Genomic DNA, 71,358 nt, shown 5'->3' with positions numbered 1-71,358 from the left:
GAAAGGAAAATATGGTGCAAAGGAAGATTTGGGAGATAAATCTGGAGGCCTTAGAGATGGAACAGATTCAGATGGGAAAGAAAAAAAAAATGACTCAAAGATAATTCCCAGCTTGGAGGGGCCCTTGGGGTTGTGATAGCCACAATTGAGAGAATTTAGGGGAAGAGGCAAGTTTAGAGGAGTCATTTCAATTGGACCAGTTGAATCCTGACCTGGTCAGAGCCTAAATCCTGCTTCCAGGAAAATCCTCATTGTTCAAGCCACATCCTTACCCTACAGGCAGGCACTTACTGTCAGATTTTTGTTCATATGCTAATGAGCTGTTTCTTAAAGACTAGAATGTAAACTTTTGGGAAATAGCTTTCTATTTCTTGTAACTTCTCTGGTGTCTCTTCCTGGTCACCTGGCAAGCTCCCAGCCTTGCTCAGAAAGGTATTCCGTAAGCTTTTGACTTTCGTGGCACTTATGTGGTGTGAATCATATCACTAGAAAAAGACGCAGGAACAGGAAAACCTACTCTGCTCAGATTAAAGGAGAAAAAATTTTTTTTACCTCCAATTTATTGATTAGTAACTCTATTCTCATTCTGTTTCCATAGATTATTTCTAACTGCAAACCGCATGAAGATGGCTGTGGGAGGCCACTGCTGGAAGCCAGGAGGGCCCCGTTCTTACCTTACCCGATAATGGCAGCTTGGATGAGTCACCAACCTCTCTCTCCCTCAGTTTGCTTGGGCAAGTGGCGGAGAATTGTGCCCCTGTGAGGGGCATTGAAGAAGCGAGCTATTCAGAAACACGTTTGGAAAATGGCATGGGAATATGGGGTCATCTAGAATGAAATAGAAAAACTGAAATCAAAGAAGTGACCTGTACTTCCAGTAATCTGTCTGTATTTGAAAGTATCAGGGTAATTGAAATATGTGCACGCTGCTGTCATTTAAGCTCCGGAAGGTACGAATATGTGCAACTGTGATGTAAGGATGTGATTGTCACACAGCTTTAGAATGAAACTTGTAACACTCATGGAGAGGGCTGTGCATTTTCACCAGTCATCTTGGCAAGCTACTGTTTTAAGTAGCACCCGTCAGACTCGCTCTTCCTCTGCCATCCAGGTGGGGTGGGGGCAGGGGACTCTTGAGTGGCCAATTCCACTTTCTCAGGTTTTATGGGTGGCTCGAGGAAAAGCAAACAGTGCTCAGACAGGCGATAAGATAACTACTATCTGAAGTGTGAGCCTGGAGTTTCCAGTTGTTTTTGATTAGAAATATATCCAGTCTCATTTACATGTCAGGCCAAAATGAAGTATTCGAGCACATAGCTATAGACAATTCATGAATTGAATTGTATGTAATGTGAATTTCTACCTGCGATAATAGACTAGTTAATACATTAGATATTATGTTAAACCCTATGAAGTGCCGATGTTCAGCTGGTTTTGGACCCACAGAAACAGCAGCTCCATATACCAGAGATGTCCAATGTCATTCAGATTCTGTCACTGGGAAATTCAGGTGACCCACAGAAATCTTTGATAGAATTTAGTCACTCCTTATTTTCTGCATGCATGATAATCTGGTGTGTTTCTAATGATCTAAGGAGTATTAAATAACATTTACATTCATGTATGTGTTTTTACGGATAAAATGATGCCATTGCACCTTACTTTGTAGAAGATGGGTTAGTGGTAGAGAATTAAATGCAAAGATTGGAAGTCATCACTGTCAAGCCTGAAATCAACCAGAGTGGGAAACAGGTATTAGATCTGAACGATCAAGATTCTTCTTAAAGATGTATTGCGTGATATTTGTTTCTGTGGTAACATGACTTAACCATAAAAACATGTCTTTTCACTTTGGTTCACTTGGCCTTAATGTTCCCAAGCAGACATAATGGGAATACACACAGGACTTATATTTGGTTTTTCATAGAGCTATGGAAAATTATTTAAAAAGGCCTATCTCCAATTATGCCTGCTGACTTAAGACAGTTATTTCCATGCGGGACCTCAGACAGCTAATTTTTTTAGCTCCACAATGCAGGGCATCTGTCAATATATTGTTGTTGTTTTGTGTGTGTGTGTGTGTGTGTGTGTGTGTAATAAATGCAAACCTTACTACGACATTCTTTACCAGCATCTGAGATTTTTGTTTTAATGTTTGAGAATTCCAGCAACCAATGAAGATTGAATATTGTGAGGACTGAGTCGGGAGCCAATTTTGGACATTTTAATTTGAGTTGAACTTAAGTTCAGGTCCTGAGTTATCTCTTTGAAGTCCCTGCGGGCCTGTTGGATTTCAAATCTGCTCTAGAGTTGCATACGGACTGCCAGTCCCTGCCTCTCCTCTTCCCTCTCTGGCCTCTGTGTCTTGGCTCAAGCTGTTCCCTCTAAAGGAAGACCTTTCTTACCTTTCTTCCCCAGTTATTTCTACTTATTCTTCAAGTCTTGGTTTTAGACACTGCTCTAGGAAGCTTTCCCCAACCCCTGAAGCACCCAATTCTGTGTGTTCATGGCTTTCTATTTGTACCTCTGTTATCACCGACCTTTTTATGTTGAAATTGGCCTAGCACAGAGCCTGGCATTTGGTAGGGGATGGAAACTGGTTTTAGTTTTCAATACATCAAATGCCCTCCTCCCCTCCCCCTTGCACTGAAACTCCCCTCTACCTGCCCCCCCCCCCCCTTCCCTGCCCCCCTATACCTTAGTGTTCTGAGATGACTCCGGAGAAGCCAATTTCAGGCTTCTGGGATGAAACCAGTTTTTAGGGGTGACTGGGGAGTCTGAGGGAAGGAAGAGGCCCTGACCCGGTTTCTCTCCAGAACTTTGGGGGAACACTTGGTGGCTTCCTTTCAGGTACTGATTGTGTACTTTCCTAGAATGGACCTAGCTGGAACCTGAGCTGGCCTCGCTCGCCCTCTAGTGGTTGTAAATCGGAGTCAGAACTCAACAAGTCGGGTTTTCTTCTCCCAGGAGGAGAGGGAGAAGAAAAACATGATTGACTGCCTTCTCCTGCACATCCCCCAAACCCGGGCATGTGCCCTAACCCGGAACTGAGCCAGCAACCTCCTGGTGCACGGGACAACATCCAACCAACTGAGCCACTCGGGCCAGGGCTGAAGGTATATTTTTAAAGCACTAAAAAAAAAAAAAAAAAAAAAAAAAAAAAAAATCAAGTGAGTGTAGATACTTTGAAGAGCTAGAAGTGACAAAGAGAGAAGGCCCGAAGTGTATAGACAATAAAATTAGAATAATGGGTAAGAACAAGCATATAACGAAGGAGGTAAACATGAGACCAGGAGAAGAGAACTAACATGTTTTTTGTGTGTCTCCTTCAGATTTATGTTTATGTCACTGACTATGCAGAGCCAGATCTAGTTGAACAAGCAGCCTGTCTGAATAGAGTGTTGTAAACACACACACACTGAGAATCCCACAGGAACCCTGCAAATGTGAGCACGTCAGCAGGGAGACATCCAAGTTTTGGTAGGCTTAAGGGAGATATTACGCAGCTGTGTATGTGTTTTCAGCTCTTCTATCCCCAGACACTTCATTTTTGAGTGAGGGTGGCTGTGTTTGTAGTTAGAATGAGCAAACCCTTTCTAACTTTATTAGTTAGATTGTCAGCAAAAGAATGCTCAGCCCAAGAAAAAGTCTTTTTGAAAACACACACACACACACACACACACACACACACATATATATAAAATTTTTTTAAAGAGAGAGAGGAAGATTTGTTGTTCTACTTATTTTTGCATTCATTGGTTATTTCTTGTATGTGCCCTGAACAGGGATCAAACCCGAAACTTTGGTGTATTGGTACAGTGCTCGAACCAACTGAGCTTCCCTGCCAGGGCAAGAAAAAGTCTTAGAAGAGTTTATTTGAGCTAAAATGACAACAATTGCCAAGACACAAAATCTCAATGGGTTGAGAAAATGCTCTGGAGAATGGCAGTTTTGCAGCTTTTTAAAGGACGGTTATTCAAAATCCATTGGTGGTAGATGAAGGGGGCAGGAGAAAGCAAAGCAGGAAAAATCTCAGTTCAATAAAAAGTAAAAGGGGAAGCGGTGTGTACGGTGTAGTTAATAATTAACGTTTAGAGCACACGGAGGTGGTATGCTGGCCACAAGATAACTGTAAGGAGTTCTTTGGTCTCACGCTCTGTTGCAGTGGTTGTGCCCTGAGCACCTGGAAAAGAAGGTCATTTGACATTTCAAAGGCATGTTATCTTAGATCCTAAAAGACAGTAGGCAGACTCAGATAAGGTAAAGGTTCATCTTTGTCGAGGGAGCTATAGGCCTAGGATACCACTACCTATCATGGCCCACTTTCAGTTAGAAATTTTTCTGTCCAGACCATCCTATGTTATTTCTTTTGGCCTCTGAGTGTGTAGGGCCCACTAGGCAGGCCTCCCCTAAGCTTGTAAGGTTTAGGATGTGGCCCCTTTTTGGTCCACAATCCCTCCTTTTGGTCATACATTAATTGGAAGAATGCATTGATGGCCAACTGCTTGGGGGAATAATGTGGCCCCATGGTGCTAAGAAGGCTCATTCCTACCCTGTTTCCCCGAAAATAAGACAGTGTCTTATATTAATTTTTGCTCCCAAAGATGCACTAGGTCTTACTTTCAGGGGATGTCTTATTTTTCCATGAAGAAGAATACGGTACACATTTATTATTAAATGAAAATAAAGGAAATTTATTACCTGTATACGGTATGGTAGTATGGTAGTTGTCAACACAAACCAGACAAACTGTGAATCCTACAGTATCAAGAATTTACTCATTTATTCAATGACAATCATGTCGTCATCTTCTGGAACATCATCATAACAATCCAATTCCTGAATTTCTTGGTGAATTTCTTATGACTCCATTTCTTTCAGTGGACCAAATCTCTCATGTTTAGCCTAGGGGGGCCTTATTTTTGGGGGGATGCCTTATATTTCACTCAGAAGGAAACCTGTAAGTAGGTCTTATTTTTGGGGAAACACATTAGGATGTCTTAGTATCAGTGTTGGTCTTGTGAAATGTTGGACTATTAGAGATGCAGTAAGACTCCAACTTTGGAGGCAAGTCAAGGCCACATTTTTTTTTCTCATAAAGGAAAGGCAGATAAATGGGAGGCAGTCAGGTCTTATGGGCCTTCATTAAGAAATAAAAAATCTGTCCAAAACCGGTTTGGCTCAGTGGATAGAGCGTCGGCCTCTGGACTGAAGGGTCCCGGGTTCAAGGGCATGTACCTTAGTTGCGAGCACATCCCCCGTGGGGGGTATGCAGGAGGCAGCTGATCGATGATTCTCTCTCATTGATGTTTCTAACTCTCTATCCCTCTCTCTTCCTCTCTGTAAAAAAAAAAAAAAAAAAAAAAAAAATCAATAAAATATATATTAAAAATAAATAAATAAATAAGTTATATTTTTTTAAAAAGAAATAAAAAATCTGGATCATTGCTAACTTGCAAGCTATCATGATCCAAATTTTTCTATCTGCTCACTTTTCTGTGTTTTGAATCTAGAACAGGTGGCAGGAACAGCACCAGGTGTTTGACTGGTAGGGTCAGACCGGACCTGTGTTCAGCAACCTCAGTACAGTACTTGAGTTGTGGCTAAGAAACAATTCAAAGCCAAGACTCAAACTGTAAGCATTCTATATAATAAAGAGCTAGTATGCTAATTAGACCAGATGGGCGGTGGAATAACCTTCCCATAACTACTAGCGGGGACTGCCAGTCCCTTGCACAAATTTCATGCCTCAGGCCTCTAGTTGGGAGTGCACTGTTAGTGAGGAAGCTAATGGCAAAGTGCCTGGGGGATGGGAAAGGCACTGCTGTGCTCCTGGGAGGGAGAACACTCTGGGTCCTCACTAGGGTTTTAAGGGTAGAGATTTTAGGGGAGGTCCCAAGAGAACTTCTTAATAGAATATTCAGGGTTATGGTCTACACTGATTGATTGGCTGATGCCAGGGCAGGGGAGTCATTATTCAATGCAGTTAGTCCTGCGGGCAGCCTAGGTGTCACTTGTCTGGTTCTGTTGCTTTTCTGGGCCTGGAGCTAAAATACAACTGAGTTCTAAATGTTATCTCTAGAAGGAAAGGTCAGGGGTCCAAACCACTGGACCAGTAATATGCTAGGGAATGAAAGGTCACTCTGGGGGCAAGGTCCCACCCTACAATTGTCCTTTGGTAGGCACCCTGGGGGAGCTTTCCACCCTGCTGGCCTTCTACACCTGACCCATCGTCCTTGCTCTGCTCTGCTCTTGTCTGTCTACCACAGTATAACGTATTTTCTGGTGTATAAGACTACCCCCTCATTTTACAGTTAAAACATAGGTTTAGGCTTATATTCGCTGTATAAGACTACCCCCCACTTCCGAGGCAACACCAGTTCTTTTTTTAATTAAATTTTTAATGAATGACATTTTTCGAACATACTGTAATATACCGTACATTGATATGGTACATCGTTTCAAAAGTCATCTTATATGCCGGAAAATAAGGTACTTACAGTTTGTGGGCACCCCATATACTTCTTCAGTTTTCACAATGCAACCATCTGATGGGTTTGCATTTACTGGTGGTATTATTATCATCATCATCATCATTATCATCATCATTATTTAAACATGACTCATCTTGCCAAAACCGGTTTGGCTCAGTGGATAGAGCATCGGCCTGCGGACTCAAGGGTCCCAGGTTTGATTCTGGTCAAGAGCATGTACATTGGTTGCAGGAATATCCCCAGTAGGGGTTGTGCAAGAGGCAGCTAATCAATGTTTCTCTGTCATCGATGTTTCTAACTCTCTATTCCTCTCTCTCTGTAAAAAATCAATAAAATATATATATAAAAAATAAATATAACTCATCTACTTCACATTGGAAACACTCACGTACCATTCATTATTAATCTGATTCCTGCTAGTTGTGCAATTAGAATCTGTAACTTCAAGGTTTAATAGGGGCCAAGGCTGTAAGGATGGAATGGCACAAATTACAATTACCATCAAAAAATTTCTAGAGATCAGAGGACAGTAAGGATTTCATAAATAAATAGCCTGTGCATCAGCAGCAGTTATAGAGGCTGTTTTTTAAAAATAGCCTTTTCAGCCTCCATCTGAATGAGTATAGTTAGTTGTTGTTGGGTTAAGAGGTAAGCATGTTCCCATAATTGGGTTCTAGCACTTATATATAAAATTCCTTCCTCAAGATTCCTCTTTTACTCACCTTCTACCATGCCCCTGTCCTTCTTAGTTTGACTCTTTTTACTCATTCAGAAGTAACCAACTTATTAGGATAAACTACTTCTTTTTAACTTCTCTAAAAAACATATTCCTCTCTTCCCCTTCTTCTGTAATAATAGTCCTTCTAAATTTCAAGAGAAACCATAAAGAGTATTATTATTAATATAAAAGTCATCTTATATACCTTTAGCAATTATTAATAGTTGGGCTATATAAGAACAAGGTTTGAGAAAAGTCCAAAGAACAAGTATTATAATGACTAATGTTATTAGTAAATGGTAAAGACTATCAAACAACATTCAACATCAATTTTTGGTATACTGGCCTTCTTGAGGTCTTCCAGGAGCCTTTGATGTCTGCTATAGGCAGAGGTGAGTGTCAAAGACAGGGGCAGATGTCCATTTGCAGTGAGGCACTTAAACATATTTTTAAAATGAGAGACATAAATCCTTGAATTAACACCTTTAAGTTTAACTGCACATGGATTAGTTAGTAATATCCTATAAGGTCCCTTTCAACAAGGTTGGGGAGAGTCTTTATTTATTTATTTATTTATTTATTTATTTATTTATTTTTAATATTTTTATTGATTTTAGAGAGAGGGGAAAGGAGAGCGAGAGAGAGAGAGGGAGGGAGGGAGGGAGAGAGAGAGAGAGAGAGAGAGAGAGAGAGAGAGAGAGAGAGAGAGACACTGATGCAAGAAACATTGATTGGTTGCCTCTGGTATGTATTCCAACCAGGGATTGAACTTGCAACCTGGGTAAATTCCTTGACTGGGAGTTGAACCAGTGACCTTTCATAGCATAGGACAATGCTCAACCCATGGAGCCATACTAGCTAGGGCAGGAGAGATTCTTTAATTGATGTATTTTCCAATGGACAATATTTCCTGGTTGTAAGTCATGGTCTTTGAAGTCTTCATCTCCCAGGATACACTGTGAAATGAATCAGTTACTAGTTTATCATTTTCTTTAAGCTGGTTTATAAGTCATTGATAATAATGCAGGATGTCTCCTTTTAGTAAGGTTGGTTCATAAGCCCCTTTATCCAGATGCATAAGGTGACAAGTGACTACTTAACAAGGAGAAAGACTGTGTTTAAAAAGAGAAGTAGATTTCAGGTTGACAATCACTATAGGGAGGACTTTTGGCAAAGAAAGATGAAAAGCTTTTAAATTTTTACCTGGTTGAGTTTTAATTGTACCATTTGTACATTCCACTAATCTAGAAGACTGGGGTAATGAATCCAATAAAAATGCTGTAGCATAGGCCAAATGTTACAGATGGATTGCATTATTTGCCCAGTGAATGAATTCCTTGGTCACTATGTAACTCAGGGAAAACTCTGCAATTGGGAATTTCCCCCCCAATAAAAATTTACCTACCATTTAGGCTGTTGCTTTTCTGCAAGGTAATGCCTTAACCCAGTGAAAAAACATACAGATCATAACTAACAACTGTTTGTATTCTTGAGATGGTGACATTTGGATAAAATCCAATTACCATACTTCAGATTGATCTAAAGGAAATAGAAAATGCTCTTGGGACTCATGGAGTGATTTTCTAGGGTTATACTTGGGACACAGAACATCTACTATATAAGCTACCATAGGAGTTTCCAGTAATATAGGAGTGGGCAAAATTAAGTTTTCAGTTGGACAATAAACAGAGTTTATCTTGTATTATTATTTATTCGTTATTGTATTATTTCTCACCCTATATTGTTTACTCCATAAAATCATCTTCTAAGGGCCTCAATGTGTTAGCTCATGTACCTGTTGACATTTAGGTAATTGAGCCCCTGTAGGTAAGATTGGTTTCCCATTGGGTCCAAACCATATCTGCTTGTCTGAGCCAAAGTCCCCCCTTTTGTTGCCATATCCTCCTTTCTTCTTCTGTAGCTATCAGTTGGAACTGTAAAACACAATCTTTTATGGGTTTAGTAGGGAGCAAGGAGAATTCTCAGGTCTGGATAATTTGGCTGTTGAATGCTACCTGTCTAGCTGTAGCATCAGTTTAATGATTTCCTTTTGCTTCCATGATGGTAGCATTAGAATGTCCTGAAATGTTGGTAATTACCAACTGTCTCAGTTGCTGTTTGGGATCTAACAGTTTCGCAACCTGTTTTTCATTCTTTATGGGCTGCCCTGAGGATGTTAAGAAGCCTCACTGCTTCCATAACATTCCAAAGTTGTGAGTTACACCTAAGGCATAGGAAACCTGTAAGAGAACATTTACTTATAAAATCACAGAGGTAGAAGGAGTAATTAGCAGAATTAATAAGTAATTAGTAATAAGTAATAAGAACTCTTTCTTAGTCAGAATTCAAATTTAAATTCCAATTTTATTTTTTTTTTGATTTTACATAGAGAGGAATTGAGAGGGAGAGTTAGAAACGTTGATGAGAGAGAAACATCGACCAGCTGCCTCTTGCACACCCCCCACTGGGGATGTGCCCACAACCAAGGGACGTGAGCCTTGACCGGAATCGAACCTAGGACCTTTCAGTCCCCAGGTCTGAGCCAAACCAGTTTCGGCTAAATTCCAAATTTAACTATCAATGTAAATACTGGATTTTGTTCTTTGGCCAATTGACAAGTTCAAGTTACAGTTAGAGCAATTAATGTAGCCTGTTAGGCAGATCTTATTCAGGTAAAGAACAACCTTTAATTATGTCCATTGAAGAAGTTATTACATATCCAGCTGGGCAATGTTTCTGTTAATCTTTCAGATATGATCCATCTGTAAGCCAAATTAAGCAGCATTATCCTATATAATAAAAGCATAGTATGCAAATTGTTCCCTCAACCGAGAGTTCATTTGGGAGTTCAACCAGAGGGCGGGGCCAGCCGTGAATGAGAGATAGGCCCTGGCTAGTGGTGGCAGCAGTGGCTGTGCCAGATGACAGGGAAAGGGAGGGAGGTACCAGCCGACAGCCAGCAGCTGCTAGGAACCCTACCAGTGTATGAATTTCATGCACTGGGCCTCTAGTCAATAAGAGTTTCCTATAAATCATTCCTAGGAACAAGAAAGTGGTCAGTAAGCAAAACACACTGTTGGATATCTCCATCCTGCAAGGAAGGTAGCAAAGTTGCTGGGTTAATATTGTTATATCCTTCTCCTTAGAGAAAACACCAAAATGACATGATTACAGGAAGGCCTGTAGGCCCCAGGACCCTGGAATGAGATGCTACAGCGGCTTCCTTGGAGGGTTTGGCAGTGGCATCCAGGAAAAGGTTGTGGCCGGGTCAGGTAGGGCCAAGAATGTGGAGTTCACAGAGGTAAGGCCAAGGACAAGAAAGGTATTCCCATCACCAAGCTGGGCCATGTGGTCAAGGACATGAAGAGGTCTTAAAGATTATGTCTACACAAAATCAGACACGTCCTGGCCAGAGGACCTGGTTCAAGGCACTTATCATTGGAGACTACACCAGACATGTTGGTCTGGCTGTTAAGTGCTCTAAGGAGGTAGCCACTGCCATCTTGCAGGGTAGGGGGGAGGGGGTGTCATTATTTTGGCCCAGCTCTCTAATGTCCCTGTGTGGCAAGGCTACAGAAGAAACAAGATTAGCAAGCCCCACACAGTGCCTTGAGAGGTGACCAACCCCTAAGGCTCTGTGCTGGGGTGCCTCACCCCCGCCCTGATGATGCTGTTCTGCCACCTACAACACCACCTTGAGATTTAAAAAAAAAAAAAAAAAAAAAAAAAAAAAAATATATATATATATATATATATATATATATCTTTATTGATTTCAGAGAGGAAAGGAGAGGGAAAGAGAGATAGAAACTTCAATGATAAGAGAGAATCATTGATTGGCTGCCTCTTGCACATCCCCTAAGGGGGATCAAGCCCTCAACCCAGTCATGTGCCCTTGACCGGAATTGAACCTGGAACCCTTCAGTCCACAGACTGATGCTCTATCCACTGAGCCAAACCAGGGCAAGATTTTTATTTTTTTTTTTTTTATTTTTTTTTTTTTTAAAGAACAACTCAAATGTCAGAGCCTCTTACTTTAACACAGGGAGGCCCAGAATTCTAAGAAAAACTCACCCAAGTTTAGCCCATACAAAGTGGGAAGCTGGGCACAATGGCCCCTGCTGATACCTAACCCTGGGTCCAGGCCTGCAGGGCGGTCCTTGGTGGGCTTCTCTGGAACCTGTCCATGATGCCAAGTAAATGTCCATGAAAGAACATCCAGCCTCAGAAAAAGTAATTCAGAGTTTATGTGAGCCAAAATGACAACAATTGCCAGAAAGCAACATCTCAGTGGATTACAGTTTGATCCCTGTGTGGGATATCCAGGAGACAGCTGATAAATGATTTTCTTTTATCATCAATGTTTCTGTAGCTCTCTCACTCTATCTCTTCCTCTCTGAAACCAATAAAACTATTTTTTTAAAAGAAAAAAAAATCTCAATGGATTGAGAAAATGCTTGGGAGAATGGCAGTTTTGCAGTTTATTTTATGCATTAGAATCAAAGGAGGAGAAACCTAAGGAGAATCACAGGAAACTGTGGGGCAGGAACAAACTTTCCTCTAACTTCAAGCTTCCTCTGGCTGGTCCGATAATCAAATAGACACAAGACAGATTAGTAAGAGAACATAATCAAATTTAATACATATATATCTATGGGAACCCTGTATACATGAGAGTCAGAGACCCCACAGGAATGAAAGGTTCAGAGTTAGAATGGGGGCTCAGATATATAAGAAATTGTGAGTTAGGGATGAAGTAAGGTGCCTTAGAAGCTTCAAAGACTCATTGCGGGAGATTAAGGAATACAGGTAAATTTGCCCCACCCTATCAGAGGTAATCTCTGACAATCTCCCATTACTGGCAAGGCCCCTAATTCAAGTTCTTCCTGGTAGTCAAGAGAAGGGAAGAAGTTTCTCTTGATCTGGCTGACAGTTGCCTTTAGTGTAAAAGCAATCTGCCTACCACAGAGACATGTTAGGGTGACTCCTTCTGAACCGCAAAATAAATAAATAAATAAATAAATAAATAAATAAATAAATAAATAAATTGGTAGTAGATTAAAGGGGTGGGAGATAGCAAAGTGGGGAAATCTCTGAGATTGGACAAAAATGGAGAGACTTCTTTTATATTGGCGGGTACAGTTTATTTAAAAGTTAAAATTTACAGCACACAGAGACGGCTTTCAGGGAACAAGATAACCTGAGGGTTCTGGGCAGGTATGATCCGTAAGGTCTAGAAAAGCAGATCACTCTGATATCCCAGGGGCATGTTACCTTAGATGCAAAAATGTAACTGTTGACCTTTGTCAAGGAAGCTACAGGTCTAGAACATGTCTATCACTATTATCCGTTTTTAGTTAGGTATTTTTATGTTCAGACCATCCTCTGTGGTTATTTTGGTGTCTGAGTTTGTAAGACCCATCATACAGGCCTCCCTTCAGCTAGTCAAGTGTGTAGTATGTGGTTTTGGGAGGTTTGTTTGTTTGCTTTTGTTCCTAGAACAAAATATTTCACAGTCTCTCTTGCAACCAGATGCAGTGATGAAGAAAACTTCTGGACACTGGATGTAAGCAGAAATTGTGGATGCAACTACTAAGAAGCATCCAATAGGATCAAGCTTGGTTATATCTAACAGAAATATTCAAAATAAAAGGATTAAGCCCTGGCTGCTTTGGCTCAGTGGATAGAGTTTTGGCCTGGGGACTGAAGGGTCCTGGGATCAATTCCCGTCAGAGGCATGCCGAGGTTTTACGCTCAATCCCCAGTAGGAGGCATGCAAGAGGCAGACAAACAATGATTCTCTCTCATCATTGACCTCTTTCTCTCTCTCTCTCTGCTTTCCTCTCTAAAATCAATAAAAACATATTAAAAAAAAGAATTAACAAGATATAATTTTATTTATCCTTTATTTCAAGAAGACAATTGGTTATCAGGTTTGTTTGGGAGTTCATGGGTCAGGGACTTTCCATTTTATTACACCACTAGAGGCCTGGTATACAAAATTCGTGCACTGGAGGGGGGTCCCTCAGTCTGGCCTGTGCCCTTTCACAATCTGGGAGCCCTTGGGGGATGTTCTGGGGAAGTGGGTCTAAGCCATCAGTTGGACATCTTTAGTGCTGCCATGGAGACAGGAGAGGCTCCTGCTACTGCCTGCATTGAGCATATGCCCCCTGGTGGCCAGTGCACATCATAGCGACTGGTCATTCTGCTGCTCGGTCAATTTGCATGTTAGCCTTTTATTATATAGGATTGGGCACAGTTTTCTTTTTTGTTTGTTTGTTAATCCTCACCCAAGGATATTTTTCCATTGATTTTTAGAGAGATTAGAAGACAGGGAGAGAGAGAGAGAGAAAGAAAGAGAAAGAGAGAAACACTGTTGTGAGAGAAACACATTGATTGATTGCCTCCTGCACTCGCCCTGACCAAGGTCTGGAATCAAGCCTGCAAGCCAGGTATGTGCCCTTGACCAGAATCAAACCTGGAACCCTTCAGTCAGGGGGCTGAAGCTCTCTCCACTGAGCCAAACCAGCGAGGTCTACACAATTTTCTTTTTTAAAGGTTGCCTCATAGTATAAGATGGCTGCTGAAGATCCAGTCAGACATCTGCTTTCCATGCAGCAAAAAGACTGGTTGAGAAGGATGTGCCCTTTACTATTAAGGATGCTTCTTGGCAGTTGCACCTCAATTTCTGCTTACATCCCAATGTCCAGAAGTTTTCTTCTTCACTGAATCTAGTTGCAAGAGAGACTGTGAAATATTTTGTTCCAGGAACAAAAACAAACAAACAAACCTCCCAAAACCAGAAGCTCAATTACTAAGAAAGAAAGAAGAATGATTACTGGAGGATAATGTGCAATCTTTGTCACTGCAATTATAATATATTCATTCCCTAAAAGTGAGACCTGCCTCAATCTCTCCAGTGCAAGGTGAAGGTTGGGGATAGTGACCTAGCAAAGTATCTTCAGCACAAGGATCTAGCTTCCACCCCGCTTGGGTCTTCGGTGATCTGAAATCCATATGTGGATACAAATGTATACTTAAAAGTATAAATGAGGGGAAAATAACCTAGTATTATGAGTCACATATTAATTAAAGCTCTCGTGTTTTTATAGAATGTTTTTAATTACTCTCACATACAAAATCTCCAGATATGTCTGGTCGAGATTTGTAATGTTGAACTTAGATGTTTACTATAGACAGCTCTTTAAAAGTAACTAACTCCCATTGTATGAATTCAGAGATAGCTGAGGATTTGGGAGATAAAGATTCTTGGTTGTTTCTTCTCAGCATCGTTTCTGAGCACCAGAAAATGCTGGGGTTACTTAGATTCTGTTCTGGATTTTCTCCTCATTGTAATCCTTCCTTCCTGAGCTTTTCCAAATGTGTCATGTTTAAGAGTAGACTCTTCCTTTGCCTTCCCAAATTTGTGTTCCTTTTGTCCCCCAACTGAGTTCAAAGCACCAACTTGGGCCTAAACTACAGACCCCTCCTCACAGCTCACATTCAATCAAGAGGGCCATGCTTCCTTCTCTGTTTCATTTTCTCTCAACCCCCCTGCCATCAGCCCCAGGGCCAGGGAATCACCCTACTTTGCTGGATTGCAGTGGGAACCTCCATGCCTCCAGGCATCATCCATACTGCTCTTGCCTAAAATTCAACTCTGCCCCAGTCCTTCCCCTCCTTACATTAACTCTGGTAGTTTCAGAGAATTAAATCTAAACTCAACATGGCCTGAAAGGTTCCATGACCTGGCCTCTCTCTTGCCCCTCCTCATCTGGACCTTTACAAATTCCAAATTCCAGCCATTCCGCACGTCTTTTACTGCTGACCTACTGTTCTTTTCCTCCTTTAAGCCCATGCACATGAGATTCCTCCCCAACTAGGTTCCTATTCCTTTTGGGTTCACAGAGATGGCTCCTCCTCTCTGCCCCACAAGTTGGAGTTAGATTCCTCCTCTAACACTTGTTCACAGCACTATATTGCCACTTCATGTTTAACCGATGACTTGCTCAGCTAGTCTATAAACCCTGTGCAGGCAGGGCTGTATCGTTAGCACTTGACACGGGAGTCTTGGGCATCTTTGGCTCAGGAAGTATGTATTGTATTCCATTGGATTAAGATAAGCTCCTCCCCGCCCACACTGGAGATCCACATCCTGCAAAGTCTGGGGAGGTTCTTTGGCTTGTGATTCAAGACTTTGCCTGGTCTATCTTCTCTAGCCATCTTTTTCATAAGAGTCTCACAAAGAAATGAGTGTTGTTCCTTTGGACCCTCTCTCAATACACAGCAGTGACACTAAAACCCCGGTGGCTAGAGTATTCTAGCAAATTCCTTGAAGGTAAGACCATAGCCATTCTGCTTACTCCTATATCCCTAATGCCTCATCTAGAACCAGACACAAGGCAGATGCTCCATGAACATTTTTTGAAACCATGAAGCAATTCTCCAAAGCAGAGAAGAAATTTTGATTGGCACATGCCATAGTTTTGTGTGTGTGTGTTTTTTTAATTTAAATTCTTTATTGTTTAATGTATTATATAAGTCTCCTTTCCCCTCATTGACTTCTCCCCAGCCACCCTCAACCCCTAGCACATGCCCTCACTCCCCACACTCCCCCCCCACCACTCACTTTCTGTGTCCATTGATTATGCTCATAAGCATGCATACAAGTCCTTTGGTTGATCTCTTACCAACTCACCCCCTGCTTTCCCTCATAGGTTGGACAGTCTATTAGATGCTTCTATGACTCTGGTTCTGTTTTTGTTCATCAGTTTATGTTGTTCATTATATTCCACAAATGAGTGAGACTGTGTGATATTTATCTTCTTCTGACTGGCTTATTTCACCTAGCACAGTGCTCTCCAGTCCCTTTCATGCTGTTGAAAACTGTAAGAATTCCTTCTTTTTTACAGCAGGGTAGTATTCCGTTGTGTAGATGTACCACCTTTTTTTAATCCACTCATCTGCTATGGGCACTTAGGCTGTTTTCAAATCTTAGCTATTGTAAATTGTGCCGCTATGAATATAGGGGTGCATATATCCTTTCTGATTGGTGTTTTTGTTTTCTTGGGATATATTCCTAGAAATGGGATTTCTGGGTCAAATGAAAGTTCCATTTTTAATTTTTTGAGGACATGCCATATTTCCACAGTGGTTGCGCCAGTTTGCATTCCCACCAGTAGTGCAGGAGGGTTCCTTTTTCTCCCCACCCTCTCCAGCACTTGTCATTTGTTCATTTGTTCATGATAGCCATTCTGACAAGTGTGAGATGGTACCTCATTGTTGTTTTGATTTGCATCTCTTGGATTAGTGCATGTTTTCATATGTCTCTTGGCCTTCTATATATCCTTTTTCTAAAAGTTTCTATTTAGGTCCTTTGTCCATTTTTTTTATTGAATTGTTTGTCTTCCTTTTGTTAAATTGTAGGAGTTCCCTATAAATTTTGGAGATTAAACCCTTATCAGAGATAACATTGGCAAATATGTTTCCCCAAGCAATGGACTTTCTTGTTGTTTTGTTGATGGTTTTTTTTTTCTTTTTCTTTTTCTAAATATATTTTATTGATTTTTTACAGAGAGGAAGAGAGAGGGAGAGGGAGTTAGAAACATTGATGAGAGAGAATCATCGATCAGCTGCCTATTGCACACCCCCTACTGGGGATGTGCCTACAACCAAGGCACATGCCCTTGACCGGAATCGAACCCGGGACCTTTCAGTCCTCAGGCCGATGCTCTATCCACTGAGCCAAACCATTTTTGGCTGTTGATGGTTTCTTGTGCTGTGCAGAAGCTTTTTATTTTGAAGTAGTCCCTTTTATTTATTTTCTCCTTAGTCTCTATTGCTGTATGGATACTAGGAACTTTATCGGTAAAGATACTGTTACAACAAATGTCTGCTATTTTGCTGCCAATATCTTCTAAGATTTTTATGGGTTCTGGTCTTTCATTTACACCCTTTATCCATTTTGAGTTTATTTTTGTGTATGGTATAAGTTGGTAGTCTAGTTTCATTTTTTTTTTTGCATGCATCCATCCAGTTTTCCCAACACCATTTGTTGAAAAAACTGTCTTGACTTCATTGTATGCTCTTGCCTCCTTTGTCAAAGCTCCTGATTTTGTCTTCAATTTTGAATGATAACCTTGCTGAATAGAGTATTCTTGGATTCAGTCCCTTACTTTGCATCACTTTGTATACTTTCTTCCATTTCTTTCTGGCCTGGTGTGTTTCTGTTGAGAAATCACTTGATAATCTAATGGGAGATCCCGTGTAGGTAACTTTCTGTGTCTCTCTTGCAGCCTTTAAGATTCTCTCTTTGTTGTTAATGCTTGCCATTATAATTATAACATGTCTTGGTGGGGATCGTTTTTGGTTCATCTTTTTTGGGACTCTCTGTGCTTGTGTGACTTTTTCTTCCCCAAATCAGGGAAGTTTTCTCTCATTATTTCTTTGAATAGATTGTCTAGTCCTTGCTCTTCTTCTTGTCATTCTAGCACCCCTATTATATGTATGTTGCTTCATTTCATGTTGTCCTAAAGTTCCCTTAGGCTCTTTTTCTATCTTTTGATTTCCCCCCTCTAATTGCAGTTCATATTGGGTGTGTTTTGCTTCCCTATTTTCTTTTTCTTTTTTTTATTTTCATTTTATTTATTTTTTACAGAGAGGAAGAGAGAGGGATAGAGAGTTAGAAACATCGATGAGAGAGATTCATCCATCAGCTGCCTCTTGCACATCCCCTACTGGGGATGTGCCCGCAACCAAGGTACATGCCCTTGACTGGAATCGAACCTGGGACCTTTCAGTCCACAGGCCGACGCTCTATCCACTGAGCCAAAACGGTTTCAGCAAGTGGTAGGGATTTTTAAGGAGATAGCCAAGAGGGGTCATTTAAGGGGGTGTGGAGAGAGTGTTCCCCATGGTAAGGAGAATAAGTGTAACCAATGGGGGGAAGGGCAAGTGACAGACCACAACTGGCTGTTTAGGGCAGGCTCCCCACTGCTAAACAAATGAGCAGGAGAAACCAGGGGTAAACCTCCAGACCAGTGTCCCCAGTCCAGAAAGGCTGGAAGCCGAATGGCTAAGGAGTCTTCTGACCTTGCGTTAGGATTTTTGAGACAAGTGGACTTGCTTGAAGTCAGGAAGAGTAAGTGGGCAGAGGACTTGAGATATTGGATGGAGGGTCAGCAATGGAGAAGAAGAGGTCCTCCTTGGCTGGCTTGGAAGGGCCCATAAGGGAGAGAGGCCTAATTGAGGCAGGGGGTCATGTCACCTGAGTAAATTCAGAGGTAAGCCCATGATGAGCTGCCACTGCCTACTGCTCTCCAAGGAGCAAACTTGGGGGTGACTGAAGCCAGGGCGATGGCTCCTCTTCCCCATGGAACCCTCCTGGGTGTCAGCACCAAATGTTAGGGTCACAGAAGGAGGAATGCACGAGGCCAAAAGCAGTAAGGGATTATAAAGTTATTAGATCATCTGCAAATCAGATGGGCTGAGCCCCCAAATGGTGTCAAGGATGGGGAGTCAGTGATTTTAAAGAACTCTAGGAGGGCCTTCCTGGCTGAAAACTCTCTGGGTGGTCCAGATCCAGGGTAAGTCTGGAGGGGAAAGATAATGTTGTCTTAGCAAATGGAATGTGGTCTAAGGCAGCGGTCACCAACCTTTCGAACCTCATGGACCTCCGAACCTCATGGACCTCCGGCTGGTGACCACTGGTCTAAGGGAAAGGGACTGTGGGTTGAGAAGTGGGCCAAAGGTCAGTTCCAGGGGTGAAGGGATCGATTTGATCAGACCTAGCAGTTTGCTCTTCCTTTAAATTATTATATGTACAACCCAGAGGATTGTTTGGGGGATTAAATAAAATAATACACTGATTAAATAATATGGCTCATATTCAAACTTATGTACTATAATTAATGCAGTTGTGGAACCCAGGTTCCACTGGGGGAAGCTCCCCCCCCCCCCCCCCCCCAGAGCCCTGCTGTTCCTGTACTCCGGGCACTTCTAGTGGACAAGGCCTTTTCTTCAGTGAGGCTGACCGAAACAGAGCCAGCCCTCCTTCCCCTCCCCAGCCACAGCTGTGTCTTGGAAAGCTGGAGGCTGAGGCTCCTAATAGAGAGCAGACCTCCCAATCTCCTCATTTCCCCCCTCCCCTCACAGTGGTTTTCAAATTAAAAGTAACCAAGAGCTACAGAGAAGATGGGAGGAGAGATGCAAAGATGTTAAGGAAATGGGGCTCTCTCCCTAGGAAAAGGGTATCAAAGGGCTGGATTCAGACCCACATCTTTCCCACCCCTGAGCTGGGTGAGCCACAAACAGCGCTTGCAATCTCTGGTCCTCATTGCGGCCTCAGGCACCTGTGGTGGTAGGAACCCTAGGAGAGGGTTCAGCTGCTCACCTGACCCTCGAAAATGCTTTCTCCTTCCCCCTGGATATGAGAGAGAGACGGGGAGGGGAGGGGATGGGGGAGGGGGGAGGGGGGGAGGGGAGGAGAGGGGAGGGGAGGAGAGGAGAGGGGGGTGTGCGAGGAAGCCTGGAGAGAGAACTGTCACCTCAAGTTCCACAGGCCAGTGGGCACCTTTTGGGAGAACTAACTCTTCCTCCTCCTTTCCCAAGGCGTGGGCTTCTGTGAATTCCGAGTGTGTAAAGAGGCTTGGATGTTTGTTCCAAGCCTCAAGCCTCGCCTGGGTTCAGATCCGAGACAAGAGTTGGGTGCCCACAGGTCTGCCCGCGGGGACCCCACATCTGGGTGCCACATCCACTAGCCTCCTCGGTCTTTCCCACGAAGAATCCCTTCGTGGGACACGGGGGCGGGGGGGAGGGCAGCTCCCACTCAGGAATGGAAGGGGGTGGGTGGGAATGGGCAGTTGGCGCCATTTCCTTTGACAAATCACCAAAGGGCCCTTTATTTCCAAGCCGGGAAGCTAGACATGTGCCCCCACCCCACCAAAAAATAAATAAATAAATAAATAAAAATCACAAGTCTGTTTCCATGTGATTTTCACAACCACCGGCTTGGATAACTGCTACCATCCTAGCTCTTCTAAGGCAGGAGGACCTTCGGAATTCTACGAGGAAAGGGGAATGGGGTGGAGCTGACCGCGGGGGAGAAGAGGAGGAGAAATAAAAAGCCAGCGCAGCGGGGACGCCCACAGATGCCCCAGGTGGGACGCCCGGAGCCGCCGCCGCGGTTACCGCCGGGCGGGCGGGGGACACAGAGGGAGTCCGGGAGGCGGGCCGGGGAGGTTTGGTTTTTGTTTTCAGTGACCATTTTAATTTGGTTGTAAACATCTAGCGGGGGCTCCCTCTTTTAGATGGCTGGCTGCACCACATCTCTTTATACCCTCGCATCCAATGTCACGCCGCCTGCGGGCCTGGACGTGCGAGGCCGCGCCAGCACCGCCGCGCGCGCTCCCGGGACTCCACGGCCCGGCTCAGCCCCGGACCTGGGCCTCTTTCCCAGAAGGTCGCAGCAGCCCGGTTTGGGGAGGAAACCTTCCTCCTTAACCCCATGATGATTTCTCAAGGAAAAAAACAAACAAAACAAAAATAAAAACACAAGCATGCGGGCTAGGCCCTCCGAACAGCTGCGCGGGCCGGCAAAGGTCACCCCTCCAGGGCGCACGGGGCGGCCGGGTATCCAGCGGCGGCCCGGGCAGCGGCGGACGGAGAAGAGGACAGATCGCGCAGTCCGTGCTGGCCAGGCGCCACTGCTTGCCATCTCCTCCCCCCCTGCTTGGGCTCTGGGACCCCCCTGCGTCGGAGACACCATCTGGAAGAATCTTAACACACACACCCCGCCCCCCGCCCGGGCCCCTGCCCCGCGCACCCCGAAGCTGGGGAGCCGCCGCGGAGCGCAGACGGCGGGATTCAAACCCGCCTATGAGCAGTGGGAGGGGCGGGCAGGCGAGCGGGGGGCCGCGGGCTGAGCTGGCGGTGAGGAGCGGACCGCCTCCCTCCAGCCCGGAGGGGGCTCCTGGCCACCGGGTTTATTTTGGTTTTGCAGGGACGGCAGATGTTGACCTCTTCTCTCCTTCTCTTCTCGGCCCCCGAGACTCGGCCACAGCATCTCCTCCCAACCCCCCAACCATTTGTTGACCTGCGCCACTCCCCGCCGGTGCGCCATCCCAGGAGCCAGCTCCCCGGGCCTTTCAACCCTCTGGAATGTCACACATGGAAACCTTTAGCAAATGTTTGTTAATGATCTTCACAAAGGCATCATTCAAATGAGGCAGGTAATCACTACCAGAAGGGCCCCTGGGTGCTCCCTGGCTCATCCAGGCTCTCTGCTTTCACCTCGCGAGGAGTTAGGGCCCCAAGACACCCCGGGCGAGCCCCCCTCTCCTCCCCCCCCCCCCCCACTTTAAGCCACTCCAATATGAACGTTGACGTTCCTATGTGTAGGCGGGAGCCTTGGGGTCCTGCGCTCAGGTGACTCTGGTGCGACGGGGCTGGTGCTCTCGGCTGCAGAGCAGGCCTTCCTGGGTGGCTCCTAGCGTCGTCTTCTCCTCTTCATGAGTCCTTGCTATAAAACCTACATCCCAACGTGTCTTCAGAGCAGGAACGCCAGCACCCGCTTTCCCCTAGGATTCCGCACTCTGATTTCTACGGGGGGGCGGGCCGTGCGTCCCCGTGCGCCCTCTACAAACATTACGGTATACTGTTAGCATTCCGAACAAGGGGGCTGTGTTCATAGAGTTGCCTTCAATGATTTCCTGGAGGAACATGTGGAAGTAATAGTGAGCAGTGCGGTCACCCCAACTGGAGATGCACGAGAGAGAGAGGAGGGAGGGAGGGAGGGAGGGAGGGAGAGAGAGAGAGAGAGAGAGAGAGAGAGAGAGAGAGAGAGAGAGAGAGAGAGGCTGGCGCGCAGGAGGGCTGCAGCGTGGGGCCCCTGGCCCAGCCCCAGGCCCCCCCCCCCCAGCCTGACACCCTGGGAGCCCACCCCACTTAAACAGCATCCCCTTGGGGGGGAGTTCTCTGCGACCTTCCTCTCTGCCTGTGTCCCGAGTCCGCACCCCTGATGAGAGAGCGAGAGAGAAGGGGATGATGGGTGGCTAGCGTCCCAGGGTCACACTGGCTCGGGGAATTGGGAGAGTGTGCGGTGGGATGGGGAGTAGGTAACGGGTGCCTCCCCCTCCACCGAGCCAGAGAATTCAAAACTGGAGGAGGCGGGGACATCAATGCGCTCCCCTCCCCCGCCGTCGCCAGGGAGCCCCACTCCACCCATGCCCGGTTCCTGGAGCGTCAGCGCCCCCTTTCTTTCGCGAGCGGGATCGTCCTCTTGCCTCGCGCCTCGGGAATAAGTAAAGGTTTGGGGCTCCGCTCTGAACCCCCCTCTCCTGGCTTTGGGAGGGTCAGAACCAACACCGCGGGAGGGAGTTCGGGGCGCGTAAAAGCGCACCGGCCCCCTGAGCGCGGAGGTGGCGGGCCGTCGAGGACGACCCCGCAGCGCCGAGCCCGGGCCTTTTCTTGTACGTGATGGAAGCCAGGGCCACCTCGCCCGCAGATAACCCCGAAAACAAAGGCGCGACCAGATAAGTGGCTCCAGGGGGCTAAAGGTCGTCCTTTCGGAGAGCGACCCACACCCACGCAGACCCTGGGCGCTTCGTACCCTCTTTTCAAACCAGTTCCCCAAAACAACAACAAAGGACAACAAACAAAACCCCCACCCTCTTCATATTGGGCTCGGCAGTTTGTCTTAATCCCATTAAAGGATTAGCAACGACGCGGGCACTTTCCCCCAGAGTCCGGGTTCTAGACGCGCAACCGCCCGGAGATCTCTCCAAAACCGCTATTTCTAGACGGGCCGGGACAGATGCCTAAGGGACACTTCTCCATTCCAGATTGATAGTCTCTCTGGGCATTATGTACGATTTTTTTTTTTTTAACGTATTGTTTGTCTTCCTTTCGAAGAGGACACTAAGCGTAGGGTGCTGCCCCCAAACCAGGAGGCAAGCTCACATTCTGGACGTGATGGGCAGTTTGTATTTTCAGGAACATCTTTCCCGGCAGAGCATCCACACCTCCTCCCTTCCACCCCCTCCCCACCCCATCTGGTCTGCTTCTCCCCGCCCTCTTCCCCCCACCCCCAGTTGTTGTCGAAGTCTGGGGGTTGGGGCAGGACCCCCTGGTCGCGTAAGAGCTAAGGGCGAGCACCATCTGAAGGTTGGGAGATCGGAGGAAACTTTTATTTTGAAGAAGCCAAGGGGTGGGGGGTGGGGCTTCATTTCCTGACAGCTATTTACTTAGAGCAAATGATTAGTTTTAGAAGGATGGACTATAACATTGAATCAATTACAAAACGCGGTTTCTGAGCCCATTACAGTCGGAGCGAGAGGGAGAGAAACAGAGGAGGGGACTTGCGACGGAGGCCTGGAGGCCGCGGACACACTCTTTGCTGCAGATGTAGGATGTTCATTGCGAATTGACATAAGAGGAGAAGGTAAGGGAGAAGGAAAAAAGAAATGATTTTTTGTTTGTTTGTTTCTACAAGAAGTCCCTGTCAGGCCTTCTGGGCTGGAAGTGAAGTAATTTCACTCAAGCTTTAGGCAATGAGGAAAAAAAAAAAACACCCCAAAACACCCCAAAAAACAAAATTGGAGTGGAATTCCAGTGGAGTGTCCAGACAGCAATTTATTTTGAATAAACTGCACTTGGAGGGAAGATAACCATAGAGTTAGAAAGTCTAAGGGATTAAAAAAAAACACATTTTCCAGACCTATTTTTAAAAGCAGTGTTTTTTCTAACAACTCTATGGCCTCCCCAAGAAATTGTTTAGGCTTGCATTTTTGAGGTTTCTTTTGGGGTTGGGGTGGAATGAGTGTATGCTTGGGACGAGCACCAAGTTTAATGCTGGGAGTGGGGGCAGAGGTGTTGTTTGCCCTCTTTTTTGGCAGTGGGTTCTGGAAGGCGACAGGTTTTTAATGAGTATTTTCATTCTTCGCTCGCGGTTTGGCGGGACAGCAGCGTTGCAGCCCGTGGCACAGAGCTCGGCTGGGACACAGGGGGAAGGAGGGGAAGAGTGTCCAGGGAGGCGCGGGGAGGACAGGAGTGCAGGGCTCGGCTGGAGGAGGCTGGACCTGGAGTGCCCGCCTGGTGCCATCGGGGCGCCTTCCCAGGGCGCATCATGACTGGACGGTGGTGCCGCGCGGGCCGCGAGCTGGGGCCAGACTTTTAGCACAACCGTGGCGGCTGCAAGACCAGCTAGAGGGGCCGCGGACTTGGGCACCTGGGCGAGGGCTTGGGGAGCTCCCCCGCGGTGTGTGGGACCCGCGAGGCGCGAGGAGAGCGGGCGCCGGCCCCGCAGTTGCGCCGGAGTTGGAGCGCCTTCCAGCGGGGGCGGCGGCGGCGCGGGCGGGAGGTCTGGAGTAATGACAAACACATTTGGCCCGGAGTGAAGAAGCCGTCGCCTGGCATTCCAGCAGCTGGGATGTGAGGAATTTCGACTGCGCTTCGAGGCACCCCCCACCCCCCGCCCCGTTTGCGCCGTGCTCCCCGCCGCTGTCGGCCTCTGCACGTCGCCCCCTCCCCCTCGGTGGACCGGCTTCTGCAAAGCTCCGAACCCCGCCGCTCGGCCAGCCCCGGCCGCAGGAAGGAAAGAAGTCGGGCGCCGGAAAAGCGTCCGACTTTTTGTAGGAAAGTTAGGGATGACTCGGAATGGAGAAGCTTGGTTCCAGGTAAGACAGACGGAGTGGGGGGCAAGCCGTCTTCGCCCCCCGCCTCTGGGCACCGATGCCCTGCACCTCCCTCGCCTGCCCCCGTTCCCGCGCGGGGATGCGTGTCCCGTCTGCATTGCGCTCTCTTTCTTGCGCGGGCCTGCCTCCTCCTCGTCTGCGGAGCGATCTCCTTGCTCCCCTTCTTCTTCCTCTGCCTCCTAGCCCCGCGGAAACCGGCTTTTACACGAGAGATTAAGTGCCCTCCTCCCCCACCCCCCCGCAGCGCAAGGGGAGAGCGGGTGACGTCCATCTGGCTCGCGGTTCCGTTAGAGAAGGGTGGCCTCGGCCAGCTCAGAGCGAGAGGGAGTGTGGCCCGACTCGCGTTTGACTGCTCCAGGGGCCCCGGGGGGTGGGGTGGTGGGGACCCCGGCTGCCTGGCCAGGTAGGTGTGCAGGAGCTGCCAGCCGCCCAGCCAAACGTCCCGGCTGGGAGGGACGGAGGTCCTGGGCTGTCTGTCTGTCTGTCGCCTGTCCGTCCTCCCGCCGCAGCCAGAGCGCCCGTCGAGAGCTCTGCTTCCCCCGGCCCCACCAGGAGGACATGGGGCTGCACATAAAAAAGAGTGTCTGGGAGAACTTGCCGCTCACCTCCGAGGGGGAGAGGCAAGCCCGGCTGGAGAGGGAGCATGAATGGCCCTTATCAGGTCCGGGCTGCCTGGAAAAGCTTGGGCTGGGCGGTATGGGAAATGGTTTTTTTGGCTCCACAGCCTAATTGCTCAACGCTTTGGACCGCCTCAGCCTCGCCTCGCCGCGCCGCGGTCGCTCCCGACCAGAAAGAACCACTAGGCAGCTTTTTAGAACAGGAAGAGGCAGACATGCAAGGCAAATGGGCGCGACGAGGAGCCGCACAGCTCCTGGGACTCACACTCTCCAGCCCAGGGAGCCCACGGGGAGGGGGTTGGCGCCCCAGGCGCGCGCAGCCGTCGGCTGCCTCCCAGGCTCTGGTTTTTACACGCCTCCACCTCCCCCCCCCCCCCCCCCAATCTGACCCCTTCGGTCTGTGCTGCTGCTGCTTTGCATCTATCTCTCCCCTCTCCTCCCTCCCCTGTTCTGCTGCCTCTTTTCCCCCCCCCCCATCATCCTCACGATAAAGGGGGCCCCTTCCAACGCTCCCCTCCAGGCCAGGGCCCGGCCAGCCTCTCCTGGACGCCTTGGTCACAGTCCCTGCTTTGGGCTCTTGTTGTCTTGCTTTTGGTTTGTTGACCCAAGTGTAGGATCCGAGAGTCCTGAGATCGAGGAGGAGGGAAGCAGAAGGAGGAGGTGGGGTGGGGGCAGGAGACACCAGGAAGAAGCCCGTAGCTGACCCTCTGCTCTCGCGCCAGCCTTCTCCTCCGGGCCGAGAGGGACCCCCAAGCAGAGCCCCGGCTCCCGGCCCAGGTCCGCCGTCCTCCCAGGGCGCGGACTCGGGAAGGGTGGAAGGGGAGGGGCTTCGGGCTGGGCTTTTCCAGCTGCAAACGCGTCTGGCGCCGAGGCGGGCGGGTTGGGTGCCTCCTGGGGACCGGCCGTGGGCGGCGCGCGGCGCTGGGACGCGTCCTGGGGACCCGGCGGTGGCCTGCGCCTCCCCGCAGACTCCCGCGGTGGTGGTGGTGGGGGACCTTCGTGGACCTGCGAGGCGGTTACACGTGTTGCCGATGGGAAAAGTAGCAGTTCTGAAGAGTTAAAAGCCGCCTGCTCGGGGATCGAAAAAGGTGCGGATCTCAGCGTCTCTCGGGTCCGGTTTCGCGGGGTCCGCGGCAGCAGCAGCTGTCGGGGGTGACGCTGAGCGGTCCTGCGGGCTCCGGCCCCGCGCGCGGGGCGCAGGGGACGAAGGGGACGGACTGCTCCGGGCTCAGCCAGAGCCAGTCTTTTTTGCTGATTTGCTCGGCGGCATTTCCTTTTGTTTAAAACGGAGCGGTGAGCCGGGCGTCGGTTCGAAGTAGAATGGAGGGGATAAAAAAGACCTCCTCCGCCTTGGGGGCGCTTCCTTCTCTTCTCAGTGCCCTCTCCCTTCCCCTCGAAGGCGTAGCGAGGGGCTCGGGAGGCGTGCGGGCGGCCGGTCGGCCGCGTCGGGCGAGGAGGTGACCGGGGGAGGTTCAGTTCCTAAAAGCCGAGCCGGGCGCAGTGTAGACCGATCGCCCGGGCCTTCTCGGCGAGCGGCAGTGTCGCTTTCTGGCCCATAGGAGGCGCTGGTGAGCGACTGTAACCCTAAACCCCTCCGCTCCCACCCATCCCGGCCCCACTCCCTCCACTCAGCCCGGCCCCCTTCTCAGGTCTCCGGCGAAAACAATGCAAACGCCCAGCAGCATCTCGCCTGGAGCCCAGCGGCTGCAGCCGCTCTGAGGGCTGGGGGCGCGGTGGGCCGGGGCGCAGGACCCCGGGGCTGGCGGTCGTGGACACCATCCATCTAACACCCCCCCCCCCCCCCCCAGGTGACCGACCGGCGGAGGGCGTGGAGGCGGCGGGAGGGGAGCGGCCCGCTCCCTGTGCTGCTTGTCCCTGTTCTCGTGGATGTGGCGGGGTGCAGGGGCCGGACGGTGTGATTAAGACGGAATTTCCCGGGCGAAGGTGTCGGTCCGGGCAGCGCTGTCGAGCCCCGCAGCAGCCTGAGCAGCCGACGGGGAACGGGCACGGCCGGCCGGAGGGTAAGATTTGCGGGACCGCTGCGCCCCCTAGCGGTCCCCCCGGAGCGCGATCCTGCTTTCTGCCCGCCGCAGGCGCTGCTGTCGCAGCTGCGCCCCAACGCCCGGCTGAGACCAAGGGGGCCCCTCAAAAAACAATTCTGGTTACCTTCCCTCCTTCTGGCGGTGGGGAGAGGAGGTCCTCGAGTTCGGGGACCAGAATGGGGCGCCATAAGAATTAAATGCGAGAGAAGCGGAGGACCGCGAAGGTTGGAGGGTCCCGTGCCCTCTTGGAGAGGGGGGTGGGGGGTGGGGGTGAAGCGGGGAGGGAGGAAGGGGAGCTGGTCTCCGACTTTAGCACCTCGCAAGTTCCCCAGCCAAGCAGGCGGCCTATTGCTGTTTGTTTTTACGACCCCGTGTTGTTGTGTAACGGGACAGTCGTGTCCAATCAGCCGGCGATCCCCGCCTGCGCCGCGGCGGCCCCCTGACAGCAGGGTTTACGGGGGTGACGCTGGCCTGGGAACAGATGGGGCAGCTCAGGGCCGGCCCAGGCGTCGCCGCCCCCACCCGGCGCGACCCAGGTGTCCTCCTCCCTCCTCGAGGTGGGGAGAACGCTGGCTCAACAAAATCCCGACCCACTCAGCCTTCTCTCTCGAGTGGCTTTTCCTGCTGAACTTGTGCGGCCCGGGATGGCGGTGTCGTTTCCTGGGTCCCGGGGCCCTGGCCGCACCCCCTCCTTCCCTGATGGGGATGGTGCCAGTCCTCTGATGGGGTTGGTGCCAGTCCCCTGAATTCTCCCAGGCCCCCCCGCGGAGAGTTTCAGAAGCCGTTTTCCCCATTCCTGCTTCCATGCTGCGGGCTTTGAGCTACCGTCACTACGAAAGCTGAAAGTACAATTTATGAAAGGAAAAGACTGGAAATGAAGATGTGGGACATTTTAGCAGGATTTGCAGAGGCGCGTCTGCTTCGCCAGGGAACTTCTGGACGCACGTCCTTGGACCAACACTGCCACCTGCTGCCACACTAGAGAACTGCAGGGACCCTCCGCAGGCAAGGGCTTTGCAGAGATTTTAAGCAAATCCCGGCATCAGGAAGATGCACAGATACTTTTTTGCTTGGTGGGACCAAGTGAAAGATGACTGATGATCTTTTCCTATAAAGCTTCCAGAATCAATGGGCGGTCAGGATTTACTTTGGAGATCTTTGTAATGTTATTTTGCGTTAGTTGTTATTTCTTGGCATATCAGAGCAGAATTTGCATTTCCCTTTGTGAGTGAAGCCCTAGTGTTTTAGGCTTGGTAATCTCCAGCTCAAGGGTCATCCCATTCGGAGGCACACCCATTTGGTGAAATCGAAAGGAGGTATCATGTTAGTTTCCATGGTTAAATATCTGGTGCAGAGAGAGCAGAGAGATTTATGAACTCAGACTGTCCCATAAAATTCTTCCATGCAAAAACACTCCAGCTTCCACCCATCCCTGGAATGTCTACTGGAGCAGAGGGAGATCAAAACAACAAAACACACGCTCTCGGGGTACAGATCCTGGTCAACACACCCTCCCTGAAGTTACCACCAATGGAGACAGGCACTTGGGTTGCCTGGACCGAAGTTAGGAGACTGAGTAGAACATTTGTCACAGTGAAAAAAACAACAGGATATACAATTTTCACAGTTAGAATTAACTTAGGAGAGCTGACATTAACCAAACCTCGAAAATCTGAGCCTTGAAGTCATCGGTGGCTTTTGGGACTGTGAGCGCGCCTCCCGTGGCCTTTAATCATGCCAGGGTGGGGTGACATTCAATACTCATGGGCTCGGCAGCGGGTGCCCGGTGCAGCCGGTGACCGGGAAGCCAGCTCTGTGGCTTCATGGGAGTGACAGTGCACTCTCACTTCTGGAAATAGGGTCCTTGCGTGGCTTGCTCTGTGTATTCTGTAGGTTAGCATGTTGCCTTCAGTTATGGAGTCGCACTCAATGGCTCTGCACTTCCGTTGGTGGGAGGAGAGCCAACCTGTTAGAGAGAAAGACTCAGGACTGCAAACAGATTTGTCTCTCTGCTTATGTGGCTGTGTATTTAACGTAGTCGGGAGGGAGGGCCACACCAGGCCTGCGCAGAGTCTGAGTTCAGATCAGCTCCTCCACTCGGCAGTGATGCAGGGCAAGTGACTTAGCCTCTGGGGACTGACTTTCTCAGGAAGGAGACGTTGAAGTACCCACTTAAAAAAAAATTCTTTCTTTATTGATTTTAGAGAGGAAGAGAGAGATAGGGACATCAATGATGAGAGAGAATCATTGATAGGCTGCCTCCTGCACCCCCCTCCCCCCACTGGGGATCAAGCCCGCAACCCAGGCATGTGCCCTTGGCTAGAATCGAACCTGGGACCCTTCAGTCCACCGAGTGACGCTCTATCCACTGAGCCAAGCCGACTAGGGCAGAAGTGCCCACTCTTGACATTCCTCTCATCTAAAACATCCGAGAGCACTGCGGAAAAGAGAGTCCATATGAAAGCCAATCGCAGCAGTTCCCAAAGCAATTAAACGACACAAGTTAATCTTTACAATCAGGTAGTAAGGCCAGCTAGCAAGTCAGGTGAGACTGTTTATCCCTGGGTTACAGAAGAAGAGACTCAGAGATGAACCAAGTGTAAGATATAGGATCAGAGCCTAGTCCACTGTGATTTCTATCATATCTTCTAAGAGAAGGAATGAGAAAGACAAGAAAATGGTGTGTGTAGAGGGGAGGGTTGGGGGTGGGGACCATTGTGGGAGGACCCCAAATCCTTGCTTGAAATTGAATGCGGCAGGATCTCTTTTTACCAGTGTTTTTGAGATAGAGGTTTGAGATCAAGGTCCAACATATAGCTGGCATGAGAGACATTATTATGATTTTTTTTTAAAAAGCTTTGGGCGAAATGTTATTTTATTTTTTAAATACATTTTTATTGATTTCAGAGGAGAGGGAGAGAGAGATGGAAACATTAACCATAAGGAAGAATCACTGGTCAGCTGCCTCCTGCACGCCCCCTGCTGGGCACTGAGCCTGCAACCCAGGCTTGTGCCTTGACCAGGAATCGAACTGCCTGGTTTATAGATTGACACTCAACCACTGAGCCACACGGGCTGGGCTGGGTGAAATTTATCGTTCCTCCTCGCAAAGTGATTATTTGTTCTTGCTGACTCATAACGTGCCCTGTTTCTCTGAATCTGTAATGTCAGTTACGTACATTTGCACAACTGGCTTTTGGATGAGTTTCAGGAGAGGGGTTACTGATTAAGGATGAACTTCTACTCCCTGAGCAGAAAAGACTCTTAGAGATTGTCCCTACAGGGCCACCAGGCCGGGGCGGGGGTGGGGGGGGGTGGGGGGGGTGGGGGGGTGGGGGGGTGGGGGGGTGGGGGGGGCGGGGGGGGTGGGGGGGCCTTCCTCTCTGGTTGTGTTCCAATACCTCCCGGGAGGGCAAACACTGCTATTTCCACCAGCAAATTGATGAGCAATGACACGAAACTTCACAAATCCGCTTTGATTTCCAGCCAGGCAGCCACGCTTATCGGAGAAGGGAGTTTGCAATCTTGAGCAAACACATGTTGACTTTCAGAATTGGCGTCATTATCGCTCGCCCCCAGGCCTTGTTTTCACTGTCCACTTTGTAAGTCAGTACGCATCCCACCTGGCAGAGGGTCCGCTGTATCTGGATGCACAGAAGGAAATCTGGTGGGGCCTGGCCGGGGCAGAACGGTGCTCGGACCCTGCCCTGCAACAGCGGCGAACCCCTCTCGTAAGCCGGGGAATGCTTTAAAGATGCGTTGTTGGCAGGCCCTGCTAAAGAAACACAGGATATAAACGCGATAAAACCCAAGACAGCAAACTGGCTCTGGAGAGCTCCTTTGAAGTTGGCTAAGTGGATTATCAGTGGGAGGCTGATATATATATATATATATATATATATATATATATATATATATATATGAACAAACACACAAGCCCTTACTGCTAATTGGAGGTAAATCAGGCTGGCCGTCCTGGTGCAGGGTTCCGCTGTGCCCATCACGGCGGCAGTGTGGAAACCCTGTACCCAGGCACATGCCAGCACCCTCGGATGGATGCCCTCAGCCAGCCGGCTTGTGCAAATTGCATCAGGGTTCACAGCACTGCTTCTTTCACTGGGGTGAGCAGAGAGGAAAAGCAGGGCCCTACTCTGACTTAGGAAGTACTTGGGAGCCGGGGAGGGGACCCCACTGGCCGAGACACTGACCTTCCCCTGAGGGAGACCATCTGGTGGATCAGGGAGAGCGTGGCTTTTGCCCTCACGCAGACTTTGTGTTAGAAAAGCTGGCTTTCTCGCCAGCTAGCTGTGTGACTTCTGGTCATTTACTAACCCTCTCTGAGCCTCAACTGCCACTTCTTAAAATCAAATAGGTCCCAGGGCTGCTATTACCAAACACAGCATACACACGAAAACTGTGGCTTAGCGAATATTGGTTTCTCATTCCTGCCTTGGGGAAAAAACAGGGATCATTTTTCCAGTCCAACCCGTCCCCTTCCCTGTTACCAACATTTCATCTTTCTTCCTCCTTCCTTCACTTTCTCGGTAGAATTCAATGAAGCCGAAATCTGATTTCTTGCCACTTTAAACCAAGCCCATGTAGAGTTTCTTTTCGTTGCCTTCTGTAAGGCCCCTTTATCAAGTGGGAAGTGCAGGGGGAGATAAAGTAGAGTGGGAGGTGTGCATGAGAAGACCAAGGAAAGGGGCCTTTTCGGAGAGTTGACCAGGTCAACTCTCTTTTTATGGAAAGGCAATATGGGCCTCCCTTTAATTTTTCTGTCCCTTAATTTTATTTACTTATGCTTTCCTTCCTTCTTGCCCAGTGCTTTCCCTGTTTGTATTTTGTGGATGTTTAATTTCTTTTTTTCTTTTAAAAATATATTTTATTGATTTTTTACAGAGAGGTAGGGAGAGGGATAGAGAGTTAGAAACATTGAACAACTGCCTCCTGCACACCCCCTACTGAGGATGTGCCTGCAACCAAGGTATATACATGCCCTCTGACCGGAATCAAACCTGGGACCCTTCAGTCCACAGGCCGTCGCTATAACCACTGGGCCAAACCGGTTAGGGCTGGACGTTTAATTTCAATATCTTTCTTCATTTCTCTTCCATTCCCCAGATTTTGTTGCAAGCATCAGAGTGCAGAATTTGGTTTCTGTAGTTACTGTTAGAACCTTCACATGAAAATGAATCACCGGTCTCCATCAAATTTTATCCTGTGCTCTACTGCATCCCCCGAGACACAGGGATTTAGTCACACTCTCCTCTCCCATTTCCTCTCCCTTCTTCACTTTCATTACCATCTCTCCTTCCATGCCTGTGCCCTGGGCTGCTGCCCTCTGGTTAGCTGTGCAGCAGGTCCTGGGAGAACTTGGGCCGGTAATCCTCGTCTGAGCCTGGTGCTGCCCTCTGCATCACAAAGTGACATCATCCTGTAAGTGACATTGATTAGCGGGACTTTTGAAACCGCTAGATCTGAATGGCTCTTAGAGAATGAGTTATTTTTCCAGCCAAGCATTTTTTCCCAAAGCGGTAGAGGACGTGACCACCTTTATGTACTTTCTGTAGTGAAAGAGCAACTCACAATCCATCTTGAGTGAAAACAGCTCAAGTTTGGAAAGTTGAGTAAATACTGGTAGAGTCACCGAAGGAGGAACACACTGAGGCCAAAAGTGGTAGGGATCATAAATTTATTAGGTCGTCTGGGTACCAGATGGGCTGAGCCCCCAAATGGTGCCAGCACCCAAAGACAGGGAGTCAGAGGTTTTTAAAGGACTCTAGTCGGGTTTATTCTGGGCAGAGAATTCTCTGTGCAGGTCGGATCCTGGGAAGGTCTGGAGGGGAAGGATAATGGTCTTAGCAAGTGGAATGGGGTCTTAGCAAGTGGAATGGGGACTAAATGAAAGAGAATGTCCATTGTGAAGTGGCCAAGAGAGGGGTGATCAATTCAACTGTTTGATCAGATCTGACAAATAATGTGTTTACATCTTTTTCATGTTCTTAATTGAAATGGCATAAAAGGAACAGTTCTCCAGTATTCTTGGTTGGACGCCTTCCAAGACCATAAAATGAGACATTTCCGAAATTTGAAAATTGCATGCAGTCAAAAAGGGTTCTAGCGTCAGACAGCTCCTGTCATGATCCAGGGGCCCCACCAGGCTATTTGAATCTTTCTTCTTAGGTATCTTATTATTTTAACCGTGAATCTTACTCTGTTTTTTTTGTTTGTTTGTTTGTTTTTTTTACTCAAATGATGCTGTTGAGATTTTCTGTAGCTTAGAGCACAAAGAGGATGGGGTCCCCAGGTTGTTTCCATTGGCTAACCCTGTTTCTGTTTGCCTCTTCACTCTTTCAGTTTTCCGGAGCTATGGGGACTTCCCACCTGCCATTCCTGGTCCTAGGCTGTGTCCTCGCAGGTATGGATCTTGGTCTTCTCCGTTTGTTACCGTGGGGGAAGCTTGCTTTCTCAGTTCTGTGCTCTGGGGCATATTACTGTACAGCCCAAAGGAATGAAGAGAAGTAGAAAATTATAAGATCACAAACCTTCAGTTCCCTATTTCAGAAAGAATGTTCTCCAGGGGCAGTTTTAGTATATGTCAAGCCTCGCATTGAAATATTGTTAGGAATAATTGTCTAAATTCACCCACTGGCTTCTTCCTTTTCCTGGGACATGGCTTTCCAGTCAAGGTGGGTCAAAGAAATTAAAAAAAATGTTTTTTTAATAAAAGAAAAGTTCTTGTCCAGGAAATTACCTGTTTTAAGTCATACCTGTCTTAACCGGAAGAGGCTTAAATTGTTGGGAAGTCTTAAAACCACCTTTTTCAGCCATTTCTTTCTAAAGAATCTAATAGGATATTTGACTCTTGGGATTCTTACCAACTCTTTTTCAAGGGAAGATGCCACTGGAGCCATTTGTTGAAATATTTATTGGATGTTTGTTTAGCTGTCATCTAGATATTTGTGCATTGCAGATGTTCACCATAAAACCAATGTTTTTTTTCTAGGCTGAAGAGTTAGCGTAAATCTGTTAATGTCTTTAGGTCTAATTATATGGATACAATAGAACTGAGCAAGATCAGTAACTTAGCTCTAAACTCCGATAATTAAATGCCATCTACAGGGTCTTAGGTGACTCACATGTGCTTACAACTTCCATCTTAACCAGCTGCAGGAGTCATAGTGGGCACATATTAAAAGTGGGTGGGATTCCCCATATTGGGCTCTGAGGGAGATTAGAGGCCATTAATTAATAATAAATGTATAGGATCTCTTCTATCAGTTTTATGGAGAGGAGAAGCTAAACTGAAATTTCAGGTTCTAAGATAGACTTTTCACTCTTGGGCTTTACTTACTCTTATTTAAAAAAAATATATATTTGTATGGATTTCAGAGAGAAAGGGAGAGGGAGCCAGAGAGATAGAAACATCAATGATGAGAGAGAATCTTGATCAGCTGCTTCCTGCACACTCCGCAATGGGGATTGAACCCGCAACCCAGGCATATGCCCTGACCCGGAATCGAACCATGACCTCCTGGTTTATAGGTCGACACTTAGCCACTGAGCCACACTGGCCGGGCCTTACTCTTATTTTTGAATGAAAATTCACACGGTTCTGCTTTGGTTTCTGGAAGTCGTTAGAGTGAAGGCACGTCTGAGTGCTGTACAAAACAGAAAGATGTTAATTCTTCTGCACAAATCTGCTTTGTGCTTGGTGCAGTGCCCCTGCCCCTGTCCTCATCTCCTTGCTTACTCAGGGAAACCTCTGCAGAGAATGTGGGCGATAAAGAGCCGTATGTGCTAGAGCCTATGCCATCTTGGGATATTTTATGGCCGCACATAAGAGTCTGAAATATGGAATTGGACTCAGACGTCCTTTATCCATTGGAGTGCCTGGGGGGTGGGTGAGTCGGAGGGGCTTGGTGCAGCTATTGAGGCCTCTGGAGCGGTTGCTGCTCTCAGCAGATGCGGTGGCTGCTATAATGGGGACTTTTCATGGGCGTCCAGGCTGGCGGGTTTTCGTGTAGAAATGGTCATTGTTCATATAAGCAGCCACTGTTGCTTCTGGGTGCATCCCATTCAGAGCCTGCTTCCTCTTACAGGGCCGAGCCTAGTCCTCTGCCAGCTTTCATTGCCCTCCATCCTCCCCAACGAGAACGAGAAGGTTGTGCAGCTGAATTCGTCCTTTTCTCTGCGATGCTTTGGGGAGAGTGAAGTGACCTGGCAGTACCCCCTGGCGGACGAGGACCCCAATGTGAAAATCAGAAACGAGGAGAACAACAGCGGCCTCTTTGTGACGGTGCTGGAAGTGGCCAACGCCTCGGCCGCGCACACGGGACTGTACACTTGCTATTACAACCACACGCAGAGCGAGGAAAGCGAGATCGAAGGCAGTCACATTTACATCTACGTGCCAGGTGAGCCGGACGGGGTCCCCGGACCAGCCTTGTTGTCCTGTCTCCCCTGTATTCTGTATAAGAGATTTTGTTTTGTTCCAACCGGAGGATATTTTTCTGTTGGCTTTTAGAGAGAGTGGAAGGGAAGGGGAGGGACACAGAGAGAGAAACATCGATATGAGAGAGACACACCGATGGTTTGTCTCCCACTTGCAACCTGACCAGGGCCAGGGATCAAGCTTGTAACCGAGGTATGTGCCCTTGACTAGAATCAAACCTGGGACCCTTCCGTTCACGGGCTGATGATCTAGCCACTGAGCTAAACAGGCTAGAGCTGTATAAAAGATTTTTAAAATCTGAAAGTAATAAATGTTTATTGGAGAAAATTAGAAAAAAAAAAATGGGAACACACAATATTAAGTTGATCATTATCATGTCATTATCAAGAAATGATTCATTGTTAACATTTCAAAACTGAAACTGTAGTATGTTTTAAAAAATCACTTTTCTTGTGGCATAACCTTTATTGGTCTTATACACAAGGAATCTGAAATGTGCTCATTCCTATTCAGTTCAATCAAGTCCCACAAATGCTTACTGTGTGTTTCCTGGGTGCCAGACATTATGCTACGTGCTGGGGACACAAATTAATTAGGCAGGCCCTATCAAGGAGTTGCTCATCGTTCATTATTATAGTTTACAAATAAACAAACCTTTTATCAAACCAAACAAACCTTTTATCAAATCCATTAAAGCGTGTACCTACTCTTGATGAATTGCAAGGGATATTTTTGTTGTTGTTTTTAATTAAAATTTAGGGGCAAGGCCTGGCCGGTGGGGCTCACTCTAATGCACCTGAGCCACATTCCAGTGCACCTGAGAGGTCACCAGTTCAATTCTCGATCAAGGCACATGCGCAGATTACAGGCTGATCACCAGTGGGGGACACGCAGGAGGCAGCTGATGGATATTTCTGTCTCATGGATGTTTCTCTCTTTCCCTCGCCTCCCTTCCTCTCTCTAGAAGCAATAAAAACATCAAAAAAATAAAATACAATTTAGGGGCAAATCGCATAGTATGATCTTACCTCCCGTCCTCTGAGAAGCAGATGCTATGGTAGGGGTAAGGTGGGATTAGCATGCCAGGGTTTTATCAGGGGAGAAGCTTATGTGAGAAAATGGGGTTGGGGAGGGAGGATCCCCCAGAAGCTGGGAGAGTTGTTTGACTGAATGGTAAGTGTGACCCTGAGTGAAGGGAAGGTGGGGGATGAATCCTAGGCCTCTAAGAAAGGCCCTGGAGTCCTCCAGCCTGAGGAACCCCAGTTCCACGTGGTCATTGGCTGAAAGCAGCCCCAGAGGGCGTGGCCTTGGGCTGCGATGGGTTTCAGACCTTGCTCCTGTGTTGGAGGAAGGTGTGGTGCTTTCTCACAGCACCGCTCTGATTGGCTAGGCTTAGCCACGAGATTTAAAAGAAGCATTTCCTGATTTAACAGTCATGATTGTTTTCTTTAGCTTTTCAACAGAGTTAATTGTTTTATTGTCCTTTTTTATTTTTTTGGTAGTTTAAGGTTTTGTTTTTTTTAAATATATTTTATTTTATTGATTTTTTTTTTACAGAGAGGAAGAGAGAGGGATAGAGAGTTAGAAACATCAATGAGAGAGAATCATCTATCAGCTGCCTCTTGCTAATCCCCTACTGGGAATGTGCCCACAACCAAGGTACATGCCCTTGACCGGAATCGATCCCGGAACATTTCAGTCCGCAGGCCGACGCTCTATCCACAGGGCCAAACCGGTTTCGGCTGTATTTTAAGTTTTAATTTCATTTCCTGGCTACTATATTTGGCATTGTTCATACTTTAAAATCATTTTCTAGCTAGTATGATGACTAGTATTAGTGGGGTGACAGCTCCTGGACGTATGTGTGAAGGTACATGAATAAGATTACTACCAGTGGGATCCATTTTTCTTGTGTGTGTGTGTGTGTGTGTGTGTGTGTGTGTATGTATGTATGCATATATATATATATATATATGAATTTAATACCTAATGTGGTTTTCACTCTCTCTTTTTTTCAACCATAGACCCAGATGTAGTCTTCGTACCTCTGGGAATGACAGACTATTTAGTGATTGTGGAGAACGACGATTTTGCCATCATTCCGTGTCGCACGACTGACCCTCAGACTCCGGTGACCTTGCTCAGCAGCGAAGGGGTGGTCCTCGCCGACTACGACAGCCGGCAGGGCTTCAACGGGACCTTTTCCGGGGGGCCCTACGTCTGCGAGGCCATCGTCAGGGGGAAGAAGTTCCACTCCATTCCATTTAACATTTATTCTGTCAAAGGTAACTGTGCTCTCTCCCTCCTTGAAACGAGAGCTACAGGCCTATGTTGTACACCTGAAACTAATATAATATTGTACATCAACTTTTAAATTAAAAAAAGAAAAGATTACAGGCAACATAATCGCATGCTTATAGTATTAAAAAAGTTTATAGTGCCTGGTGATGGAGATCCTGAATTTCGACTTGAGCACTTGGGACCTTGCCTTTTTTATACAATGTTAGGCTGACCTCTGTGGCTATAGTCATACGAAGCTTAGCTTTCCTGAAGGTAAAAGCTTTCTTACTCCTGTAAGATTTCAGGTTTCATAAGATGACTTCAAAATACTATAAAGGAATCCGTTTGTTGTATAAGCCTCTTACTGTTTTATGCACATTCCTGGCTCCAGAGGCCCTAAACACAAACACACACACCGAGGGGCGCTGGGCGCCTAGATTAACTTCAGTAACCAAAGCAAAGAGCTTTCGACTTTGAGGAAAGCTCGTAGTTGTTGACTCCGTCCCTTTGATGTGGGGTTTAATGAGAATGGGAAAGCGCAATGCATGCTCGTGTCAGCGATGGATTGAACTCTTCCACGTAGGTATGGCAGCAGCGAGAGGATGCCATTCAGCTCTTAGTACAGGCTTGTTTCATGCCAGGCACTGTGCCCGTCTCTGGAAAAGTGCTGGGAATAACTGGGAGCAGAGGAGGAGAGAGGAGGAGAGTGGTTGGTGGGATCGGAGCTAAGTGCCCAGAGCAGTGCTTGTCAGTAAAGGCTGGTTGATTAAATGAATACATATGCCAGCAAACAAGGATGGCCACAGTTAACTGAAATGCTGGGGAATGTGATGTTCTGTTTAGTTGGAATTTATTTTTTACTGTTGTTATTATGTATGTGTGTGTGTTATTTTTTGTATTATAATTGCATGCCAAGTTATGTATGCCAACTCAAAATCAGGGCTTCTGAGATTTTTAACATTTTATTTAGAACAAACTGGTTTGCAAATTGTTTCTCATAATTTCCTTAAAATAGAAAAAATGCCCCAAACCTTCTAAGATCCTAACTATACTATGAATATTTAGGTCCTTTTTTTTTTTTAATAGCCACATCGGAACTTGAACTAGAATTGGAAGCTCCGAAAACTGTCTACATGGCCGGGGAAACCATTGTGCTCACCTGCATCGTCCTAAACAACGAGGTGGTTGACTTTCAGTGGACTTACCCTGGAGAAGTGGTAGGTACCCCGAGGCTCCTGGTGACATGTCCAGGAGCAGGGCTCACTGGTGGGGCATGGCGCTGGTCCTCTCCGGACCTCAGCGGCCTGTCTCTGCAGTGGACACCTTTGGCTGGATGACTCTGTGGTGCTTTGAGCAGTGGGAGAGTTTGGAAGGACATTCAGTATGTATCCAGGTTGTACACCGAGCCTTCTTGTTCTTAAGTCAGAAAGAAATAGGAAGGCTTAATATAGCAACCAAACATACTAGAAAAAGCAAAAAAAAAAAAAAAAAAAAAAAAAAAAGGATGGACTTTAAAATTCGCTAACGGTTGAAACAGTCATTAGTTCTTTCTTTCTTGGCTCCCATGCCTTGGGGATTTACTAAATGTTGGTTACCCGGACCCCTTCCTTTTCTGCCTTGTTGTCTGTCTCCTGTCTGCCTGGCCTTTCTTCCCACGGCTCACCATTAGTGACCAGGCATCACTTGATCATGAGCAAAGATCCAGTGATGTTTGCTAACCCCCAAGCAGTCTGCCAGAAGCCCGCCCATGCAGAGAAGGGGGAAGAAGGGAGGAGGGGAGGTGCAAGTGGGGGAGGGGACCACTGTGCCATCTCTGCTCACCTGGACTTACACACAGGGTCTAATGCATTGTGGTACACGCATGAGAGAACTCAGGGCAAAAGGCAGGAACAGTCCAATGCAGAAATGATTAGCTGCTAACTATGGCAGCCTCAGAGAACAAAAGCCACATATATGTATATTTTCTCCTTCATTCCTGATATACAAATTTCTGCTTTTATACATCTTCCCTGAAACATGAAATTATTCATTTTTTTCTGTTGAGATTTGATTGCCTCTAATCCTTAAAACATAATTGAAAAATTATTAGAGATAGATAACCCCCCCTCCCCAAATAAAAAACCTAAGTACATGCTATTTGGTTCCCAAATATACAAGTATATAATTAATTTTTTTGTCCGATAATAAAAGTAATATAGGTTTATTGTTGAAGCTTCATAAAATATAGAGAAACAGGAAAAATGACTTTCCAGAGCATCACCATTAATATTTTAGGGAGATAAATCCTTTAAATCCTTTGTCTATATGTGAAATATTTAATAATTAACAGACCTTATACTTTAGTACTTCATTATGTCCTTTTCCCTTTGGCAGTATAGCACAAACACCTCACCATGTCATTAACTATCCTTTTAAAACACAATTTTCTAAGGAGCTAGCTTAAAAACAATTTTCCAAAATCAGGCTTTATGTTTCAGAGCAGTTTAAGGTTCACAGTAAAATGGAGTGAAAGTTACAAAAATTCCCCTCCCCCTACGTCCACATGTGCAACCTCTCCTCTTATCGCCATCCCCACAGGGTGGCGCCTTTGTTAGAACCTACACTGTCATGTCATAGTGATCGCCGTCCAGTTTACAAAAGGGGACATTCCTGGGAGCTCGCTTCTTAAAGCCGGCTTTCCTTCTTCAGAAAAACAAAGGCGTCGTAATGCTGGAGGAAATGAAGGACCCATCCATCAAACTGGTGCACACCCTGATGGTGCCCAAGGCCACGGTGAAGGACAGTGGAGATTACGAATGCATCGCCCGCCTGGCCACCAGGGAGGTCAAGGAGATGAAGAAAGTCACCATCACTGTCCACGGTACATCCCGCTTTCTAAACGGTCCGCGTCCACCCTGCTCGGTATCCGCTGTGCGGTAATTGTTGTTTAATGGAAACTCTCCCCTGTGCAGAGAAAGGGTTCATTGAGATCCAGCCTGGCTTCAGCCAGTTGGAAGCTGTCAACCTGCATGAAGTCAAACATTTTGTGGTGGACGTGCAGGCCTACCCCCCGCCCAGGATATCCTGGCTGAAGGACAACCTGACTCTGATAGAAAACCTCACCGAGATCACCACTGACATAGAAAAGATCCAGGAGATAAGGTAAAGAAACACCCTCCCCACGAATGTCTTTTCCCTTTATTGTGTGTCCCCAGGTAGACAGGGGCCTGTGTGTGTGTGTGTGTGTCCTACAGCCCACACTAGGAGTCGGTTTGGATAATTTAGCAATCTGAGTTAGGGAGTGATGGAAATCAAGTACCTTTAATGGTAGCATTGCATTGTGGTCCTAGGATGTTGGTAAGTATTTAATGACAACATAAGAAGAAAGAAGAACTGAAAAGCTTGTCCCCCCAGTGAAAAAACAGTTTCCAGGATCCAGTGAGGGTTGGAAAAAAGAAAAATTGGACCAACTTGGATTGAATAGATTCCTTGATGTGTGTCATTCATATTGCAAGTAATATATACGGTGGTTATAGTTGCCAGGCACTTATCACATAAACTGACATAATACAAGTCATCATTGACTTAGTTTGAGACACATTTGCCCCAAGGAGACCTCCACGGGGAGTAAGAGTGGGGTCTGGATACGTTTGGTTAGGAGAACAAGTAAAATGAAGAGTCTGGATCTCTGTCCTCTGATGAGCATGGTAGAACGCTCCCATCTCCTAACGGGTGGTGGAGTTTTGGGTGAGTCACACCTCAGCCTCAGTTTCCTCATCTATAATGTAGGGTCAATAATACCTTCTGTCCATCAAGGCGAGAAACTGGATCGTGATATTTGAGGTCTCTTGCAGCGTTAAGCTCTGATTAGAATCCAGGAGCAGAAGGTACCCAGCTAATCCAGCCCCTGGCCCTTATCAGCAACCATCCACAGAGATAAACGTCTAAAGCCCCAGGGAGGAGGAGGAGACTCATCAGTTCACGTAACCTCAAGACTTGCTTTTCTCTTTCCGAACTAAATTTCACGTGTAATTGAGAAGCAGTGTCTGAGAAAATGAAATTTTATGTCCTTAGATGATGATGGGAAAAGGAGTGGAAAATTGAATCTGGGAGGCTCTCCCTAGATATTCTTCTGGTTCCCACTATGGGCCAGAGATGAACATGATCGATGGGCTGTCTGGCTTTCTGGAGCTCAGAACTAGTGGGTCCACTTCTTTCTTGGCTGAACAGTATAGAAAATGAAGCTAATCAGCACCCAGGTGTGCCTAAGGATTCTCTCTAAGGAAATCCAGATCTGGATTGCGGATCGTGTCCAGTAGGGTGCAGCTGAGGAAAAGCTGACCACATATGCTGTCATTAAGGTCCTAGTGCCCGGCATGTTGGGTTAGAAGACTCTAATTTGAGGGCACTTTTGAATCTATGAAATGCTTCTATGCATATAATTGTATTTAATTAATCCTCTAAAGGACTGTAAGCTATGCATACAATATTTTTATGCTAAACAGAAGGAAACTGAGCCATTTCAATAATGAGAATTTCTATAATGCCCAAGCTCTGCTCACCATGAAAATGTCATGAGTAGCCTAGGCTGCTCACCTTGACCAGTGCTCTTCTTCACTCTACTTGCCTTTCCATCTTGTGATGTTTTATAAAGAAGGACAAATAGGCAAATGATATATTGATGCGCACGTGAACACACACATATCACACACACGCATGGCCAAATTTAATAATACACATGTCTAAGAATCTTTTGAGGAAACTTCACTTTAATAAAGTATGAATATATTTTTCTAGTTGACCTTTTTGAATAGGTTTGGAGTCCTATGCTTTAAAGCCATGCACATAAAGCGGGTGCACTGTAGGAAGTCTCCTTCCACTTCTGTCCCCACCTGCCCAGTGCCCCCTTTCCATCTGCAGGAAACACTTTTGCTAGGTTCTTATGAAACCTTCCAGAGCTTTTTGTTTGTTTGTTTATTTTTTAAGCAAGTACAAGCAAGAAGAACATTATATCCTGACCAGCTCTCCATATCAATATGTAGAGAGCCTCATTCTTTTTTTCATTGGTGTTTCATTGTTTGGCTAAACAACCTATATGGCTACAAAAGTATGGCTACAACCTATATGGCTATAAAAATCAGGTTTTTTTTGTTTTTTGTTTTTTTTTAAGGAAAGTTGGTGGGACATGTTTATTCCCACTCAGAAGTCAGGTCTTGCCAGGACTAATTTATTCTTGGGGCCACACAAGCCATTGCTCATCTCAAAATGTTTGATCTTCTGCTTAAGGATTAAGGGTCTAGAACTCAAACCTTTAATAGGTACAAAGTGTGTTGGAAATCCAAATGATTCAGATAAGGAAAAAAAAAAAAATAGTTTAATTGAACATGGTAATTGCTGAAGCAATTGGAATGTTTTTGGCTGCCACTTCCTCAAACAAAGTCCTTTCTTTTTAAGGTACCGAAGCAGATTAAAGCTGATCCGTGCTAAGGAGGAAGACAGCGGCCATTATACTATCATCGTTCAAAATGAAGACGACGTGAAGAGCTACACTTTTGAACTCTTAACTCAAGGTATGTTGAGGGCAGTCTGGAGATACTGCTTGTGAGGAGAGCCTGGTACTTTTCTCCCACGTCTGGGAGGGAAAAGCTCATTTTTGGGGAGAAGCAGGGGCTGTAGATGTCACATGTCAGGGATAGCTTTGTTGGACTTAAGGATTCAGTAATTCTGGGAGGGTTCAGACTGCTCTGGGACAGTCTGATTGGAAATTCCTAAGCTCCAGCAGCTTCCTTACCACCAACTTCTCAATCTGGCACCTGAAATTCTGGGAAGAGTGAAAGGATGCTTTTTGGTCTAGATGACCTTAGATTATTCCAAGGCCTTTGGGCATTTTTACTTAGCTTCCCTGTAGACATGGCCCAGTGGCCCTTCCCAGAAAGTAGTGCCCGGGTCCTTCTGTATTCAGGCTTAGCACCTGTCCACTGAGTTCCTACCATGTGCCATGAACTGTCTTAGTTGGGCTCATTTACCCTCACAGTAAAGCTATGATATAAGCAGTGGCATATTTATTTTTCAATTGTTTGATCACAGATTTAAAAAAATCTTTAAAAGCTAATACTATTCTGCTGATTTACTTTGGTAAATGCTGCTTTAGATTTCACTTGGCTAAGTCCGTTGGTTGAATCCTAAGCTAAATTAATTTTAAGAGCCTCTTTGCCTTGCAAGCCAAATAACCACAGGGGCTTTTTGCTTTCTTCACTCTTAGATTTAAAACACGACGGGGCCCAAATCCCAAAGCACAGAAACTACGAAAGTGCTCTTAACCAAGTGGGTCTGTGCAAACTGAAGTATTATTATGCACACAACCTCCTCTTGGGTGGTTTTCTGATTTGTGGGTTCGAATGCCCATGAGCAAGTTCTGAGCTCATATTCCATAGGGTAATTTTCCAGAAGTTTTGGGTCAGGAGTCATTCAATTATGATTTCTTGCCACTGCTTGCAGTTCCCGCATCTATTCAGGACTTGATCGACGACCACCATGGCTCCACGGGGGGACAGACCGTGAGATGCACAGCTGCAGGGACACCTCTTCCTGAAATCGAGTGGATGATTTGCAAGGATATTAAGAAGTATGGAGACCAGATGTTCCTTTTTCACTTGTGGGCTGAATGTTTCTTCTTTGATGCAAAGGACCTCAAGTGCATTTTTTTTTTTTTTGTATTTGAGATTCTTATTTGGCCCAAGTCTCATAAACTACAAGATTCTAAATGTGGTTTTTATATGTGCATGTACATGTGTGTATGTGTGTGTGTGCACGCACCTGTGTGCTCATGACTATGTGTGAGACAGTCTATGGCTTTCATCACATTCTCCAAGGATCTCTCACTTAAAAAGAAAACTAATTTACAGAGCTCCTGTGACAAGAGGATTTTAACTACTCTGGGCCACATTGTCACCGCACATTTCTTATATAGTGAACTTTATTTGGCAGCTAGACTGGCATGTGAACATAAACAAAAATACTGCCCATGTCACTGCTCACTACCTCATTTGCCTGTCTGATGGGATTTAACTCACCCATTCTTCCTTCATCAACCTTCTCCAATGGGCACGTGAACAACATGTGTCTAGAAGCCTCGATTGCTTCTCCTAAAGGCAGAGACCTACCCCTTCTAAGGGCTAAGGGACCAGATTTGGATCTTGACTGGAGCTATAATCTAGGTCTCAAAACTCTGGCAGGTGATGCTCCAACCCTATGACACCTTGGAGGCTCTTCACAGTGTAGTTAGAGAGAAAGAAGGGCCCTGGGAATTTCTGAAAGGGTAGGAAATTGGGATACTTAAACATTCTTGAAGTAAAAAACTGTTCTGTTGCTCCTGTTCAAGGCTTGGGATTGGTAATTCTATTTGATTGTCTTTGTCTCTATATTTGTGTCCCCTTTCTTTCCAGATGTAATAATGAGACTTCATGGGCGATTTTGGCCAACAACATCTCAAACATCGTCACGGAGGTCTCCCGCCAGGACAGGCACACGGTGCAGGGCCGGGTAACGTTCGCCAAAGTGGAGGAGACCATTGCGGTTCGATGTCTGGCTAAGAATCTCCTTGGCGTTGAGAACCGAGAGCTGAAGCTGGTGGCTCCCAGTGAGTTGCTCGTCAGTGGGGACAAGTCTAAGGCATCAGCCAAGCCCTTTCTCCCTGAGGCGGAACTTTGAGTCCAGGCAGAAAGTCAGCTCTGATTGCTCATGCAGGGCCTTCTCCTGGCATCTGTAGGGAGTCCTTCCTTCCAAAACTGCACCTTGCAGTGGCCCCTTGCTTTTCTCACAGTGTAGCTACCCAGTCTGTCTAGTCTGAGCATGGGAATGGAGGGGATAAGAAGGAGCTCTGGCCTGTGCTCCTTACAACAGTTGAGACAGGTTGAATTCCTTCAGAAAAAAGTTAATGAAGCCCAAAGCAATATAAACAAAATGTAACCTTTCCAAACAAAATGAACCTAAGAGTCTGAGCTTATAGTAGCTCTCAAGCTCATTGATCAGTCCTCAGATTCCAGTTCATATTCCATCCAGAGGCTAATGTTGAAGCATCTTTAGAGAAAGCATTGCATTCCCCTGATGGAATTTTGCCCCTTTTTTTCCTAAGGGAAAGTTGGAGTAGTGACCTATTGCCCATCCTGAAAAGGAGCTAGCAGCCCTCATGCTTCTCCACCAGAGTCAGGGATTCTGGTCCAGTCACAACTGCCCTGCCTTTCTGCCATCCTGTGTGTTCATGCATATTTCCCATCATGCCTCTCCCTTTCTCCTACAGCTCTGCGTTCTGAGCTCACGGTGGCAGCCGCAGTCCTGGTGCTATTGGTGATTGTGATCATCTCACTGATTGTCCTGGTTGTCATTTGGAAACAGGTAGATATTTTTCTCAATGAACTGAACATCTTTGAAGTCAGTAAGAATAATAAGGAGAGCAACTCACTTTAGCACTTGTCACAGAGAAGAAGCTCAGTAGTTGTGTGTTGAGTTACCGTTTCCGGCCACTTTGCTGCTGTCGTTATGCTTTGGTGCATTTGGGCTTTGGTAATTCAACAGTTACCTGTCCTGGTCGTTTACAGAAACCAAGGTATGAAATTCGCTGGAGGGTCATCGAATCAATCAGCCCCGATGGACACGAATACATTTATGTGGACCCGATGCAGCTGCCTTATGACTCGAGATGGGAGTTTCCAAGAGACGGACTTGTGCTGGGTAAGCTTGCACCGGGGTGATCGCCCAGGTCTCCCTTTTGATTTGTCCATAGTTTTGTTCTTTACAGGCCCATGAGGAATGAGGGATATGAGCTGTGCTTAATAACAGTGAGCCAATAGAAATTGGCTTTCAGAAGTACTTTTTGTTTTAAAAAAATGAGTTGCTTGGGTCACTACAGTGATTTAAATAAAATCTCATAGCAAATTATGGTTTAAGAACATTTAAAAATATTTTTCATTGATTTCAGAGAGGAAGGAAGTGGGAGAGAGAAATAGAAACATCAATGATGAGAGAGAATCATTGAGTGGCTGCCTCCTGTATTCCCCCTACTGGAGATTGAGCCCACAACCCAGGCATGTGCCCTTGACGTGAATGTGCCGATGCTCTATACAGAGCCAAACTGTCTAGGGTTAAAGAACATTTTATAAAAATAAATGAATATGAGGACACCTGACAAAGATGTTTTTCTTTAGAAATGGTTTTTCTTTAGAAATGACACAAATTGCAAATCAGATGAGTTTCTGTGACTAAAAAGGAACAGATGAAAAATAAATGAGGACAACCACAAAATATATTTTGATCCATTACATTCTGAGGATGTATTAGGTAGTCCCTTAGAATATATATTTAGAGTATCTATAATAATAAAAGCGTAATATGCTAATTAGACCGAATAATCAAGCGACCTTCCAGATGTCATTCCAGATGTCCTTCTGGACAAAGCCATGGTTGTGGGGCTGAGGCAGAGGTGGTTAGGAGTGATGAGGCAGGCAGGCAAGCAGTTAGGGGTGATCAGGCAGGCAGAGTGGTTAGGGGCGATTAGGCAGGCAGGCGAATTGTTAGGGGCAATCAGGCAGACAGGCAAGCAATTAGGGGTGATCGGGCAAGCAAGTAAGTGAGTGGTTAAGAGCTAGCAATCCCAGATTGTGAGATAGCAGTTGGACATCTTCCAAGGGTCCTGAATTGCAAGAAGGTGCAAGCTAGGCTGAGGGACCCTCTCCCATGCACAAATTTTGAGCACCAGGCCTCTAGTAGAATATAAAACTATTGGTACATCTTAAAGGGAATGGAAACATGTAAGAATAATGAAGCAAACTTATCACAGGCTTTTCACATATTTTAATCTTGGGCTGTGACTCACTACAGTTAAGCTCTGATGCATTTGGACTTTGATAATTCACCAGTTACCTGTCCTTATAGTCTAATTCACATTTTGTGCTCTCACCCAGGTGGGTTGCACCCTTCCTTCTCCCATCTGTGTTTTTCTTTCCCTTGCAAATGTTATACTAATTTCCTTCCTTGTGGGTCTAAATACATGAAGCTCTAGTCCAGGGGATTAAAAAAAAAATCACATTCTAAATCACAAGTGTCAAACACAAGGCCCGCGGGCCAAATCTGTCCCGCCAGGCCTTGCAATGTGGCCCGCACCGCGCTGTCATCACTGCACTCCGCTGCGTTTCCATCACAATGACAGTTTATGACTGTTCAGTAAACCATTCGGCCCGCAATTTAGGCTGGATTTTAGATTTTGGCCCCTTCTCTGATTGAGTTCGACACCCCTAATGGAGGAATCCTTACGCTTACACTGCGCAGGGAAAACAGCACCCAGCTGTGCACCCACGGGCGCTGGCTGTGGTAAATAAAGCTGATGAGCCTCCTGGCATCTGTGTGTGTTCATGGTTCTGGTTGCCCACAGGTCGCATCCTGGGATCTGGTGCGTTTGGGAAGGTGGTTGAAGGAACTGCCTACGGATTAAGCCGGTCCCAACCGGTCATGAAAGTAGCAGTGAAGATGCTTAAACGTAAGTGCCCCTTCCTGGGGATTGTTTTGAACATGGAGATAGTAAGTGACCTGCTCTAAATCACAGAACTAGTAAATGCCAAATTTAGGACTAGATCTTGGTTCTTTGGACTCTAGGCTTTATGTGAATTTAGACTCTTCTGTCAATTAGATTTATGTACTTTTTTTTTTTTTTTTTTTTTTTGTCTGTGTGTTGGAAAATCAAGAGTTGTTACTTTGAATGACTTTTTTTTTTTTTTTTTTTTTTTTTTACCCTAAAGCAGGGGTGGGGAATGTCTGGCTCTCTGGTTGTATAAGGCCGGCAGAATAATTTGATCTGGTCCTGCTGAGGCATTAGGCTGAGTTAATTAAATGTTTGATCAAAGTTAGCAGGCTAATTTTTAAGTTGATAACTTTTTGTATGGCCTGCAAATGATGTTTGTAAATATCCATATGGCCCTTGTCAGGAAAACGGTTCCCCACCCTGCCCTAAAGACTGGGGATCAGGTATTAGAATCTATTATAGATCAAGGTACTCTCCCTCTCTCTTTTAGACTCTTGGTCAACAAAGTAATATCCAAGCACAGGATGAGCCACATTTTTGGCTTTTTCAGGGAAGTAAGCTCCTCAGATCTGATATGTGTGTTTTTTTCTTCAACAGCCACAGCCAGATCCAGTGAAAAACAAGCTCTCATGTCTGAACTGAAGATAATGACCCACCTGGGGCCGCATTTGAACATTGTCAACCTGCTGGGCGCCTGCACCAAGTCAGGTGGGCTTCCTGGCCTGGGAGGGAGGGCTTCCATAGAGCACCTCTGTTGGGAAAACCACCCAGCTTTCTAAACCCACACTCTGTACCTCCAGCCGTGCCAGCGAATACAAATGCCTGGAATGGAATGGAGTGGGTCCCACTGAATTGATGAAAGCTCATTGTTTTTGGGCAGCATCTCTCGCCAGATAGCCATTCATTATCTGTCCTTCATTTTCATACCCGTCTCCTAACCAGTTTTGGTCCCCGCAGGCCCCATTTACATCATCACTGAGTACTGCTTCTACGGGGATTTGGTCAACTACTTGCATAAGAACAGGGACAGCTTCCTGAGCCACCACCCCGAGAAGCCAAAGAAAGAGCTGGACATCTTCGGGTTAAATCCTACGGATGAAAGCACACGGAGGTGAGTTGCTGTGAGTCATTGTTCTAGAAGCCTCACGCACGGAGAGAACACATGTCCTGACGGACTCCATGTCTGCGGGCTCTGTGCCAGGAGGTAGCAAGACTTAGAGTCCAGCCACCCTGCCCCATCATCCCATGACGCAGCGCCGAGAGACACAGGATATCTGCAGGTGTTTTGGATCAGGATGTCATGTGGGGAGCCTTGCTGATAGGTTTGCATGAAAGCAATAGTTGGAAAAGTTCTGGGAGCCATTTTCCTGTTTGTATGTGGTCCACTGAACACCTATCAAATGCAGCATTTGCCAGGGATGCCTTGGGGCTCACATTTTGAGAGAAACGGAGGATTTCAAAGCTTAAGATACTGGTCCTTGCTGAACCGTGGCCTATAAGTCAAATCAATGACAGTGATCCCCACTGCAGAAACCCACAAATGGCTGTAAAGATCTCTGTAGATACGAAGTTTTGTAAGTTCAGGAAGTACAGTGAGTTCACTTCATATTAAATTACTCGACGGACACCAAATGGTGCTAAATTTATTGAGCAGTGGGAATTGTCTGCCCAAGCCACGGGGTCACATGACATAGATCTGTGACCTGTGGAATGAAAAATAGCATAAAGACAGGCACACCTGAGTTGAGATGGTGTGTGTATTGGTGTGATTATTGATTAATGCTCCTGTCCCTGACTAGACTACTACTGCACCGGAGGGTGCAGATGGGTTTGCTTTTACCCAGCCCTGCTGCTCCCACGCCCACCGCACTGCCTTGCAGACTGTAGGCACCTGTGCATTGATGACTGAAGGTTGAATGTTCACCCTTGAGGGCCATCTGGATAAAGTTCTTTTTCTGTTTGACAGTTACGTTGTTTTATCTTTTGAAAACAATGGCGACTACATGGACATGAAGCAAGCTGACACCACGCAGTACGTCCCCATGCTGGAAAGGAAGGAGGTTTCTAAGTACTCTGACATCCAGAGGTCGCTGTATGACCGCCCAGCCTCCTACAAGAAGAAGTCTCTGTTAGGTAAGAGCGTCTGTGCTGGCTCTTTGGGGTTGTGCTCTTCCAGGGGTTTAATATGATATTTAAACTATTGGAAGAAGGTGAGCAGGCCTGGGAAGTAGAACTGCCAGGCCACGTGGTTCCTAAATGTAGGTCTGCACAGCCTGGCTTGAGACATTGAAAAGAAGAAAAGGAATAGACAGACCTAATGTAATGAAGTTTTTAGACTTAAAATATAATCATTTTAAAGACTTTATTTATCTCTCTCTCTCTCTCTCTCTCAACAAAATTATGATGATATTGACCCCCCCCCCCCATGCTCATACTTGGCAAAATTAAAAGCGAGCAATCTTATATTGGTTCCTAATATTATTTTAAACTTTTAATTATATAAGTCTATCATATCAATAGCTCTTGCTTTTAGCTTTGCTAATATACAACTTGTGATAGAAACTGGAAAGTGGACAGTTTGAGGTTATATTTTGTCTGACAAGGGCGTTGGGTATTTCTGCTAAATGTTTGAAGGAAGATCTGTCTGTTTCAAAGCAGATGGGCACATGTAGCAGGGTTGAATTGATTTATAAACTCCAGGGAGCCTAGCCATGCCCAGACCAGATGGACCACCTCACATCTGCTGGGGTGGCCCCTCCGGGCTCTAGTCTAATCACAGGCCTGCAGTGGAGAGAAGGCTTTGAGATGGGTCTGATGCTGACTTGTCCTGTGATCTTGTATTATTGAATCTGAACCCTCCCATTGGTCCGTGCAAACACAAAACAAATCAAAACAAAACATTGAGCTGCTATGGAAATTGTTTTGAAAATCACTAACATGCTCCAAATGCTTTCAGAGTTCTTAAGTGAAAGGTACAATCCATTAGGAAAAGAATGTGCTCGTTCTGCAAAGCTCACTCAGCACACAATGATATTTTCCATCACTGCAGTTTCAAGTTCCATTCATTCCTCCACTGCCAAGTGGGTAAGCTTCCAAGCCCTTTTTAAAGATGAGCCAGCGAGGGCTGTCGGAATCAGTGCTTCCTCTCCACTCCTGCATTGTTAAAAATAGTTTACATCGCTTCCCAGGCTGGACCTGGCTCCAGATGTCAGGGGAGCCTGATTCATGCGCAGCCCAGGCCCTGTTGGCAGGCAGGCCGCTGCTTCCTGGCCTGCCCCGCGCTGGCTGGGAAAATATGAATGGCTGCGGCTACTCTTCATTTGCCTGAACGTTTTCAGAGTGAACTGAGAACTGTTGGCCTAGGTTGCCTCCTTCCTCGAAAACCCTGGGACCTGTCCAGATGGGACGAACCGGGGAAAATGGACCAGTTACAAAAGGGAATTAAATGCGAAGTCATTGGCACTGATATTTAAAATGGCTACCTCTAACCAGACTGGTTGGCTTTATTCATCAAATCAATAAAGTACTATGAAGGTGGCTTTTAAAAAGGAAAAGAAAAACAAAACAAAACAAAACAAAAAACCAACACAGCAATTCCTAGAAGATACTTTTCCAGACTTTTGTCAAGAGAGAGAGAGAGAGAGAGAGAGAGAGAGACAGAGAGAGACAGAGAGAGCTGTCAACACCAAGAAAGATCATTATATTGATATCTCAGATATAATATTTTTAACCAGATATATGTTGCTGTTGATATATTTGATTTTAAAGATAGAGCCTTTAGCATAGTATTTATTTTTTGTTTTAAACCTACAGTTATATCATTTTAGTCATTAGCCTTAAATATATAACATATATTTCAATCATGTCTGACTGTATTCATATCTTTAGTCTAGTCCTGTTAGTCAAGTTGCTCACAGATGTTCACTTCAATCGAAAAGCTCATGCCTAAATTCCAAGGCATTTTGTCTACAATTTGCATAATTTAGGCACCCACCTGTAAGGTCTAGAAACTGTAAGAAAATCCTTTTATGAGGATATAAAGGACAGCATGGGAAATATAGTCAATAATATTGTAATAACTGTGTAAGGTGTCAGATGGGTACTGGAAATATAAGGAGGAACACTTTGTGAAGTACATGATTGTCTAACCATTATGCTGTACATCTAAAGTTAATACAAAATAATATTGGACGTAAACTGTCATTGAAATGTTTAAAAAAACACACAGAAGAAAAAGGAAATAATTTTAGATGTTCTCTCCCCCCAATGCCCCTACTTGGCAATATTAAAAGCTAGCAATCTTATATTGGTTCCCCCTGGGCTGCTCCCCAGGGGGGAAGTTGCGTGCCATCTGCCAGCACCAACACTCTCCATTCCTTTCTGCAGACTCGGAAGTCAAAAACCTCCTTTCAGACGATAACTCGGAAGGCCTGAGTTTGTTGGATTTGCTGAGCTTCACCTATCAAGTTGCTCGAGGAATGGAGTTTTTGGCTTCCAAGAATGTAAGTGTGTTCAGGGGACAGGGTCTTTCTGGACACAGGCCGCAGATCTGAGGGAGGTGAGCAGGAAGCTAGGTCCTGGAGAGGCCAGTAGCAGTGGCTGCTGCTCTCTTCTCTTCCCCAGAGCAGAGTGGGGTGTCCGCCATCACCAGGTATCTGCTTTGCTCCAGACCAGTGGGCGGTAAACTCATTAGTCAGCAGAGCCAAATATCAACAGTACGATTGAAATTTCTTTTGAGAACCAATTTTTTTTAACTTCAACTTCTTCTAATGCCACTTCTTCAAAACAGTCTCACCCAGGTATTTTGTGGAAGAGCCAAAGAGCCATATGTGGCTCGAGAGCCGCAGTTTGCTGATCATGGCTCCAGTCCTTTCTTGCTCATGGGAGTGGTTGGGATGGGAGCCTGGAGGTGAACTCTTTATGCCAGAACAACCTCTCCGAGGTGCACCAGGCAGCTCTGCCCGCCACCCTGAAATGACCAGTCTTGCTGCTGTCTAGAGGCGGACGGATTGACACCAATACTATTTCTCTCTTTCTATGCAGTGTGTCCATCGGGACCTGGCTGCTCGCAACGTCCTCCTGGCACAAGGGAAAATTGTGAAGATCTGTGACTTTGGCCTGGCCAGAGACATCATGCATGACTCGAACTACGTATCGAAAGGCAGCGTAAGTGTCTCCCCATCGCCCCCATTTGGCCTGCTCCCCCTCCCCCACTTGCATCTCTGTAATTGGGTGTTGTTTCCAGCCTTGGGTGCCTATAGTTTCAATATGGAGTCTACAAGTCCTATGAATGGGCTCAGGATGGCCTGGGTATGAGCCCCAACTCTAGCACTTCCTAGCACACACTGTGATAAACTGTTAGGTCCTGATTTCAAATCCTACAGGATGTCCATTTACTAGTTACTTGACTGTTCTGTGCCTCAATTTCCCTGTCTGCAGCAGGGAAATGACAATAGTACCTATCTCCTTGGTTGCTGAGGCGGATTGAAAGAGTAAATTTATGCAAAATGCGCATACAAGCACCCAGTGTTAGCTATTAATGTGTACATTGTGCACATGTGTGTCCATGCACGCAGTCCTAAGGAGAGCATCTCTAACTTTTCTCAAATTTTCAAGTGGCATCTCTGACTCTTAAACTGTTAAAACCATTTGAGTTTATATATCTTAGAGGCACAATTTCCTTAAAGAGACTCCTTCTTTCTTACACTTGAACCTTTCTGCACATCCCTCGCACCTCTAAGTGGATGGAGTAGCCTGAGATACGTCTGTCATCTGTCGGTACAAATCCACATCACCCCATCGCACTGGATGTGAGGCAGCTCACGGGGCTCTGCATCCACCGGGAGGACATGGCTGTGTCCGGGCTCTGTGTGTATGTGTGCTCTGTGATCATGACCTGTAACTTTGGGTCCCTTGAAAGAAACCAGCGGACTTTGGGGGAGTCAAGGTCTATTCAAGAAGGTTATGAATCTGTTACCTCCCCAGCGATTTTAGAGGGCTGAAGGATGCTAGTGTGGCTACTTGATAGATCCATATGCCCAGTTTGGTATTTACACAGAAGGTTGGAAAACCTCACAAAGGAGGCTGCAAAATTATCATTCTGTCAGACTCTTTGTAGTGTTTCTTCAAGTTCAAAAACGTAATTGGCTCTCCGATCCCTGGGTCTGTTCTTAATTTTGTTCCTAGCAACACTTGAAAATAGGGGACAGATCCATTCAGGGCTCACACTTTTGGTGTAAGCATTCAGGATTATGTATTTTGGGATGTTATTCTTTGGAAGGACATAAGAGGCAAAACTGACCGTCCATCATTCGTCAAATTTTTGTTGAGCACCCACCAGGTGTCAGGCAGTAAATAGCACACCCAGAAGACGCTCATGTGGGCCAACGTTATTCTTAGCCCAATAGAAAGAGAAGCTTTTCCTATTTCTGCTGCTGTAGATATCGGTGCATATGCTGGGTTTAATATCCTTTCTCCCTCCCTGCAGACCTTCCTCCCTGTGAAGTGGATGGCTCCTGAGAGCATCTTCGACAACCTCTACACCACGCTGAGCGACGTCTGGTCTTACGGCATTCTGCTCTGGGAGATCTTTTCCCTTGGTATGTGCCTGACATCTCTATCTGCCTGGGCTGTTTAGAACAGCACTGGAGGGAACGCGCTGTGTTTCTCCAGGCTCTGGGACGTAATCACTGTTAAGACACCCGGTGTGAGTCAAACACGCTGAAGCCGATTTATACGGCTCATTGTGCCCGTATGACGTCTGGTGTGTGCCTTGCAGGATAAGAAGGTGGTCTTGGGAAGCTGTGCCCTCACCCCTGGCCTTTCCCGTCCTATTCTTTGGGCTACTGCAGAGTGACTTTCTCCTCGTGGAAATGCTCCTGATGACACCCACTCATCAGCGGCTTTTCCACTTGGGACTTTGGGTTAAGTGGGTTCAGCAGTGGAGATTGGCCATTCCCTCACATCATGGTGCTAGGCGCTCAGGTGAAAGGTGGTGTGGCAAGGATAAGGGCATAGCTCCCCTTCCTGGTCATCATTGTGGAAGCGAGAAACCTAGTTGCTTGGTCAATCAGTCAGTTACCAGCCGCTGAGCAACACTGGTGCCCACTGCTGCAGGTGAGGGCTCTAAGAGAGGGACAATTCATGACCTTGACCTCCATCCAGACAGTTCATCCAGGGAGCTAAGATTCACACACTTAGTGATAAACTGTTGGGTCCTGATTTCAAATCCTACGGGAAGTCCAGAGAGAGGAGCAAGGAGCCCTACAGTTGTTTTGGAAGGCTTTAGAGAGAAGACTAACCTTGACCTGGCCTTGTTCATAAACATGTGAATGTTTCAGAATTTTCTGTTACTCTGCTATGATAGTCCTGGCCCCCTTTTTCTTAGTTCTCCCTCCTTGGATGCGATGCCACTGTGGATCACCCCAGTGTGCATAGTCCGTTAAAAGCAGAGAATTATCTCAGTATTTCAAGGCTCAATTTTGACTTGCTTTAATTTTCTGAACAGTTCTGGTGAAAATGACTTTTTGTGGCCTTCGTGATTCTTTTGCTTTCTATTTTGCTTTGTAGATATAGATCCCGTAGTCAGAACCATTGGAAAGCACTTTTGAGCTTTTTCTAGAGTCGTAGAATTTTTGCCTAGGGGTTCTGGACTTGACCAACCTAGAAGTCTACCTAAAATTTAAGATTTGGGCAGGGAGATAACACTTCATTTAAAAAATATATATATATATTTTATACAGAGAGAAAGAGAGAGGGAGAGGGAGTTAGAAACGTCGATGAGAGAATCATCGATCAGCTGCCTCTTGCACACCCCCTACTGGGGATATGCCCGCAACTAAGGTACATGCCCTTGACTGGAATCAAACCTGGGACCTTTCAGTCCACAGACCGACTCTCTATCCACTGAGCCAAACCAGTTTCGGCAACACTTCATTTTTTTGATAGAACCAGCACTTAATGGTGGGGATCCCCAAATGTTTTCTAAAGCTGCTGTGTCACCCCAGGTGATTAAAAAACATACAACACACTTGTTAATCCTGGTTGCTTCCTTTTTTTTGGCTTTCAGGTGGCACCCCCTATCCTGGCATGATGGTGGATTCTACTTTCTACAATAAGATTAAGAGTGGGTACCGGATGGCCAAGCCTGACCATGCCACCAGTGAAATGTGAGCCTCTCCCCATCTGTGGGCCTTGTGTTCATGCCCAGTGGGCCTGTGTGTGGGTGTGTGTTGGGGGGAAGGTACCTGCTGCTCCTCCCTATGCTCATGATGTGTTCTGTGCTCCTCCAGCTACGAGATCATGGTGAAGTGCTGGAACAGTGAGCCGGAGAAGAGACCCTCCTTTTACCATCTGAGAGAGATTGTGGAGAACCTGCTGCCTGGACAGTATAAAAAGGTTTGTCTGTGGGACACCATGGATGCACCTAGACAGTACTATGCTAAGTGAAAGAAGTCAGTTAGAGAAAGACGAATAGCATATGTTTCACTTGTATGTGGAATTAAAACACACACACACAACAGACACAGACACACACACACACACACACACACAAAATAAACAAACAAAAATAGAAGTAAACTCATAGGTTCATCAACCATTTTGATGGTTTCCAGTTGAAGGACTGGGTGCAAAAGGGGAAGAGAGTAAGATGTGCAAATTACCAGGTATAAAAACAGTCACAGGGATGTCAAGTACAGGATAAGGAATATTGTAATAACGATGTATGGTGTCACATGGGTGCTAGCCTTATTGGGTTGATCACTTTCTAAGTTATATAAATGTCTCATCACTATGTTGATTACCTGAAGCTAATGTACTATTGTATGTCAACTGTAATTAAAAAAGAAAAAAATTATTTAAAAAAATGGAAGGTTTGTCTGGGTCCCTTAGGATGGGTGGAAAGGAATGAGCAAAGGGAAAAGACAAAAGCTGGTAGTGAGTGAGTGAGTGAACAGCACTGTTCAACACTGTTTTAAAGGAGCATTTTCAAAGGAGGAGAAGGATTATGGGATCCAGTGGCCAGGGCTTTATTGGAATGCTCCCCAGGGCCCTCCCTGGTTGCCACGGTGAATGAAAACCCTCCTCTTCCGGCAGGGCTTCCCTTTCATCTTAAGGGTGCAACACCTGTAAGCACTTTACTCTCCAGATGTTTGGATATCTGAAGCTACTGTGCAGTTAGTCTCGGCATCCACAGCCATTACATTGCTAATTTGAATGCACTGAAATCCATGCAGAATTGGCTTTTGCCAGCTGACTGGAAGGAGCAACCTCAGCTGTTATCTGTGACTCCAGCTGGTTTTTGTGTGGAATAGGAAATATTGTTCAAAGGAATAAATGCGATTTCATGGAACCGGGCAGGATATGTTAATGAACGAAAAAACTCTCTGCTGAGATGCGGAGAAGGAAACCCAGGCCCACGTGTATAATAAACTGGATTTCTTAGATTCAGATTAGTTGCCATACAGACTTTCTGTACTTTCTTCCTTCTTTTTCTCCTCAATGGGAGGCAGTGGTAGAAGGCTGCGTACTGACCTGGAAGTGAAATACTTTTGTCTGTGGATTTTTCTCACTGCCATGGCAAGTCCCCCAAGTGCGGCACTGGGGAACAGACGCTCTGGTTGGAAAAAATAGGTTGGTGGAAATAGACTGGGACTAGTGTTGAATAAGGGTGTTTTTAGATTAAAGTTCCTAAGTTTTGAGTCAGATTTCTTCAATGGTTAGTGGTGACGTCATGTATGGCGCTCCCTGTGGAAGTCTCGGTCACCTCTTATCAGGACCCACTCGAGCCGTGGAGAAGGTGTGGATGTGATGAGGCCAGATGCCCACGCTAGTCCAAAGAGGGGGTGTTTGTGGGGACGGACACAATCATAGCTACTAACTCAGAGAAGGGGCTTTCAGACCTGCCAGCAGAAGATTTCTGCCATTGGTGGCTCCTTATTTTCCCTTAATTTTTTTTCAATTGCAGTTGACATTCAGTATTATTTTATATTAGTTTCAGATGTATATCATAGTGGTTAGACATTTATATAATTTATGAAATGATCCCTCCATAAGTCTAGTACCCACCCGGCACCATACATAGTTCTTACATTGACTGTTTCCCCTATACTGTACTTTACATCCCCAGGACTATTTTGTAACTGCCAATTTGTACTCCACCTTTTGTTCTCTGTATCTTTGAGTCCATTTTGCTTGTTCATTTATTTGTTCTTTAGATTCCACCTATAAGTGAAATCAGATGGCATTTGTCTTTTTCTATTTGACTTATTTCACTTAACATAGTACTCCGTAGGTTCACCCATGCTGTCACAAATGGGAAGGTTTCATTCTTTTTTTATAGCCAAGTAATATTCATATATATTATCACGTTTATCTGATTGTTGAGGGGCACATAGGTTGTTTCCATATCTTGGCACTGACAATAATGCTGGTTCCGTAGCCCTGAAACTAAGTCTGTGTGAGTGTGTGGGCTCTTTAAGAAGACACCTGGGATTCTAGCAGCCTTCCATCTCATCTATATAGATAAAAGGAATTCCTGCTGATTTTCATGCTAGATGTTATAGGGGCTCCTCTTCCCAGCACTGGTGCTCTGGGCTGGGGAGCCCAGTGTTGGGCTGGGACCCCTTGCTTCTCAGGGGAGTCCTCCACAGCCGAGATATCCCTCCTGCTTTTTAACCACCACACATGGGTGTGAGGCCAGCCTGTTTGATATCTGTGCCTTTCCTACATGGCTTCTTCTTTATATCCTTAGGTATAGGACCTCTTCTCAGTTAGTCTTCAGATGTTTCTCCCGTTGATTGTTCTATAATTTAGTTGTAATTTTGATGTGGTCACGGGAGGTAGTGGCCCTTTTTGCATGTCCCTCATCTCTGGGGACAGTTGACATCTGACTCTCCTTCAGTTGTCTAAATCCCACATCCGTAAGGTAATTTGGAAACACGGACAGTTAAAATGAATAAATACATATCCGCAGTATGGTCAGTAACGCTTGAGTAACGATGTGCAATGAATGTTTGCAGAGTTATGAAAAGATTCACCTGGATTTCCTGAAGAGTGACCATCCTGCTGTGGCGCGCATGCGAGTGGATGCTGACAACGCCTACATTGGCGTCACCTACAAAAACGAGGAGGACAAGCTGAAGGACTGGGAGGGTGGCCTGGACGAGCAGAGGCTGAGTGCTGACAGCGGCTACATCATCCCTCTGCCTGACATCGACCCCATTCCTGAGGAGGAAGACCTGGGCAAGAGGAACAGACACAGGTAGATGTGGGTGTGGCCTCAGCTTCCAGCAGCACTCCCTGCCCCAGCCCCTGCCCCTGCCCTGCTCCAGGTATCTTCTTAAAGGACCCACACCCACACCTGAAGACAGGAGCTATTGCCCAGATGACCAGGCTCCCGGCAGAGAATCTGTTTTAGGGGATCAAGGTGTAGAACCCCTAGTTTTGAAAACACTTCCATTTGATCCTAATATGTTCCCCTGGGGCTGCAGGAGGTGTAGGGCAGGGAAGGATGTGCTTCCCCGGTGGAGAATATTTGACCTAAGTCCTTAGGTAATTTGATCAATCTTACACAGCAACTGCGATTATTGAGATGCTATATTACTCTTTGGCTGCTTCCTTAATTAGTCATCCAAAAAGGTGAGAAGAGAGGCTAGACTGGGCTATTTGATGCCACACCAGTGCCTTATAACTCTAGCTGCAAGTTAGAATCACCTGGGGAGATTTTAAAACTACTGAAGTGCAAGCCTCACTCAGACCAAAAACTTAGAATCTCTGGGAGTGGGGCTCAAGCGTGCTCTGGCTGGTTTGTGTTTTCTCTTTAACTTTGTATTATGGAAGAGATCTAACATGCACAATTCAAACCGTATTGGGAACTGACAGGTATCCATCACTTCCCTTCAATGTTTACGACCTCATGGCCAGTCTGCATGCCTACCTGTATCTATTCCTCCACCTTTGCCCCCTCTGGAGTATTTTGAAGCACATCCAAATATCATTTCATCCAACATATGAACGCGCCTACTCTCACCCCCGCCCCCCTGCACAATTCAGCCTGTAAGAGAGAGGGGATCCCCGAGCTGGGATGCTCTAGGTTTAGGCAGGCAGAGTCAGTGTGGTGGCTCAGGATGCTTGGCCTCGGGAGGGGCGAGGGCAGGAGGAAGACAGGGCCTTGCTGTAGAGATTTTAGGAATTCTGGTCAGAGCCAACGGGAGCCAGGTCCCGGGCTGTAAGACAGGCACTGTGGCTTGGGAACCAGCTGTAATCCCAGTTGTCAGCTCCGCCATGAAGCCTGGGGAGCAGCAGGGATGGTCTGTTTCTATGGGAGTTAGCTTTGGTGCCCACACTTCTGCCTTCTCTCTGGGAGATGGCCTGTTAGAGAGAGGAGCACGACAGGCCCAGGAGGGCCAGTGCCAGGGAGATAGACTCTCTGTGGAACTTGCCTCCAAGGAGGGGGCCAGCAGTCCAGATCACAGCATCTAAGAAAGTGTCATAAATGCATGCCCCAGCTGAGCTGGGCCAATAGCCAAGGGGTGACTCAGGCCTCTAGTCATTGGCAAGTCCCAGGAACCCTCAGGTGCCAGGGGAGAGGGGATGTCAGGACTAGATGGTTATCAAGATCAGCCAAGTGGACTGGGGTTCCCAATGAGGTTCCAGGACCAGGGTGTAAGTGGGGGTGTGGGGTGGAATATAAAGTAGTAACCGAGGCAAAAGCTCATCATAGGAAAGGGCCCCATCTGTGGGGCTGGGAAAGGAAACTTCAGTCCAGTAGCCATTGATTTTAAGTTCATGCCAGGCCTCAGGGGCCTCGGGGTGGAGGGCAGCAAACTGTTCCCCAGAGGTTTCTACTGGGCCGGGCTCAGTTCTCTGCGTGGAAGTGATATGGAGAGGAGGGGACAGAGCTGAGGAGTCAGGCTGGGCTGGCAGCAGGAAACAGCTGACCGGTTGAGCCCTCTGTGGTGAGTGTGGGAGCCGCCTCCTTCTGGCTGACTGGCCTATAGTGTGGTTTAGATGCTGTGTAGTTAGCATGGTGCTGCTGCCACTCAGCGGGGAGAGGAGACCCTTCCTGCCTGTCAGCAGGTGGTAGTCTGCTTAGCGCTAAAAGATCCCGGTATGCATAAAAATTTAGCAATACAAGGCAGGAGAACCACAAAATACTAAGAGTTCAGAGAAGGAAGGACAGTCAGGGAATTGTGACAGGCTGATTTAGGGAAGATTGTTTTCCAAAAGTTTTGTGAAAAATTTTAAATGTCCAGAGAAATTGAGAAACTACATTTCCCACTTAGATTTAGCAGTTGTCAACATTTTGTCACATTGCTTGCTCTATCTATCTATCTATCTATCTATCTATCATCTATCTATCTAATAGGTGTTGTGTGTTTCTTTTTTTCCCCTTTTTGTAAAAAAATAAATTTTTATTGATTTTGTACAAAGAGGAAGGGAGAGAGATAGAGAGTTAGAAACATCGATGAGAGAGAGTCATCGATCAGCTGCCTCTTGCACACCCCCCACTGGGGATATGCCCGCCACCAAGGTACATGTCCTTGACCGGAATCAAACCCGGGACCCCTCAGTCCCCAAGCCGACGCTCTATCCATTGAGCCAAACCGGTCTCGGCAGTTGTTGTGTGTTTCACAAGCATACATACTCATACTTAACCAAATCGTTTGAAACTCTATCACACATCCCTTCAGATTAAGGATTCTCTCCTACATAACCACAATAGCATGGTTACGTATAAGAAAATTAAACTATTTCCTGATATCATCTAATACCTAGGCCCTATTCAAATTCAGGTGAGGGTTTGAGTACTGGCAATAATAATAATAATAATAGCTAACATATATTGAGCATCTATTATGTCTAGGCATCGTGCTCAGTGCTTTATGGTTATTACCTCATTTAATCACCCCAACAAATAGGAATATTGTCCGGCACCATTGTCATCCCATTTTACGAGGAAGGGAACAAGTTCATGGGGTTAAGTGACTAATGTCAAGTCTCATAGCTGCTAAGGGACCATTCCGGACCTAAGACGTTCTGACTCTAGAATGTCCCCTCTATGCCACTATTCTAGCAAGTAATAGAGCCTTCACGTGGGCCTTCAAGAGGAGGGGAAGGAGGGCATTCCAGGCCAGCAGGGTGACAGCCTGAGAACACAGATTGGACATTCAGGAGGTTTCAGGGAGAGCAAGGGCCTGGCATGGCTGTAGTTTGTTTGCCCCTAATTCATCCCTGTGCTTTTCCTTCCCCGTGCCTTTTGACCAGGCATTGCTTATTTCCTCTTCCAGTAGTATTGAGTTAGGAAAGTAGACATTGTCTCAGCTTCTTAGCAACTTTGATGAAATATTTAGCAGAAGAGAAGGGAAGCTAAAGTGTGGACATGACCTGCGGACCTTGGTTTTCCAGGTGGCCCACTGCAGTGCGATGGGTGATGAGTAGCTGCCTGGCTTGGTGGTAGAATCTTGCCCAACTGGGTAGCCCAAGTTGAATACAAAGGGTCTTGCCAGAGGAGCTCCTTTGCCTTTGGGGGCCACCATGGTCAGGTGGGGTTGTACATGGCCATAACCTTTCCTTTTCTTTCCCTCCGCAGCTCGCAGACCTCTGAAGAGAGTGCCATTGAGACAGGTTCCAGCAGTTCCACCTTCATCAAGAGAGAGGACGAGACCATTGAGGACATCGACATGATGGACGACATTGGCATAGACTCCTCAGACCTGGTGGAGGACAGCTTCCTTTAACTTGCGGATTCGAGGGGTACCTTCCACTCCTGGAGCCGCCGTGGATCCTTTTGAGAAAACCACTTTATTGCAATGCAAAGTTTGAGAGGAGGACTTGGATGATGTGTAAAGAGAAGGTCCCAGCCCAGGGCCTCAGGGAGCCTTCTACATGTGAGCGAATGGGACATTTTGAAATGAACTTTTTCAGCGTTGCCTCTTGCAATGCTTCAGTAGCATCTCAGCGTGTGAAGTTTGGAGGTAGTTGGACAAGGAAATAATGGACCACACAAGACGAACTTTGTGTTTCAAGGCATTGGTGAGATTCCAACATACACATGTTTTGTGGCAACAACACTCTAGCATTGTAATTATGTAAATAACTCTAACCAAGGATGTGTTTAGTTTTGTATTAACTATCTGCTCTGGACCTCTGAAGAGACCAACCACTCAACCCATCCATGTACTTCCTGCTTGGAACCTGGTATCAGCTGCTGTTGAACTTTCTAATGAAGTACATGCAAAACCACTTTTGAACCTTAAAAGGTACTGGTACTATAGCATTTTACTTTTTTTGTGTGTGTGTGTTAAAGAGATAAAAGCTAATGATTAATCAACCTTGTTTAATAGATTTGGGTCATTTAGAAGCCCAACATCTCATTTTTATATTGTAATCTATGTTTATAATAATACTACTGTTATCAGTAATGCTAAATGTGTAATATGTAACACGTTTTTCCTACAAAGAAAGCACAATTTAAAAAAAAAAAAATCCTTACTAAGTAGGTTGACAGTTTTTGACATTTATATTAAATAACATATGTTTCTCTATAAACTATGATAATAGCTTTAGTGGGTTAAAGTTAGTTGAACATAGAGAACCAAGTAAAAGTAGTGTCTTCCAGGAAGTCAGAGTTTTTACCTATGTATTAAATAGGTCCCCTAACTCCATTGTACTAAAAACAACTAACTACCCTCGGAAGTGATGGGATTGGAAACAGATAAGCAAAACCCTTGAATCCTGAATATTCTCAATAGAAAGGCATCAGCCTATGACTAACATGACTTCTTATGGAAAATACAATCATCAGCAAGAAGATGGCATTTGCAGAGATTTTATTCATGCCTGGTGACAACTTTGGTGGACCCCAACGTATATGTTTTAAAAATTCTACAAACCCTAGAAGAGTCGGAAGAACACCCTGAACATGAGCCCTTTTTCTCTTCTCTCACCGCAATGAGAAATAGTGTGAAACTCTGAGCCCATAAAGGCATTGCCTAGTGACGGCTGTGTGTGCCTTCGCCTGGATCTTTGGTTCCCAAATGGAACTGGCAACCAGAATCCCCTGATGCTAAGTCCTTGTCCCAGAGATTCTGAATGATTAAATCTGGAGGGGGAAGGAGATGCAGAAACCTGTATTTTTATAAACACCTTGGCTGTTCTGATCAGCCGGGTCTGGAAAATACCAGGGTAAGTTACAGGAAACAGCCATGGGGGGAAAATAATTTGAAATTAGGAACTGGGCTACTGTTGAAATCTGTGGTCTTTGGCCCATGCCACTTTAATGCCACATACCTGGCAATTGCTCTCCTTAATTTAACTTTTCACTCTTCACTGAGGCTCAGCATGCTAAATCTTGGTTGGCAGGTCTTCTAAAAGTGAAGTCACTGCTTCCCACAGCATGGGGGAGCTGACCTCCCTCTTCCCCCAGACCCCAACACGCATGTACAAAAATGATGCAATTTAGTGAACTAAATCTCTAGAACCAGGCCAATATTTTGGTGGAAAAAAAAAAAAGTTTTTCTGATAATTTTGGGGTGAGATAGGAAGACAAATTGTCACATCAATCCAAACTGTCAAACTGGTTGGTGTGGGTTCATTGGCATTCTTTGCAAAACTGCTTAATCTCTGACACCCTATGAATGAAACATGGGCTGTGATTACTGCAATCACTGTATACGCTCCTGACAGGTGATGCTTTGAAAGATGTAAAAGCAATAACAAGGTACTTGACTACCTACTGGTGTACTCTCAATGCAAGCTCCAACTTTCTTATCCACCTTTTTCATAGCGTGAAGACTGAGCCAGATTGGCCAATTAAAAAAGCAAACCTAACTAGGTTCAGTAGAGCCAATTAGACTTGAAATACATTTGTATTTCCAGAATCACAGCTCAAGCATTCTGTTTATCACTCACTCTCCTGTGTGTAGCCTTCTGTTGGCGCTTTGCATTTTGATGTTCCTTTGAATCTTGAGTGACATCAACAGGCTGGAGAAGATTTTCAGTCCAGCAGGTTCCAGTCCTAACAAATGCGCTCACCTGAGTTTGTGTGTAATTTGCATTTTTTTGTTTTGTTTTTGTTTTGGAAAAAAAACAACAATAGCGTTTTCAGTGTATCACAGATTTGTTTCCTTATGGCCTACTGCAAATTCCCCAGATGAAAATTTGCCAATCATTCCTGCTTTCTGTGTTTATGAAGACAATCAAAGCTGGCCTGAAAAATGAAACTTGTGGCTTTTAAAATGATCTATGCTGTCCTTAAAATGTGGTCTGCCAACCTGTAACAAAATGGTCCTATTTTTGTGAAGAGGGACATAAGATTCAATGATGTTATACATCAATATGTATATATGTATTTCTATATAGACTTGGAGAATACTGCCAAACAGTTATGACAAGCTGTATCACTGCCTTTGTTTATATTTTTTTAACTGTGATATTCCCCCACAGGCACATTAACTGTTGCACTTTTGAATGTCCAAAATTTATATTTTAGAAATAATAAAGAGAAAAATACATAAGTGTTCCCGAAACAGTGGTGTGGTGAATGTGTGAGAAAAACTAACTCGATAGGAAGGGTCTACAGATGCAAATGTATTGCAAGTCCCGTTCATGTTTCTGTTTTTAAACGTGTAAATGAAGATCTTTATATTTCAATAAATGAGATATATATAATTTAAAATATTGCTAAGGTTCCAACCTTTTTATCTTTAGTTTAATCATATAAATTAAAGCAATCCTATTCAATTTATTTTCTTAGCAACATTCCCAGTAGGACTCTGTATTATGGTTTTGATGAAACCAATAGAAAATTTAAGATATAAACTTTATGTAAGCTAGTCAGTTCTCAGGCTTAGCATTTGACTTAAAGATGATTGGCACTTGGCTAATCTTTGAGCCTATTTTTTTTAAAATATATTTTTATTGATTTCAGAGAAAAAGGGAGAGGAAGAGAAAGATCTAGAAACATCAGTGATAAGAGGGAGTTATTGATCTGCTGCCTCCTCATGCCCCCCACTAGGGATCAAGCCCGAAACTTGGGCATGTGCCCTGATGGGGAATCGAACCATGATCTCCAGGTTCATAGGATGACACCCAATCACTGAGCCATGCCCAGCCAGATGACAATCATATACTTTAAAAGTGTCCCCCCTGATATTTCCAGTACCCATCTGGCATACTTATTACAATATATATATATATATATATTTATTTTACAATAGCGCTTTGAAGCTAGGAAGATATTTATAGATGAAGCCAAGTGATGTCTGAAAAGCATGCGACTGACTAATGAGGACAGTGGGATCAGAAACTCCAAACAGTGCTCTTATGTGCGAGGCTTAGCCATGCAGAAGCAAGAGCTCGTGGGAGATGTCAGTGCTCAGAAATAGGTTGCTTTGCTTCTTGAGATATTTCAAGAGACAAGTGATGGACTAGTTGGCTTGTAGAACTATTTTATGCATTTGTTACAAGAACCATTTCTTTGCAGGCTGTACTACAACAGTTCTAATAAGGGACATTATGATTTTAATAGTTCTGTGCTTTGTCAAATGCAGTTCAGGAAAATGGCTTGAAATCATGGAATCCATCATAAGCCAGGCAATTTTTCCCCGGGATAACAGAGCGATAGAAATGCTTCATTATCTCTGACTCCAAATACATATCAGGATGAAAAGGAACCACATTGTTACAGTGAAATTAATATCCTGTGTTTATAACAGACACATTTTTTTTCACCCGCCCCAATTAAAACATATAGGAAAACACATATGTGGCCTTAATTAGCAGGTTGTAACATCCTGTTCCATCCGGTTATACAACCAGCACCCGGGTCCTAAGGAATAATGAATGCATCCTCCAAAATATATGCGCACACGGGTAATGTTTTTCCATCACTCACATTTTCGTCTCCATGTGAAGCGATGGAGACATCAAGGACGCATTGTCTGGCATGGCAGGGGGAGCCTGGTTGCTCGCTGTTCCTGGTTTATAGGCTAATTGGAATTTTAAAAAGGTTTGCCACATTATCCTGGCAGATGGCATTTTGCTTTATCATTATTCATGGGTATTAATGACTTCCCTCTGGAGCATGTGTATCCTGTCTATTTTGAATTGCATTACATTTCATGCTGACTGCTCCACACACAACCGGAGCTAGCATTCTCTGAAGCTGCACAACGTCTAGCTGGTCCAAGTTGGAGACTTGATTAGGAATCAAGTAACTCTTCGCGATGAAGAAGACCGTTTTCTTCCCCGTCCCAAATTATCCCATTACCCTTCTCATTTTCTTCAGCTTGCTGTCCCGTGAGGCGGCAGGTGATATCGGCTGCCTGAAGACAACTGCAGGGTGGATGCATCTTTCATTAGCCTGAGATGATTAGGCATCCTCTCTTTCTCCCTGGGAAGGCCGGGGTTTGGTTTCCTAAGTGGAGAAAAATGCGCGAGAACGCAATACCATGATCCCGCTACAGAAAGCCATGTTCTTAATGAATTCCTTCCACAAATATTTATTAGAGGACAGCCTCTTCTTGGTGTACTTCCTCTCTAAAATGCTGGAGCCTAAACGAGACAGCTGGCAGAGTTGATTCCGACCAGCTAATCACCTGAGGGGAGCATTACGTCACAGAGCAGAGCAGCATAGAGCAAAAATTGTGGTAGGTGGAGGATGCCACAGTCCTTACTTGGGAGCAATGGAAGTCAAAAGGGTAGGACATGGAGTGTACCTTATGGGAGCCTCCTGATAACTCTAATGCTTTTCTGCAACCAGAGGACACAGTTGAGAATGAGGAGCTAAGGCTGAGGGAGTCTAACCTGGTGGTCCTGCTTCCTGGGCTCTCTGTCCTTACTTGATTCTAGACACTTCCATGGCCACCTTCATATACATTCTCCCCAACTTCCATCCTTCTATATTTCAATGTTTTTTAGTGAGACACTGTTTTAGATTTTGATATTCAGAAATGAAAACAACAGGCAAGATCTCTACATCATGGAGGATAGAGACAATTTCTCTCTAGAGCAGAGGGCATATTTGGTTGATGGCCAGTGTAACAAAAACAATGTCTTCTTCTGAGAGCAAGGTTGGTCAAATTTGCTTGTAGGGTATTATAAAAGACTAGAGACCCAGTGCACCAAATTCATGCACAGGTAGGGTCCCTAGCAGCTACTGGCTGCTGGCCAGGGCCTTCCTTCGTTCTGTGCCACCCCCTGGTGGCCAGCGAATGTCATAGTGAGCAATCAAACTCCAGAGGAAATACTTTGCATATTATACTTTTATATATATAGATAGATGGGGCTCCTTACTTAGGTTTCTTCAGCTGTGACACAGACCCAGAGTATGTGTAGCTCCCACCCAGACCACTTTGAATGGCCTGCACAGAGCTTAGGGCACAGAGAGAATTGACATAAATAGAAAATTCATGCTTTCACTGTATCATGAGTAGTAAAGTCCTTTCTTTCTGACTCAGGAGATTTTGTCTTCTGAAAGCATCCATATGAACCTGTGGCAGGCTAACTCATTACCTTACAAGTAGGAACAATCCTCAGTTCCTTCACAGTTCTTGACATTAACCCAAAAGAGTACCAGTCAAGTCTTTTATCTTTTTAGTTCTTCACCATATTACACTCCCCATTACCCTTGAAGGACAGATGGCAACAAACTAAGTGGAAAGTAATAGGGGAAAAAAGCTATAGTTGTGGAAAATAGGGAAGAAATGGACTGTATTTACAACTGCAGCCTTTTCTTCTTCAATAGGTCAAAGGTGGGAAAATAGAAATTAAAATTTCACATGAAATTCAGAGTTTACAGTTACTATACTGGAGGAAATAGTGAACATTTTATTAATGATGCAAAACAAGAAATGTCGCCGAAACCAGTTTGGCTCAGTGGTAGAGCGTCGGTCTGCGGACAGAAAGGTCCCAGGTTCGATTCCGGTCAGGGGCATGTACGTTGGTTGCGGGCACATCCCCGGTAGGGGGTGTGCAAGAGGCAGCTGGTCGATGTTTCTACAATAGCTCTCTATCTCTCTCCCTTCCTCTCTGTAAAAAATCAATAAAATATATTAAAAAAAAATCTTTAACAAAACAAGAAATGTCAGTGAGTGTATTCTAAATTTCATCCAAAAGGGAAGGAAGAATGAACTCTACAGAATAGGTATATAACGGAAGTTATGAGACAATAATTAATTAAGGCTACTTCCTACTGTTTATATGTTCAATCACACATTACACCTCAACTCTACAACAAAATAGAAAGAAAAAAATGGCAATTTCCCACTTCTAGCAAGAATGATGTACTGGTAAGTATTTTGGTGCTGTCCTTGAACTCCTGTCATAGCACCTTTTGTTCCCAGCATGAGACTGTAATTATTGTAGAATCTCAGGGATGTGGATAGTGAGGTAACATCATCAAGATAGGGTAAGACTGTGACACTCCAGTTATTATTTTTGAAACAAAGATCCTTCTAAATTGAAACATAAGATGTTTGGACATACTTTTTTTTAATCCTCACTTAAGGATATTTTTCCATTGACTTTCAGAGAGTAGAACAGAAAGGGGAACACAGAGAGAAATATCAACGTGAGAGAAACACATCGATTGGTTGCCTTCTGTGTGAGCCCCGACCAGGGCCCGGGCTGGGGAGGAGCCTGCAACTGAGGTACATGCCCTTGACCAGAATCGAACCTGGGACCCTTCAGGCTGCAATTCTGGGCCAAACAGGCTAGGACTGGACATACTTTTTAAAAAGACTTTTATTTAGTCATCATTCAACAACCATTTGTATTATGTTAAGTTCTAGGGATACTAATATAACTAATGTTCAATGAACCTTGTGAGAAGTTGAATTATGTTTCAGAAACATATTCCTCTCCTCATTTTTATATGATAAGCAGACATTATCACTCATTGATATTGGATTTGGCCATGTGATTCCCTTTGACTAATGGATGTTAATAAGACATGGTACAGTAGATACTTGAAATTTTCTTATGTTGAAGGACATATGCTCTCGACACTTTAACAATATTGAGTCTTCCAATCCATGGACATGGTATATCTCTTCATTTATTTAGGTCTTCTTTATTGTATCTCAGTAATATTTTGTAGATTTTAGTGTACTTAAATAAATTTTTAAAATTTATTTCTAAATATTTCATTTTTCATGCTATTATAAATGGCATCCTTTCACTTATATTTGTTGTTAGTATATGGAAATGCAACCAGCCTTATATATTTGCAACTCTGTTAATTCCTCAGGGTTTTTTTTACATAGACAATGATGTTATCTGAACATAAAAGGTAATTTTACTTTTTCCTTCCCAATTTGGTTGCTTTTTATTTTTTAAGTTACCTAACTAGGAGTTCTAGTACAAAGCTAAATATAAATGGTATTAAGTCACATCTTTGTTTTTGTTTTTTTTTGCATTTTTAAAAATAAGTTTTTATTGTTCATATTATTACAAATGTTCCTTCCCCCCTCCCCCCCACCATTGCTCTCCTCCACCAGGTTCCCAC

General features: G+C 45.7%; 1 protein-coding gene across 4 annotated transcripts; it reads left to right on the top strand.

The window, feature by feature from the left end:
- Positions 1–23,468: 23,468 nt before the first annotated feature.
- Positions 23,469–66,379, top strand: PDGFRA (platelet derived growth factor receptor alpha). 4 transcript variants are annotated; one of them, XM_045572556.1, is made up of 24 exons: positions 23,469–23,650; positions 27,328–27,540; positions 33,919–33,979; positions 35,664–35,978; positions 38,041–38,301; positions 39,383–39,513; positions 40,985–41,156; positions 41,248–41,437; positions 43,730–43,845; positions 44,774–44,900; positions 45,721–45,914; positions 46,575–46,669; positions 46,873–47,005; positions 48,702–48,806; positions 49,446–49,556; positions 49,806–49,959; positions 50,815–50,981; positions 53,235–53,350; positions 53,892–54,014; positions 55,336–55,447; positions 56,917–57,016; positions 57,140–57,245; positions 59,870–60,111; positions 63,442–66,379. In XM_045572556.1, exons 3-24 carry the CDS (start codon positions 33,931–33,933, stop codon positions 63,587–63,589), a joined length of 3,267 nt encoding a protein of 1,088 aa, XP_045428512.1. In that variant the 5' UTR covers positions 23,469–23,650; positions 27,328–27,540; positions 33,919–33,930; the 3' UTR covers positions 63,590–66,379. The 4 variants fall into 4 exon arrangements, with proteins under 4 accessions (XP_045428512.1, XP_036272073.1, XP_036272056.1 ...); XM_045572558.1 differs by lacking the exon at positions 23,469–23,650 and adding an exon at positions 26,409–26,607; XM_036416180.2 differs by lacking the exon at positions 27,328–27,540.
- Positions 66,380–71,358: the final 4,979 nt, after the last annotated feature.

Source organism: Pipistrellus kuhlii, unplaced genomic scaffold (genome assembly GCF_014108245.1).
Source record: "Pipistrellus kuhlii isolate mPipKuh1 unplaced genomic scaffold, mPipKuh1.p scaffold_m20_p_1, whole genome shotgun sequence".
Classification (NCBI taxonomy): Eukaryota; Metazoa; Chordata; class Mammalia; order Chiroptera; family Vespertilionidae; genus Pipistrellus; species Pipistrellus kuhlii.
The sequence above is the reverse complement of the archived record's forward strand: the minus strand, read 5'-3'. Positions and strand labels throughout refer to the sequence as shown.

Coding starts and splice junctions, on each gene's coding strand:
- PDGFRA (XM_036416163.2), top strand. CDS start 24,855: ATGACTCGGAATGGAGAAGCTTGGTTCCAG. Junction 41,157..41,247: donor AGTCACCATCACTGTCCACG/GTACATCCCGCT, acceptor TCCCCTGTGCAG/AGAAAGGGTTCATTGAGATC. Junction 46,670..46,872: donor TGGTTGTCATTTGGAAACAG/GTAGATATTTTT, acceptor GGTCGTTTACAG/AAACCAAGGTATGAAATTCG.